At 48.1% G+C, this 60,948-nt stretch overlaps 1 protein-coding gene across 2 annotated transcripts; it reads right to left on the reverse strand.

The window, feature by feature from the left end:
- Window positions 1–40,364: 40,364 nt before the first annotated feature.
- On the reverse strand, window positions 40,365–59,923 carry TPRA1 (transmembrane protein adipocyte associated 1). Of its 2 annotated transcripts, XM_090285898.1 has the most exons (12): window positions 50,620–50,800; window positions 50,175–50,485; window positions 49,245–49,385; window positions 48,949–49,081; window positions 46,444–46,530; window positions 46,278–46,350; window positions 46,088–46,167; window positions 45,470–45,580; window positions 45,286–45,346; window positions 44,971–45,073; window positions 44,797–44,877; window positions 40,365–43,531 (listed from the first exon to the last, which is right to left on the reverse strand). In XM_090285898.1, exons 3-12 carry the CDS (start codon window positions 49,367–49,369, stop codon window positions 43,288–43,290), a joined length of 1,098 nt encoding a protein of 365 aa, XP_090142024.1. In that variant the 5' UTR covers window positions 49,370–49,385; window positions 50,175–50,485; window positions 50,620–50,800; the 3' UTR covers window positions 40,365–43,287. The 2 variants fall into 2 exon arrangements, with proteins under 2 accessions (XP_090142024.1, XP_090142025.1); XM_090285899.1 differs by lacking the exons at window positions 50,175–50,485; window positions 50,620–50,800 and adding an exon at window positions 59,613–59,923.
- Window positions 59,924–60,948: the final 1,025 nt, after the last annotated feature.

Below are 60,948 nucleotides of genomic sequence, written 5' to 3' on the forward strand. Positions count from 1 at the left end.
ATCAACAAATTGGAACATATGGAAGGAATAAACAGTCAAACAGTATAGAATGAGGAATCAAGAATTCAACAAAAACTAATAGAGAAAAAGGAGACTCTGGAACATCTCCAAAAGTGCCAATATCTGAGTCATAGGGATACCAGAAGAAGAGGAAGAGCAAAAAATTGAAAACTTATGTGAAAAAATAATGAAGGAAAACTTCCTTAATTTGGAGAAGGAAATAGACATACAAGTCCAGGAATCCCAGAGAGTTCCAAGCAAGCTAGACCCAAAGAGGACCACATCAAGACACATCATAATTAAAATGCTTAAGGTTAAAAAAAAGAGAGAATCTTAAAAGCAGCAAGAGAAGAAAGTTACCTACAAAGAAGTTCCCATAAGACTACCAGCTGTCTTCTCAAAAGAAACTTTGCAGACAAGAAGGGATTGGCAAGAAGTATTCAAAGTAATGAAAAACAAGGACCTACAAAATTATTCTATCCAACAAAGCTATCATTTAGAATGGAAGGGCAGATAAAGAGCTTCCCAGGAAAGGTAAAGCTAAAGGAGTTCATCATCACCAAGCCCTTATTATATGAAATGTTAAAAGGACTTATTTAAGAAGAAGAGGATCAAAACTATGAACACTAAAATGATAAACTCAAAACTATCAACAACAGAACCTTAAAAAAATAAAAACAGAAACAAACTAAGCAACCAGAATAGGAACAGAATCATAGATGTGGAGACCATTTGGAGAGTTATCAGTTGGTAGGGGGAAGGGCAAGAAATGGGGAAATGTGCAGAAATTAAGAAGCATAATCAGTAGGCTCAAAATTGACCATAAGAATAGTACAGGAAAGGGTGAAGCCAAAGAACCTGTATGCATGACACATGGACATGAACTACGTGAGCTGGGATTGCTGGAGGGAAGGGGGTTAAGTGGGCAGAGGGTAGCAAAGGTAAAAGAAATTGGGACAACTATAATAACATAATCAATAAAATATACCAAAAAAATCAGGAGAGCTCAAAAATTTACATTTAAGTTTTTTAAAAGTTAGCAGTGAAGATGATATTTTTGTGACTTATTTTGTCAATTTGTCTAATAAATCATTATTAAGTTGCAAAAAATTTGGTTCCATTTGATATAAATGCATATGAAAGCATTGTGTATTTGGCCATTTGTTGCATACATATTTAATTTTCAGCAGTTTTCCAGCCTGGGATGCAAGACTCAGAGGAGAAAGATAAGGATGTTTCTGTGTGCAGGTTCCCATCTCCAAAGCCAGAGGTTTTTCAGGATGTCTTCAAATCCAGAAACTCCTACCTGCTATCTTCCCCAAGCTGGGGACTCAGCTAGATTTGTGTCCCTTGCTACCAAGTTCTACAGCAATTTGTCTGTAGGGTGGGAGGCATCTGGGCTCTGTCCTTAAGGGCTGGGAGACTCTGCATTCTCCTGCCACAATCCTTTCTTCCTAAAATTGTCCCTGGGTCCCTTCCATGTGTTAAGTGACAAGGACACAGCAGCAAACAAGATAAGACAGTCTCTCTGGAGTGTTAGCCTAATGCTGAGCTGCTCTCTCTGACCCAGGATCCCCAAGTGTAAAGTGTAAAGTAGATACTACATCATATGATTGCTCTGAGGGTAACTGAGTTAAAAATGCATCAAGGGTTTAGAAGATAATAAGTGCTAAATAAAATTATTTATTAATAATTTATTGAATAAGATCATCTTAGAGAGGGAGAAGTGCTACAGATTAAAACAAAGTAAGAGCAGGATACATGGAGTTGCCTTAGGCGAGCTGGTACAGGTCTTCCCAAAGACGCAGCATCTGAGTGATGCGCTGATGGTGGAGCAATCTCCCTGGAGGCCTGGAGAAAACATTAGCCAGGCAAAGGGACAATCCTGAGGAAGAATTGGTCTGGCCTGTTGGTCAACATGGCTAGAGCATGGGACAGAGTGTGTAGGGGAGGAGGCTGGAATCCACAGAAGAGGCCAGGTCTTGCTGAACATTGAAGACCTCCAGGAAAGCACTGAGAGCTTGTTCCCTCTCCTGCCCCACAGGATAGCCAGTCCTTTTTCCTGAAGCTGCAAGCGAATGCCCTTGGGCTCTGGTTTTTAGGAAAGGAAGTCACATGCCTGGAGAAACAGATCTGGGTGCCCTTTTGCCAGCTCTGGGTGCTGCTCACCCTGCTCTGGTTGGCTTTGCCTTCACTTGAATGTGCTCAGGGTCAGGTCTCAATCTACAGATCCAACCCCACTAGATGATGCATTCAGTTTCACACCATCTTGCCCTCACACCCTACCAGCTGAGGCCCACAAGAGGCTCCCTGTTGGATGGGAGGCCTTGTGGGAGCAGCAAATGTGTCTGTGACCACCTGCCCTTGTCAGTCCCAGAAGGAAGGTGGGGGTAGGGGAATAGAGGGAGAGCTCTGTCTAGGGACAAGGATGAGCTGAGCTGGAAGAGGCAGTCCTACATTTGGCCTGAGGCCAGGAACAAGGCTCTGCTCTGAGCAGGTCTGGAGACCCTCCTGCCCCCAGCAAGTACAGTTCTTCCCTCAGAGAGACATTGGGCTAACTAGAGTTCCTCATTGATAGGTGATGGGAACTAGGTGGGGAGCAAGTAGGGAGTAGGGCAGGATCTGATGGGCCCCGAAGTTGAGTAGCCTGAATATTTGGACACTTGTGGAGCCCACAAACCACCTCCACACAGCCCTGCAGACACCTGGGGACACATTCACACACAAGGGCAGACACACTCAAATCATAACAGGCACACACCCCAGACTTATCCAGCAGAATCATATCTACAGCTATCAAACTTTCCCACAACAATCACATGCTTGTACACAGCTATACACATCCCTGCATGGATCCAGACATATACTAAGCTCACAAAATAGGCAGATCTGATTCACAGAAACACACACACAGGTGCACACCAGACAGCACCCACTCTTACTCATGTGTGAGCACTCCAGAGAGAGGAAAGGGGCCTGACCATGTAACCTTGGCCAGGGCCCTTGACACAAAAGAGATACCTCCAGGGGAGGGAAAACTGGGATACACGAGAAAAATTGCTTCCAGCCCTATCCACATCATACCCTCCCCTACACCTCCCACCCCACTACAACACGTCCCTGGATCTCAGAGGTTATCTCACACTGCAGGGTCCACTTTCATCTCAGATACTGGCCTTTCCCCACTGCTGTATCTCTCACAATGGGGAGACCCTGGCAGAGCCACCCTCTCACTATGCCCCATCCTTTTATTTACACATGCATTAAAGCAATATTCATTGGGCATTTGGGGATTCTACTGTGAGGAAAGCAGCTTTCCTGCCCTTAGGTCATTTGCAGTTTCATGAAAAAATAACATACCAAGCTTATAACAGGAGGCCTTGACCTAGTTTGAGGGTGCCCCGAGGAGGTGATATTTGAGGTTGGTGGGGGTGGCTTTGTCAAAAGTAGGAAGATTCCAAGCATGTACAAAGGTCCTGAGGACAAAGTGGATGTAGAAGTGCAAGGCACGGAACCAACACCAGAGTGCTGGTGTACAGTCAGTGCATGAGGGAAGAGGGTAAGGGCCAAGGCTGGGGTGGGTCCAGAGAACCCACTGGTGCCTGATGACATCACCTTTATCCTAAATGCAGAGGGAGCCCTGGAAGAATCTGGGCAGGCAACCACAGTGAGTTCTGGTTGAAGATGTAGAGGGGACACAGTAGAGTTGGAGAAAAGGAGCATATGTGAGCAGGTGGAGGTTCACATGTCTGGGAGTGAGTGGGTAGAAGAGGGAAGAGCAGGACTCCTGGGGTCTCAAGTTTCTAGCTCAGGCAACAGGGTAGATAGAGGGACCCTCTTGACATGGAAATACTGGAGAGGCATGGACCCAGGCCCACCCTGGACTCCTTCCTGCCCTCGTCCATGTTATGCCTCTCCCCACTAGGACCACCACCTCCTGTGTTCCTGGCAAATTCAAACTCTTCCTCCATTGCTCCAGTACAAGCCCGATGCTGGGCAGCATAAGCACAGAGAACAGAGGCTCACCCTCCCAGGCCTCCGGTAAATGACTTGCATGCACTGACCAGCACTCTGGTCAGCGCCATGTCTTAAGGGAAGTGGTGACTGTGAGACCAGAATTAGAAGGAGCATAATGCAACCCGGGGAGTCAGGTAAGACTTCCTGGGGAGCAGGAGATTACCTAGAAGTTGGAGAACACATTAGCCCAATAAAGGATGGAATGCTCCAGCCCAGGGATCTCCAGAATGGAGCACCAACCCACCATGCAGGCCAAGCCATGGTGAGTATGTTACAGGAATATGCTGGAACTTCTATGCACACCCACAGGGTATGAGAAGAAAATGCAGAACTTCTATTTTGTATGTATGTTTCTAAAAAAACGAAGAAAGAAATCAGGTTATTAGTACATCCTATAAAGGTGATATGCCACCCTCGCATGGCCCTGCAAGTCCTGGGTGTCAAGAACAGCCACGTGCCCTCAAAGTGGGGTGAGAGAAGGCCTAAAATGCAGAAGGCATGCTCACACAGGTTTATTCTCTTTCAGCACATTGGCAGGGTAACTGGATTTGTGGATTATAGTATCTGGACTTAATTGAACTAATCCTAACAAAATGACAAATGGCTTAAGAAGTTTCCTGCGAAAGAAACGTGGACTGAAGATAATGCAAGCATGAACTTAGAACAAAAAATGGTAGCACCAGCACTTACACCCCTAGAAGGACTTGCTCACTGAACATATTACTAGGTAAATATCGTGTTTATTTAATCAGCTCTGACAAGAAGGGAGACAAAAACTACAAACTCATGCAGAGGTCTGTTTGAAATGTAGGTTTACAGCTGTGACCATTAACACTGGCCTGACCTAGAAGATATCCTAGGGAAATAACAGGTGAAAAAGTAGATGGCGCCCTGGCTGGTGTGGCTCAGTGGATTGAGCACCAGCCTGCAAACTGAAAGGTCATCAGTTTGATTCCTGGTCAGGGCACATGCCTGGATGCGAGCCAGGGCCCAAGTTGGGGGTATGCAAGAGGCAACAGATTGATGTTTCTCTGCCTCTCTCTCTTCCTCTCTTCCCCTCTCTCTAAAAATAAATAAATAAACAAGCAGGTGGCAAGACAGAGTGTGCTTTATATCCCACTTGTGATATAAACAGAATAATTAAAATAATATGTGTTATATGCATAACACCTGGAGGGATGTACAAGAAATCAAGATTCTCTTTGCGGAGAAGGGCTGTTGCCACTGGCATCATGTATCTCTGTTGGTTTGAATTATTACAATGAGCATGTATGACAATTCTAATGAAAAACACAACAGAGAACTTTCAGCATCTGGAGTTTTTTAACATTTCATTTTGAAATAATTTTATACTTACTGAAGAGTCTCAGAGATAGTAGACTTCCCAAATACCCTACCCACAATGCCTCCTGTTAATGAATCATATAATCATGGTGCATTTATCAAGACTGAGAAATAGATGTTGGTTCCCACTAATAACTAAGATTTCGATTTCCCAGTTTACCCACTGAAGTCCATCCAGTCTAGGCTCCCACTCTGTGTTTAGTCATCATGTCCCCTTTAGTCCCCTCCAGTCTGGGACAGTTCTTCTGTCTTTCCTTGTCCCTCGCAGCTTTTGCCCTTTTGAAGATCCCTGCACAGTTATTTTATAGGATGTCCCTCTATTTGAATTTGCCTGTCACTTTCTCATCGTTACATTAGAGTTTTGGGTTTGGAGGGGAAGACACAGAGGTAGACCCCTTCTCGTCACATTGCAGCTGGAGTGCCTGTTTCCCATATGGTTTAGTTAGAGCTGAGGGAGCGCCTGCCAGGGTCTTTAACTGTCAAGTTCCAGCAGTTTTCCCAGCAGCACAGGGTTTCACAAGGGCAGGGGCATATGGAGAGAGAGCAGAGGTAAGGCAGGCCAGGTCACACATAACCCTAACTATGGGCTCAGATCTCCTCTCAGAGGCAAAGAGGACCTGAAGAGCACTAGGCAGAGATGCATCAGAGTTGGCTGTGAGACATTAAAGTCATGATGGTGCCTGTGTGCAGAAAAGGCCAGAGGCAAGGGAAGAACAGAGGGCAGCTTGTAGACTAGAGCAGTGATGTCCAGGTGATGGGAGAGGAGTAGGAGAAAAGAGGAGGTAAATTCAAAAGCAATGGTGGAGGTAAGATGGAGAGGACTCTGAGGGGTGCTTCTGTCACTGGAAGGAGCAGAAGTCATATAAGCTGATCTCCTGGAGGCACCACCTGTCCTCCCAACCAATCCCACCTCCTTGCAAAGGTGGAAGCACTTCATGAGGGCAGTGCATAACAGAGCACCTAATATCAGTGCCTACAGGCACATGGTGAGCTCCCAGAAGCAAAGAGCCTTCAGACACATGATGCAACATTGGTTCTTCCTGCAGTCTCCAGCCTGCGCATCTACCCTAAAGATTTCAGACTTGCCAGCTCCCACAATTTCTTAAAATAAACATATCTTTATCTCTCTCTATATATAACTCTCTCCCTCCACACACACATAAACATGCACACACACACAATGCACACACATGTATACATTGTACATGTGCACAAACATGCACACACATGCACACTGATGTGCACACACAGACACGATGCACAGGCATGTGCAAACACATACACAAACATGCACATATACATGTATGCACAGATACACACCTACATACTCACACACATCGTCGTCGTCGGCAGCCGTCCGTCTCGAGAGACGATGGTGTAGCTTCTTAAGAGTCTATCTGCACCGCCGAGAATGGCTGTGCAGTCCGACTCGGGAGTGACACGGTATCTGTCTCCTCCCGTGTTGAATCGACATCTTGCGATGACGCTGGAGTGTCCTCTCCAGTGAAGCTGAAGCTACAGAGCCTGGGCAGGGTGATATGGAGGGTCTGCTGTTGCCCATGCAGCAGACCCCCCCTCTCTTCGCAGCTGAAGGGTCCAAGGGAAAGACGGAGTCAATACAGCTTGGCTTCAGGTGCGCCGCAGGAGTTGCCGGTGTTGACTACAACGTCAAACCGCCTTAGGGACTCCGGCTCCGGATTTTCTGTCGGGGTTTACTCCCTTAGCCTTTCCCCTGAAGAGGTATGCTGCAAGGCAGCGGAGGTTTTTTGGAGTCAGAGTTTTCCTTCTCTGATGTGCCCTGACTGGAAGATCGAACCAGCGACACTTAGCTCGCAGGCCGACGCTCAATCCACTGAGCCAAACCAGCCAGGGCTAAACTCACACACATAAAGCAGAGATAATATACACATGTGCACCCACTCATACATGCATAAAGACATACATACAAACACATTTACACACATATCCTATTGGTTCTCTGTAGAATCCTGACTGATGCATCCTCTCTGGAAAGGTGTTCTTGGAGCAGAGACCTGAATGAAGGGATTGCGGGGAGCTATGCAGGTACCTGAGGACAAGGGTATCAAGCAAGGACAGTCAGGCAACTGGGAGCTTGTTGTGTTCCAAGGAAGCTGGAGTAATGGGGAAAATTTGACTGGTCATCAGGTTGTAGCGTTGTGTAGTCCAGCAGGGTGACACAGATTGGTACTTTGTTCTGCGTGGAGCAAGGTTTGGGAGGGAAATGATGCTTCCTCTGGCCACTAAGTGGAGGGTGAACTGCTGGAGGCCTGTCATCCATGTGAGAGGGACAGCTGCTTGGATGAAGGTAATGTTGACAGAGCTGGTGACATGACAACTCTGGATGCATTTGGAGGTAGAGTCAGTCAAAAAGCCCAATCGCCGGCTTGGCTGTGGCTGTGAGGTGATGACAGGACTCAGAGGGAATAAGGGTGTGGTTCATACCCCTGTTATAGCTCCAAATACTTCCAGAACTATTTAAGCTCATGTCCTGTGGTGGAATCCAAGAGGACAGAGGATGGGACATCTTCCTATCCAGTGTATCACTGTGCCCATAGGGCTGGATAAACATTGTAAAATTAATGGGTGGGCTGCCTCTGTCCCACGTCTGTGGCCACTAGTGTGACACCATGGGCTCCAGGCTAAGGTATGGCCGTGCCCACAGCCAAGGCGGCCCTGCCTTCAAGAATCACCACACTGGGCTGGAGAGCTCAGCTCTGCCTCAAGGAGCTCACAGACGTTGAAGAGGTAAGGCACGAAATAATTAGGGGCCACAGTGTATAATTAAGTGCTAAATTTTGTGTTTCAGATTCTCTGAGCTGAACATGTGCGAGGTGGGAGGTTATGCCAGGTTGGTGTGGCTAGGGGAGGCAGCATGTGCTGAAGGGGCAGCCATACAGGGGACAAGGTTCTGGGTGGGGACAAGGCATTATGGGGGGTGGGACAGGAGCAGAAGGAGGTATATGGGCAATGAGGAGAGCACCCTCAAACAACCTGCAGGAACAGTGGGGTGTAGGGGTGAGACAGGGCCACAGGATTATGCTGGGTGAGCACTGTGTGACCTTGGTGGGCCTCAGTGGCTTCATTTATGAAATGAGTTGCCAGGGGTACCCAACAGGACAGTCTATATACAGATTCTAGCACAGGGTCTGGCATACCAGGAATGCCCAGACAGAGAAAGAGTCAGGCAACAAAATGAACAGAGGAACATAGAGGCAGAGAGACAGGGGACCAGTGAGATGTGTACAGACAAGTAAGAAATATTCAAACAGACCAACAGCTAGAATTTTGTCTCCCAGATCCTGGACCTTCAGGAACCCTGTCCAGAGCTGGTCCTATATGTTGTGGACCTAGTGCGAGAACCAAACGGTCAGAGACAACCAAATTAGAATTTAAAGAGCCTTTATTAGCTGGCCAGCGACTGCCCACCCGTCCACAAGCCGGACTTAGGTGGACAGCCCCAACCTTAGGGATTGGGGGGTTTATAAAGCATTTCAGGTGCATTCTTGTTCCTGCAGGTGCAGGAACTTGGACAGAAATACAGCGTGTATAGACAAAAATTTTCCACTATTCCCCAGGACATTGCTCAAAGGAATAGGTCACTGCTCAAAGAAATAACAGTTAAGTCGAGTTCCTTGTTCTGCTTGATTGAAGCATGCAACCGCGGGAGTCCTGAGTCTGGGACCCAAGTTCAGCTGATTACCCTTCGGGCTGGACATCTAAGAAATACCCTTTAACACTACTATATACACTTGTCCTGCTCTGAGAAGCAGAAAATCTGGGCCTACCAGGTGGCCCAGGGCATTGCGGAGTCCCAAGGGTCCTCATGTGACAGGATATTCTCACTGAAACCTTCAGAATCTGGGATTCCTGGGAGAGCATACCAATGCTGGCAGCAGAGCCAGGGTTCAGGGGCTAAGCCTTTCAAAGGAACTCAAGCAAAAGGAAGTCAGAGGTAGAGCGGAGGTGGTCCTGGGCAGGGAGGGAGAAGAGGAGGCAAGGCAGTGAGAGTCACTTGCACCATGGCCAGGCGGTCAGGTCAGATGCTGGAGCAGGAGCAGCATGTCCCTGGCACCGTGAGGCAGCCCAGCAGCAGCAGGAGGCTCCCCCTTGGCAGCACTGTGTTTGCAGTCTGGCTTAGCCTCCACTGCCTGTTAAACAAACGTTGTGACAGGCCTGCTCTGTGCACCCAGGGACAGCAGTGGCACTCAGCTGCCACTAAGGGTAGCCCGTGATGGGGCACTGTGCGTCACAAGAGTCTCTCATTCCAACACAGAGGCAAGGCAAAGTGCTCTGCCTAAACAAACACGGGTCTTGGCCACAGTCAAATGAGACACACTGCACACCACTCCCCAGGGAGGAAGCACGGGCCTGGGCCAAGGCTGCTCTAAACTCGGGCTTCACACACACCGGCAGGAAGGAGGGAGCACCACAGTCCCTCCTGCCCCACCTGGCACCTATTTATACATCCATCTACTATCTACTAAGCACCTATTTCATATGGGCACTGTTCTGGGACCTGGGATACAACAGGAAACAAAGCCACCAAAAGTCTTCCTGAAACTTACATCCTAATGCGGGAGGCTAACGGTGGACAAAAATGTAATGTTTGGGGGCAATAAAGAGCTAAAAAGGAAAACTGCAATGTAAAGGGATGAGGTGTGACAGAGAGCAGTCAGGGGTGGCATCTTCAAGACTTTTGGGCAAAGACCCAGAGGAAGTGTAGGAGCTGAGTAGGGATCCAGAGGAACAGCATCCAAGCATCAGGAACAGCACAGGCAAAAGCCCTGAAACAAGGCCCTGCTTGCCATGTTCTGGGACTGGTAAGGAGATGGGTATGACTGGAGGAGAGTAAGGACTGAGGAGAGAAGCAGGCCAAGAGAACAAAGAGGTGCCTGGAGCAGATTGTGTGGGCATTTCCTCTAGAAGGTAGGGGCATGGAGGGACAGGATCTGACTTCAGTCTTGACAGGATCCCTCTGGCTGCTGCAGGGGGGCGGGGACTTTCAGGGTGTTGGGGGAAGCTGTTGCAACAATCCAGGAGAGGAGTGGGGCAGCTCAGACCAGGCTGGTAACAGTGGGAGTGGGGAGAGAGGTCAATTCTGAGTGTATTTTGGAGATAGAGATGGGTGGATTTCTTTAGAGACAAGATGTAAGGAGGGGTGTGGGAAGGAGAGAAGACAAAGAGGGCACTGGGGAAATCCCAATGAGTCATAGACTTCCCAAACAATGCTGAATTTTCTTATTCGTTCATTCATTCATACACTCATTTTTCTGTTTGGTGGACACAGAATGGGGGAAGAAATAAAAATGTTTATTGCAACATTGATTATAGGAGTAAAATTGGACATAAGCCGCAAGCCTTAGCAATGAGTTTATAAAAAATTGTGACTCAGCTCTAGCCAGTGTGGCTCGGTTGGAGCATCGTCAGGTAGCTGGAAAGGTCACAGGTTCAAGTCTCGGCCAGGGCACATACCCACATTTCAGGTTCAGTCCCAGGTTGTGGGTTTAGTCCCTGGTAGGAGACGTATGAGAAGACAACCAAGCAATGTTACTCTCTCATACATATATCTGTCTCTCCCTCTCTGCCCCCACCTTCCTGTCTCTCAGAAAGCAATGAACAAATGTCCTCAAATGAGGATAATAAATAAATAAAATCTCGGCCATACAATAAAAGAGTAAACGTCTCTGAAGTTCAGGTCTTTGGAGAGTTTTCCATCCATTGATCTCTCTTTCTCCAGACATGAGCAGGACCCTGGGAACCGTGAGACAAAACAGCCCTAGTCTGGCTCAGAGTGGCAGCTGGAGTGGCCCCAGACTGGCCAGGTAGTGACAGTGAACCCAGTCCTGAAGGACAAAAGGACTCGGCTGGGGCAGGGAGGTACCACCCAGTGAAGATCAGAAGGGGAGTGGGAACAGGGAGCCTTCTGGGAAGCAGGGTCTGGGCAAGAGGCTGCAGATCCTGAGAGAATTTGAGAGCTGACTGAGGGTGTGGACTTTGTCCTGAGGCCTCCTGGTAGGTATTGAAGGACTTAGACATTGCCCCTGGTGGACATGTGGAAGGAGATCGGTGGGACTGGTGCTGAGATTAGGAAGAGGGGCACTGGCCTGAGCTAGGGCAGAAAGAGATCTCAGTCTGTCACCTATCCCCTCAAAAGGGCAGAGGTTCCTGGGCCCTGCCACCAAGACCCCCACCAGATCCTCACCCTGCCCTTGCCTGCTGAGCCTGTCCCTGCCCCTCTGTTCGCTCAGCCCAGGTCCCAGCCTTTCTGTGTGATAACGGGGAAGTCCTCGTCCCTTTCTGAGCCTCCAGGGAAGGTCTGAATCTATGATCTTGGACCAACCAATCCTAAATTCATGCTTCTCCTAATAGAGCCCAGCACCACTGGGCCAAGAGGAACCTAAAGCTTTTGGGAGCGGAGATCCCTTTCCACCTTGGTGGTGCACCTGAGCACCCAATTTCAGCATTTTTAAACCAAGCCTCCAGATGGACCTTAGCTGCTGGGGAGGGCTTGACAGCTGCTGAATGAACCTGACCAGCTGCTGCTCTGGCACTCAGGGACTTCCTACTAATTGGGTCCTCAGGGAAGGAAAGCAGCTCTCTCCCCAGCCAGCCCATCGATACATTCATTCATTGAGAGCCTCCAATGTGGATGAGGGATCTGCACTCAGCTTTGGGGATGATGGGTGAACAAGGGAAACTACTCACAGAGGGAGCTCACACACTGCTGGGGAGGCCCACAGTAAGTGCCCAGGGAGAGATCAGATGCAGTATGCAGCAGGCAGAGTTCAAGAGAAAGGAGTTAGGGTGTTGATTTTGAGGGCTGCTTCTCTGATGAGGCAACATTTGAGCTGAGGCCTGGATGACCAGATGGAGTCAGTGTGGAGGTAGGAGGCAGAGGGAACAGCAGGTGCAAAGGCCAGGAGGCCAGCTCAAATATGGGGGCTTCATAAGAACCAGAAAGAAGGCCATGTGGCTGAGCCAAGTGGGCATGAGAGGGAACACAAGAGTGGAGTTCAAAGATGTCAGCAGGTGCCCACTCAGGCAGGACTTTGTTGCTACCTAGGAAGATGGGTTTTATGTGGAGTATACTGGGAACCCTGTGGAGTGAGAGAGGGCAGGGACAACCCTAGCTTACCGTGAACCACTCTCTCTGCATGGTTTGGACTGATGATGCCACTCACCCAGGCAAGGCAATCACTCCAGGCCTCTTCACACCCACTTGCCCTCCTTATCCCCCACTAAGAGGTAGTATGGTGTTTATTCTATAGATCAGAAAGTGAGGCTCAAAAGTTAGTTAATGAACCAAAGTGATAATGACCAGAATTTGATGTTAGCAGGAACTTAAGGGTCCAGTCATTCCAGCTGGATCCAGCCCACAGAGATATTTTGTTTTCCCTGCATAGTTTTTAAAATTTAAATCAGTTGCCAACATTTAAAAATTAGGAAGCATCACATAAAATATTTTTTGGCTTTCCAGCATCTTTTGAATAATCATTCTGTGGCAGCACTAACCCCTTATGTGGGATCAACTATGACTGCCCCTTCAGAGGAGATGCTTTGGTTTAGCTCAGCCCCCTACTCCCAACTGTGATACAATTGGCCTTTACCTGCTTTATGCCTCCCCTTACCCCACCCCCATGTACACAGCACAGTCTTGCGGCATCAGACACTGCTACCGTAAGCTGCCTCTGCTTGGGCCCACTGGCTGCTGAAGCCCCCTCCCTTATTCAGCTGAAGAGGAGCACATGTATGGGGGATTCTCTCAGGAAACTAACAACCCCCCATACTTCCCAATTCCAGAACTATCGCCCCACTTTCCTGCCCCAGGACCCAAGATCCCCAACGACAGCTTTCAAGATGTAGATTCAGGAGCCTTCCATCCAGAGACCATGAATAGAGACGTCCATGAAACTGAGGCCCATCAGGACCCAGGGCCACTCAGCCAGTCATTCCTATGACTGCTGGAGATACACTGTAAAGAAGTGCATTTCTCTTAAAACCGTGGGCTCAGAGCCCTTGCCCTGCCTCCACTGAACTAGGAGTCTTGAGCTACAGGCTTCAGTTGCCCCATCTGTTCACTGAGAGATTCATTGTGAGGTTCTCTGAGGTCTCTCTTATTTCATTATCTCAAGAGAGAAGCAGTGGTCACTGGATTCAAACTCAGCCCCTTCTGCTTCTAGCTGTGTTGTTTCAGAATGGGTCCCCCCAAATTCCCAGAGTCTGTGGTTGGTGGGTGGAGAAAGAGGGAAGAGGGAAAGCTTCCAAGGTGCCTTTGCATATGTTTGGTTGGTAGCTAGTGTCTTAGTTATGCAAATGGTTTTGTTCTTCCAAGGCCCCAAGGAGAAGGGAGGGGTTTTGACCATAGAATGGTGAGAAAAGAGCATATGGGGCCTACACAAGGTTCTGTGAATGGTCAAAACCGGTTACCCTGCCCAATGCATCACAGGCCATGACTAAGGATTTAAAAATAAGGTAGCAGTCTTTTTTTTTTTTTTTTTTTTTTTGGAGAGAGGGAAGAGAGAGTGATCCATGCAGTTTGCAAGGAGGTAGAGGAGATCCACGTAGTTTGCAGAAAGAGAGAACCATGCAGTTTGTAAGAAGGGAGGAGGGCACCATGACGTTTTAGAAGGAAAGCGATTCATGAAGCTTTTGAAGGGCAGAGAGAGAACCATATGTGATCCAGTGCAACATTGTTACAGAGTGGGGGTGTCCCAAAATCCCCAGAGCCTGCAGGTTGGGGGATGGGGAAAAGGGAAGGGCTCTTAAAACGCCTTTGCATGACTATGGCTAGAAGATTAGTGTCTGTTATGCAAATGTTTTGGTTCTTCCAAAGCACCAAGGAGATGGGAGGGGCTTTGGACCATGGAATGGTGTGGAAAGAGCACACAGGGCCTGCGTAAGGTTCTGTGAATGGTCAGAACTGGTTACGACACCCACTGTGTCAGGGATTTAAAAATAAGCAGCAGACATTTGAGAAGGAGTTTCTCCATGCGATTTTGAGGAGGTTTGTCATGCAGTTTTGAGAAGGGAGAATACTATGTGGCTTTGAAAAGGCAAAGGGAGAACCATGCATGATCCAGTGCAACATGGCACATGTTTTCCTGGACTGTTATACAGAGGCTGATGACATCGTACCCCAGATCCTGAAGGAGACAGCTGACAGATAAGGGATGGGGAATTTTCTGGGCATGTTTTTGGCTTCTAGACTTTTGGGGAGCAAAGGAAGTGCCGGGTCCCATGGGAGAACAGGGCTCTGAGCAGGAGGTGCTTGTAAGAAACAAGGAAATAGTGACTCCCAAACCAATAGAAAATCATTAGTAACAAAGGGCAAATGTAATTAGAGGATCTCTGAGAAGGAAGTTGACATCATTAGCATATTTACAAATCACAAAAGGGGCATTTAGATAATCGCATTAGATCGTAACTCCGGAGTAATCAGTAATGGAGAAACGGGGAAGGAGAGGTGAGGGGAAGCTAATCGCATTACTATAAAAACAGCTTTCTTTGTCTACTTTGCCTGCACATTCTCCTGGCTGAGGGTGCGCCCAACTCTGCAGATTCATGAATAAACGCTTCGCTTTGCTGTTCAAGTCCTGTGTCCCGGTTTTTATTGTGAGCATTTCTCACAATTTGGGGGCTCATCCAGGATCCTCCACCTGTGTGCGGGAAGGAGCTCTGAGCCGAGGCGGGGCAGAGAGACGTGTCTTACCCGCTTTTGGGTGGCTCGTTTGACCCAGGGCCCATCTGCCTCACAGTGTCAGGAAATGACCCAAGACTTCTTGTTGGGACAGTAGTAGATCGACGCAAGGGGGAAACAAGAGCAAACACCGTGGCAACTAGTCAACCTCGTGCATGGGCCAAGGTAAGAAAATTGGACTAAAGTAATGCCTTGGTGGTTGGGCATCCTCAGGAAGCTGATTGTGTGTGTGGCTGGGACGTGTCTCAAGATACAAAGCGAGTGCGGAGTCCCAATCCACGGTTCTGTTCTCCCATGAGGGAAACGGCCGGAGATGGACGAAGCATCTCGAGCTGTGTGCAAAGTCTCTGGTAAGGTGGTTGAGAACACAGGACTGTATGCAAGAAACTTCCAGTAAGGGAGGTTGAGTATACAGGGCATGGGTAGAAATTCTTCAGTGTAGGGGGATTGAGCTCACGGGGTCTGTGTTCAATAAATCTCTGGTAAAGAAGGTTGAGAACACAACTGAATTCAGCCACAGGAATCAGCTGAGGGTGGGAAATAGAAATTCTAGGCCTAGGGAAATTAAAAGGGGTGGGGCCAAGGAAGGCCCTATAGACATTCCACCCAACATCCATTACGGAGAATGTTAGAGCACTGGGGAGAGGATACACGGACCAAAAGTAAGGAAAAACAGACAATGGTAAAATATTGTTGTCTCCTATGGCCAAAGGAACCCATTAAGGGGAAATCTGTCTTCTGGCCCAAATTTGGGTCTGATGAATGTTGGGTTTGTCAAGCCCTGGTCTTATATGTGAGTGATCAGGCATCAGCTTCTACGGAAGAGAAGGAATATGCTCTCTACTGGTTGCAACCTCCCAGCAGGTCTACAGGTCTCTTCCCTGTAAACGAAAAAGAAAAAAAGGATAAAGTCTGGGACCCTCTGTACTGTCTCCTGCCACCTTATGGCCCTGGCCAGCCAGCGGTCAACTGGACAGAGGCACCGTGGATAGACAGTAGAGACAGAAGAGGCCAGGAACACCTAGCAGATACCCCACCAGTATCCGCCCCCATGACACCTGTGGCGCTGGTGGGAACTTATTCTAGATTAAGAAAGGAATTAGAACAATGGAAGGATGACCTAAAGAACTTCCCAATTCCCTCAGAGAAGCCGATGTTTCCCCTCAGGGATGTCACCATAGGTCCAGGACAAATTGGATAAGTCAATGCTCCTTTAACAAGCACCAAAGTCAGAAATTTCAAGCGTGAGATGAAGTGCTTGATAGAGGACCTCCTTGGACCCTGGCACATACATGTGGACAAAATTTATGTCTATTCTAGACATCCTTTTTAGTGGAGAAGAGAGGGGAATGATCAGATGGGCTGCTATGAAGATATGGGAAAGAGAACATCCTCCTGGTCCAGGAGTTGTCCCGGCTGAACAGAAGTTCCCCAGTGTAGATCCTGAGTGGAATCATAACAGGCCAGCAGATAGGACTCAGATGAGAGACCTTAGGAGTCTCATCATCAGGAGAATTAAAGAGTCCATCCCTAGAACACAGAATGTCTCAAAGGCATTTGAGATACAGCAAGAAAGAGATGAGGCTCCATCTCTGTTCCTATAGAGGCTCAGGGACCAGATGAGAAAGTATTCTGGTCTAGATCCAGAGGACACTGTAGGGCAGGGAGCCTTAAAGGTCACCTTTGTAACAAAAAAGATGGCCAAATATTAGTAAGAAATTACAGAAGGTAAATGGATGGAATGAAAGAACGATAGAGGAACTCCTCAGGGAATCTCAGAAAGTGTATGTTAGAAGAGAGGAGGAGAAGCAGAAGCATAAGGCCTGGATCATGGTCTCAACTGTTGAGAAAGTTATCCAGGGGAAGCAAGGACTAGAAACACTCAACAGAAGGGGTTGCCAAAGACTGCTACAGCTTTGTTAGTAGAAGAAAGCAGGAAATTAACCTTTGGGAGGCTTCTCACTGTAACCTCCCCTCATCAAGTCAGAACAATTCTAAACCAGAAGGCAGGGCAGTGGTTAACCAACTCTAGAATTCTTAAGTATGAGGCCATCTTCCTAGAAAAGGATGATTTTTCTCTCTCTCAAAGCCCAAATTTGAACCCTGCTAGCTTCCTTTGGACAGGAGAAGAGAGGACTCAGGAGGCTTTAGAGCATAACTGCCTTGATGTCATAAAATACCGGACTAAGGTCAGACCAGATTTGAGAGAAAAGCCCTTATAGGATGGACAGTCCCTTTTCATCGATGGCTGTTCCCGAGTAATCAATGGTAAAAGGCATAATGGATATGCCATTATTGATGGGGATTCTCAAGCGCTTTCTGAGGGAGGGAGGCTGCCTAATAATTGGTCTGCACAAACATGTGAACTCTATGCTTTAGGGCAGGCATTTAAATTAATTACTAAAGGACCAGGAAGGGACCATCTACATGGACTCTAAGTAGGCCTATGGGGTAGCCCATACCTTTGGAAAAATTTGGCTAGAACGAGGACTTATAAATAGCAGGAGGAAAGAACTAGTACATGAAAAACTAGTCAAGTCAGTCCTGGATGGGCTCCTACTCCCTGCAGAAGTTGCTATAATCCACATCAACGGACATCAGACTGGGGGATCATATGAAGCTAGAGGAAATAGGCTGGCTGATAATGCAGCAAAGAAGGCTGCATTAGATGGATAAAGTAAAGTCCTCTACCTGGTTCCGTGCCTCCCACTCATGTCAATAACTCCTACCTTTTCCTTGGAGAAAATAAGGAGATTAACTCAGATAGGAGCCTCAAAAAACACAACTGGGAAGTGGGAACTCCCAAATGGGTGGGAGATGCTGAATAAGCAGGTCCTCAGGGAAATTATGATAACACTGCATCAAGGCAGCCATTGGGGACCTCAGGCCCTCTGTGACACAGTCCTCAGACAATATTGGGGATTTGGAATTTACACTATAGCTAAGCAAATCTGCCATTGATGCCTCATATGCCAGAAGGTAAACAAACAGGCAGTACGAAAGGTGCAGGCTTGAGGAAGGCTACCAGGACTCAGGTCCTTCCAGAGCATTCAGGTTGATTTTACTGAAATGTCAAAGGTGGGTCATCAAAAATTTCTTTTAGTTATACTAGATCATTTCTCCTGGTGGGTAAAAGCCTTTCCACTCCCATCAGCCACAGCAAGCAAGGTGGTTAAAATAATCCTTGAACAAATTGTCCCCAGATTTGGCTTAGCTGAAAATATTGACTCAGATAATGGGAGTCGTTTTACCTCCCAAGTGTTAAAGAGTGTTATAAATTGTCTAGACATCAAATGGGAATATCATACCCCCTGGTACCTTCCTTCGTCAGGCCAAGTAGAATGCATGAACCAGACCCTAAAGAAACAACTAACTAAATTGATCTTGGAGACCAAGTTACCATGGACCAAGTGTCTTCCATTGGCTCTCCTCAGGATCAGGACAGCTCCTAGGAAGGATATTGGGATATTACCCTATGAGTTCCTATATGGACTCCCTTACCTAGGAAAGAGGACTGAGCTATCCACCCTGGAGACCAAGGATCAGTTCTTAAAGAAATATATATTGGTTATTTCATCTACCCTTGCCTCTCTTGTCCAGACTCCACCACACGAGTTCCCGGTTCACCGCTTCCAGCCTGGTGACGAGGTCCTGATCAAGTCCTGGAGAGAAGAGAAACTTCAGCCCACATGGGAAGGACCATTCCAGGTGCTCCTGACCACGGAGACTGCCATGAGAACTGCTGAAAAGGGGTGGACTCATTACACTAGAGTAAAGGGACCCCTAGAAGAAAAAGCAGAGTCTAAGTGGGAAGTAACCTTGGAGCAGGGGAGGGACCCTTTGAAGTTAACTCTCAGGAAAAAGTCATGTCCCCTAGGTGGGGGTGTGGGCCCTTTATAATGCTCTGCTGAATAAGTCTCCTTACAGAGCACTCTGGGCTGGGTCAGGCCAATAACCCTAATTATTAATGTAACTGGAAATAGAAATCCCCAAACTCTGAAGTTTGATGCATGCCAAATTTTGTCTTGTGGGGACCTTACTTATCAACACTGACTGTCATCTCAGGAAAAATATCTCTGTCCCTATCTAGAAAATAATGGAATTCTTACATATTTAGGGAACAGCCCTTGTCCTACCTGGGAAGATATCTGGTGGACAACAAAACCCAGTAGGCAAACAGCCACTTCTCCTGAGCAAGTAAAACTGCTCCTGCCTAAAATAACTTTAAGCAAAGGAGCTCCTCCCCCAAACTGCCAGCCTCTCCAGTGCAACCCTCTTCTTCTAACACTTAACCAGCCACAGGCCTTAAGTCAGGAACCCCATGTGGCTATCAGAGTTTATGGCCTAGAAGCTGATGTATCTGGCTTAAGTCCAGTAGGGTGGCTAGGTCTTCACTTAGTGACAACTCCTCCTTCCCTAGAAAATCTAACTTACCCCAGCCGGACCTCAGAAACACCTCAGAAAAGACCCCAGAATAATCCAGCCAAGGTAAAAGTTTTTGAGGTATTAAATCTCTGACAAACCTTAGAGATAGAGACTGGGTATGGGGACGCAAATGCTCGGGTAGAATGGGTCGAGTTTACCATTAAACCCCTGAATAAAAGCAACCGTTATGCTTGTGCCACAGGGAGACCCCAGGCACAGGTTGTACCATTTCCACTAGGCTGGGACTCTGACCCCCTCGGGAATGGCCTATATGCTCACTCTCTACCAGGATGAGAATGCATGGGGAAAATGAGACTTGCAGAAGTTTGTCTCCTCTTTCCCTCTATAAGGAGTAATGGGACTCAATCCCTCCCTTCATACTCAGTGGGGCCCATGAATTACTCTTCTTGCCTCTCTAGGTGGGAAGTGAATTCCAGTACTCTCTGTGGGAGAACTCCTAACATGCACTCATACCAGAAATGCGAGCCACCTTCACAGTGGGGGCAGGCAACCATATTCCCCTCTGAATCCCCAGAGCAAATGTCTGGTGGTATTGTGGGCAAAGAAGTCTCTGGAAAATCCTACCTGATAGGTGGAGTGGAACCTGTGCCCTGGTTCAAGTGGCTATCCCATTTACCCTAGCATTTCCAAAACCGGTCCAGACTGCCCCTGCTAGGAAAAAGAGGTAGATGGCGCCTGGTGGATCCTCCAATCCTCATATCTATATTGACACCACTGGGGTCCCTAGAGAAGTTCCAGATACGTTTAAAGCTAGAAATCAAATAGCAGCAGGATTTAAGTCAGTGCTCTTCTGGTGGTCGACCATTAATAAAAATGTTGATTGAGTAAATTATATTTATTATTACCAGCAAAGGTTTATCAATTATACTAGAAATACTATAGAAGAAATTGTTCAGCAATTAAATGTAACCAGTCAAGTGGCTTGGGAGAACAGGATGGCACTGAATATGATATTGGCAGAAAAGGGAGGTGTATGTGTAATCCTTGGGGGGCAGTGTTGCACCTTTATCCCTAATAATAAAGCCCCTGATGGATCTATCACTAAGGCTCTGTAGGGACTAACTACCTTAGCAAATGAACTAGTGGAAAACTCAGGTATTGACAATCCCATAACAGGATGGTTAGAAAATTGGTTTGGCAACTAGAAAGGAATGATCTCATCAGCTCTCGTATCCCTGGTAGTGGTAGCAGTCGTCCTCGCAGCTTTAGGTTGCTGTATTATTCTATGCATCAGAGGTTTAGTTCAAAGACTAATTAAAACTGCATTAACTAAACAAATGCCAGCAACTTTTCATAATCTCCTCCTCCTAGAGGCCAAAGGGAATCCTAACTATAAGGAAGAAAGTCAAGAAATCCTCCTTAGATTTGAAGGAATAAATAGAATGGTTTGAGGTAGTCAATTTCACAAGAGAAGACAGGGGAGAATTGTAAGAAACAAGAAAATAGTGACTCCCAAACCAGTAGAAAATCATTAGTAACAAGGGGCAAATGTAATTAGAGGATCTCTGAGAAGGAAGTTGACAGCATTAGCAAATTTACAAATCACAAAAGGGGCATTCAGATAATCGCATTAGATTGTAACTCCAGAGTAATCAGTAATGGAGAAACGGAAGAAGGGAGGGGAAGCTAATCGCATTACTATAAAAAAGTTTTCTTTGTCTACTTGGCGCGCACATTTTCCTGGCTGAGGATGTGCCGAACTCTGCAAACTCGTGAATAAATGCCTCGCTTTGCTGCTCAAGTCCTGTGTCCCAGTTTTTATTGTAAGCATTTCTCACATGCTCACAGCCCCCATCCCCCAGGTTGGAATATTGTAAATAAAGACCTGTTTTCAAGCCCTAGCTGCTGTGGCTCAGTGGATTGAGTGTTGGCTTGCAAGCCAAGTGTCGCTGGTTTGATCCCCAGTCAGGGCACATGACTAGGTTGCACGTCTGGTCCTCAGTCGTGGGTGTGAATGAGAGGCAACCACACAGTGATGTTTCTCTCCCTCTCTCCTTTCCCCTCTCTCTAAAAAATAAAATAAACAAACAAGTTATTTTTTTTAAAAAAGACCTGTTTTCCTCAACACTAGTTGTTGGGTTTTACACCAAGGCACCACGTGAAAGAACCCGCATTCACTCTGTAACAATGTCACTTCAGGTAGGTGGCTTAAATGCTCTGAGGTTTGGTGTCTTCATCCATAAAATGGAGATGTAATCCATGGGGTTATTAAAAGATCCCATTAGATTATTCCAGAAAAGTACCCAGTACACAGTAAATGCGAGCAAGTCTGGGACTTGTGAGCTGACTTCCACCCCTTTCCCTTAGGGCTTAGGCTAAGATCATGGCCAACAGACCAGTGTCCGAGGCAGGTATGAAGACCAGCTGCTAGAGAGGGCCAGGCTCCAGGCCAACTGATCAGGTGTTCACTTGCCTGAGTGACAGAGTCCCAAACTGAGGCCACCATTCACTCCTGTCACCAAGTCCCTGAGATGTATAGACACCCTTGTCAGTATTGGGGAGAGGTCTATTAGACTGCCAAGGCACTGCCCCTGATGTTGGGGTGGTGGTAGAGGTGGGGGTGGGGGGAGCACTAAAACACGAGCTGGGTTTGGTGGAGGTTGGAACAGAAATGTTACAGAACCCCTGGGCTGCTCCAGTTGAAAACAAACCCACGGGCTCTTTAGTTAGGGGCCCGATTGCCCGCCGCCAAAATTATAACTCTCAGTACCAGAGTTTAGTGAAAAGAAAAAGAATTGTTTATTTAACAGTTATATAGATTTAGTTATTTGCGGATTTCTGTTAAGTCTTATGCTCTTTAAAACACCCACAAACACATATCCTTGCCTCCCCCCCTTCCAAACCAGGCTAGTTTTAGGAAAGTCAGAGAAACCATTTCCCTACTTTCCAAACACAGTTCAGCTTTACCAGCAGCTGCCAATCATTCAATTCTGATTGGGGAGGTCCTTTCTGTGCTGTGGTGCCCTCCAGCTCTCAATGCAGAACCACCTGGATTCTCAGCCTCCTTGCAAACTGCCTTCTTCCTGCGAACCGCGCTTATCTCCTCTCCTCAAAACCGCATGGCGAGAGCCTCTTAAAGCAGCCTGGAGACCGCTTCTCCAAGCCACATGGAGAAGGCCCCTTCACCAAGCCACGTGGAGGGAGCACACGAGAGAGTGAGAGAGCGAGAGAGCGAGAGCCCGAACGCGAGCGCGCGAGTGAGAGAGAGAGCTAAAATGTCCGCAGCTGCTTACATATCCCTGACTGCGTCCTCTGACGCAGTGGGCGTTGCAAACAGTTCTGACCATTCACAGAACCCCACGTAGGCTCTGTGTCCTTTCCATACCATCCCCTGGTTCAAGACTCCTCCCATCTACCTGAGGCTTTGGATGCATTAAAGCCATTTTGCATAAGAAAGACATTGGCCACCAGCCTCAGGCATGTGGAGGCATTCTGAAAGCTGCTTCCTTCTCCCCATCCCCCAGCAGCAAACTCTGGGGATTTTTGGACTCCCCTGTTTCTGTAACAGAAACAGCCAGTTAAGACTTAGGACTGCTCCAGATCCAGTGGTCAAGAGCTCGAGCATTCTGGAACGGGGGAGGGGCTTACCAGGGACCTGCATTGCAGGGGAGGAAATCACAAATGCATGGCCTGGAGTCATCACAACCTTGAGGCTTTATTGGAACGGAAAGTAGGTCGATGTGTGCACTCTCAGAAGAGACAGTAGTAAAGGATGTCAGCCAGGCAGCAGGGCATTTATGCAAGCCTCGAAGCCAGGCGTTGGATTCTGTTTTAAGGTGACAGGAGCCCCTAGAGGGTTTGGAGTAAAGCTCAGTGGTGGGCTTTGCATTTTACAATGAGGCCAGAGCAGGCCGACTTCTACCCTGAGAATGTGACTCCAAGCACACGGCACCAGGCCAAAAAAAAAAAAAAAAAAAAAAAAAAAGAGCCAGAGAGAGCACCTAGGGATCAGGAGGAGGGGGAGCTGGCTGGGAGGAGCGAAGCACTACGAGATAGAGTCTGGGGGAGGGGCACTAGCAGGGTTGTGCTGCGGACCCTCAGCTGAGGTTGGGGAAGGGCTGGGTGCCTAACCTAGGTCGCGTTGGCCCAGCTCCCAGTGAGCGATCCGCCATATCCCGAGCCGGGACCAGAGCGCGCTTGCCAGGATCACAAAAGGCGCAACCGAGAGGAACCTCGGCAGTCCCGGCATCTCCAGCCCCTGAGGTTCCTCTCCGGTGCGGCACCGCCCTCTTCTGCCCGAGTACCGTATCGCGCCAAGAGTTGCACTGCGTCCGGACAGAAAACCCCGCAGCCTCCTGAGGCCTGATGAGGGGGAGCAGGACGTCAGGGTCTCGGGACTGCGAGGAGCCAGAGGAGCCGAGCGCCCAGGAGGGAGACCACACTTGGCCGGGATCCTGCAACCTTGGGCAGCCAGCCCCTCCCTTCTCTGGATTTTGCTTCATAGTTGGGACACCGCCAGGGTCACCCAGTGGGAGTGGCAGGCTTAGAGCCTGGGCAATATGGCAGCGCTGTTCAAATTTGCCTTTTTCGTTCATTTATTTTTAGCTATGGAATGAAACACAAGTAACATTGAACTACAGAGTCTGGAATATAAAGATGATGGTTTTTGGGAAGCAAGACCCAAAGCCAAGTGTTTAGTCCTATTAAATCATGTCCAAGGAACTATGTTAATATTTAAATGTACTTAAAGCAAAAGAAAAAAATGTCCAAAGATAAATGACAAACTGGGGAAAATATTTGCAACTCATATCACAAAAGTTTAATATGGAGTCAGCAAGCTTTTTTCTAAAAAGGGCTACAAGGTAAATATTTACAGCTTTCAGGCCATAAGTCTCTGTTGCAACTACTCAACTTTGCTGTGCAGTGTGCACGAAACCAAAGACAATGACCGTGCTTACCTGTCTTGGGTCAGATACAGATACAGAAAGGAGAGGGAAAACTCTCAATATAGATCCCTGTAGTTTTTAAACCCTATGAGAATATATTTTCTGTTCAGAAATTTTAAATTCTTAAATCGATGTATGTGGCTTTGATGAGGAGTGAGGGGAAGAAGCCAAATGCGGATGAGTATATAGTACACATAGACTTCTGCAGTTTGTGGGGGAAAAGGCATGTCTCCTTATGTGTGGAGTATCTCTGGAAGGACAAGCCCCCTGTACTCCCCTCAAAAAAAATGCTGGCAATGATGGCCTCTTGGAGCAACACAGAGCCAGGGGTTGGAGGGAGACTCTTCCTTGTTGAGCCTTTTGGATTGTGGGATTTTTTTTTTTACCATACATATTGTTTGAAGTTTTCAAATTTAAAAAAGATGAAAAAGAAAGTGGATAAGAGCCCACGGGCTGCTGAAAAAATACAACAGCCATCCCCCCATGCCACACGTACACACATACATGCAGTGTCTGCCATGAGCCAGGAAGGCTCTCTTTCACGTGTTTGACACGTTAGCTCCTTTAACACACCAGCAAGTACTACTCTTACCTCCATCTTCTAGCTGAGGAAATGGCCAAGAGAGCTGAGTGCCGTGCCCAGCCTCCCATACAGGTGGGCATGCTGCCCATCAAGTCCTTGAGATGGCCTGGGCCAGCAACTGAAAAACACTGATGTGGTCCCACAGTACTCAACGTTAGAGTTAACTCTATAACCTACTCTCAACTGGTCGTCCAGCCTCTGCTTGCATATCTTCCAGGACAGGAAGCTCACCACCTTACAGGCAGAGTGTTTCATAGCCAGATGGTTCAGTTGAAAAGCTCTTCCTCACTCAGCAGGTGTGTCTCTATGCCCCTGGCACCTGTCCTTGGGAGCACCTGCTCCCTCCACCAGGGAAAGTCACATGAGTGAACAAAGAAGGGGGCCTGGGCTGTTCTTTAGGCTGAGCAGTCCTGGCTCCTGTGGTAGCCCCTGCTGGGTAACTTAGGCAAGGCCCCTTCCCTCTCTGAGGCAATATGGATAACACATCCCTTTTCATAAGACTGCTGTGAGCATCAGAGAAGTAGTATCAGCATACTGGGAGGCCCCACCCATCTCTCCTGACTCTTCCCTTTACTTCATGCTTTGGTCATATTAACCTTCAGTGTTGCTCAAATTAGTCAAGTCTGGGAGTACCTCAGGGTCTTTGCACCTACTATTCACGCTACCTGGAAAGCTCTTATTATGTCTGCATCTTCCCAACCTGTTTCTTAGCAGAAATGTGACCACAGAGTTCACCATCCATTCTGTTTTCTATCTTCTCATTTTATTCTGAAGTCATTTTGTTTTCCTATTGCTTTGCTTACTATCTGCCTCCCCTAATATAATACGAGCTCGAGAAAACAAGGACCTTCTCTGCTCTATTTACTACTGGATACCAGTGCTTAAAACAGGGCCTGACACATAATAGGTGTTCAGTAAATACACAGCCAGATGAATGAATCCTGAGTCTGCACACTCTAGCCTGAAGGAATAAGCCAGAAGGAGCCACAGACCCACAGGGTTATGGGTGTAAGTACCCAGCCCTGGAGTCTGCTCTGAGCAGCCCCAACACCCAGGCACCATCACCAGCCCCTGCCCTTTAGCTCCCCTGCTCTCTCATTCACCGCATAGGGCAGAGGTGAGGCCAAGAGACCTCCCTCCCACAGAAACATCAAGGCTCTAAATTCAACTTAAAACAGTTTATTGCTTAATTGCTCTGCTCTTTAGTGCAGTTTGTCAACAGAACGGATTCTGCAGCAGCCAGGCCAGCCTAGCAGAAAATTGGCATTTCAGCCAGAAGGATTTAAAGAGGCAGAGCACTGAACTGCCACTGCTTCTGGCTGCCCAGAGGCCCCTGACGCCCCCTCCCCCAGCCTTCTGGGATGCCACAGCCACCTGCAGGATTAAGACAAGAGAAGTGAGCACCAGTACTGAGATCTTAAACACACAGACACACATGTGGGTCTGCTGGGAGGTGCTGGTATGTTGGGATAAGCAGATGTTTCTGCCGGCATGTTTGGACCTCTCTGTGGTGCGCTTTCCTAAGCATGGCTGTGCTTTCTTTTTCTTTATGTTTAAGTCGTGCTTTTGAATAGGGAACATATGTAAATGGTGTTTTAACTCAAGGTATAGATGGCTTTGCAGCTAACATGAGCCTCTCTTTCCCACATCTTAATCCCAGACCACCAGTTTCCTTCCCCAGGCATAGATTGTTGTTTTCTTTGGGTTCTTCTAGAAATATTTTATGTTTATATATGCAGAGAACTGTTTTTATATTGATGATCACACTATAAACACTATTCTGCTTTTTTCCCCACTTTATATACCTTGGAGACTCTTCCTCATCAGAGCTTATCTAGAATGTTCTTTGTTTCTTTGCAACAACTGTATCATCATACCACTGAATGACTGTCCTTTGATTTCTTTCATCAATCCCCTATTGCTAGACATTAAGGTTGCTCCTAACCTGATGTGTTATAAGCAATGTTTCTATCTCAACCTGCATACTTACCTCATTTTCCCACACAGGAGAGTATATGTGTGTAGAACTCATATTACTTTTCAAAATCAAGTGTGTTTGTTCCTACCTGCAAAGAAACACTCACATTCTACAAGAGTAGGAAGAGCACCACAATCATAAGATTTAGGAACAACCTTAGTTACACCTAGCCCCTATTCCATGCTAATTCTGACTTCTATTTTACCCAAATTGGTTTGTAGTATTTAGACTATTTTCAACCTGTTTTTTCTTTTCTCAACAATAAATGATGCTCATCCTCCACATAAGTAAACAGCTGTGCCTTTTGTTTTGAGGTCTGGCTATCGTGTTCTACTACAGCAACTCAACCACTCCCTTACTGGAATCCAGATTGTTGCCAACTTTGTTTTTTTATTAAAAGTTGCACTGCAGGGAAATTCCTTGAAGCCAAGTCTTGGGATACATCCTTTATTCTGTCCCTGGGGAAGCTCCTCAGAAATGGAACTTCTAGGTCAAAAGATGTGTACTTTTGTTTTGGCTGCACATTTTTAAACCATTTGCAATTTATTTGTGTATGTGTGGTTCTGTTGTGTGTCTGTAGGCCTGTACCTATAGATTTATGCCCGTACCCGAACGAACATGTGGCGTAGCTTTGCATAAATGGGCATGTGTGCTTTCTCTCACACACACCTGAATTAAGCCAACTTTCCTCTGTCTTGGATCCTCTCAGTAGCCAGCGTCAAAAATCCAACCTAGACTGGCTTTATAATATGGTGGAGGAGTCCAAGCCATTGGAAGTCCAGGACCTCAGGCCTACGTGGATGCAGGTGCTGAAAAACGTCCATCAGAAGCTTGTCTCCTGATTCTGGTTTCATGTGTGCCAGCTGCACTAGTGCACTGGCCCTCTCACATAGAGGAGAAGACTGCCTGCAATAAGCCCCTGGCATACAGCTTCTCACTTATGACCCCAGCACCTTCTCTTTTTCAGTGCTGGTGCAGACGAAAGCTTGGGATTTTCTCTCAGGTAAGATCAATGACTGCCTTGAACAATAACTATATCCAAAGGATCATCGTGCTCTTGTTGGCCAGGCTGGGCCACAGGCCACCTCTGCTTCCAGAGGTTGGAGACAGTCCTGCTCCACCCAGTGCAACTCTGAAAGCACTCCCCAGGGCCCAACCCTGCTCACTATGTCCCTGCCCATGTCTGCTCACCTGGAAGCCACTAATGAAGAGGTTAGTGGCCAACTATTCTCACTAGTAGTCTCACCCCTAGGATAGCTGCAGTCTCAAAAGAGACTTCCAGAAATCAAAAAGGCTTCCAGCCACACAGGAGAGGAGCTAGGGGGAAGAAGCATGGTTTCAAGTGAGAGAAATAGCAGAGAACAAAGCTTGACTTAGCTTTTCTTTTCTTTTTTTAAGAAGCCTCAATTATTTTTTTAATTTTCACTCAAGGATATGTTTATTGATTTTAGCAAGAGAGGAAGGGAGGGAGAGAGAGAGAGAAACATTGATGTGAGAGAGCAACATCAATCAGTTGCCTCCTGTCTGTGCCCCAATTGAGGATTGAACCCACAACCTAGTTCTGTGCCCTGACCGAGGACTGAACCTGCAACTTTTGGTGCACAGGGCAATACTCCAACCAACTGAGCCATCCAGCCAGGGCTTGACTTGCTTTTCTTTGCAAAGCAATAAATAATTTTGTAAAAAGGGTGACTGGAAAACATGTGACTATTTCACTGGTACACAGATGTCTGTAAATGTCCCACTACTGTTCCTATTTTCCTGCATGGTCCCTCTCACCTGAATGAAGGGAGGTCATTTGAGGCTGGGACAGGTGATGCTTCCAACCCCAGGTCCTATCAGGCTAGATCTCTGTGCTTCAGTGAACTTCTATTCATTCTGAAAACCCTAACCCAAAGTTGTTTCCTCAGGGAAGCCTTCCCTGGCTCCCTCTGGCAGAGTTAGTATCTCTGTCCACTGGCAGGCCTAGAGTGACCCATCTCTGCCCTCTGAGCATCCATCATCTATCAGTGCTCTGATCTGGGGGCCTGGTCTAGGGTTTCTGACTTCCCCAAGCCTCATATCCCTTCAGTCCATAAACGAAGAACTTAGGGGGAAGTGGGTATTTTGATCACCTAAAGGAACAAAAATGTTTACATTCATTCAATCAGCATATATTGAGCAACTACAAAGGAGCGGGCCTTGTGCTGGGTACCCTGAAAGAGAGTATAATAGTCAAGAATAACAAATAAATAGTCCATTACAAAGGGTGATGATGTATTGCAGAAGGACAACATAACACAGCAGCTAAGAGCATAGGTGTGGAGCCAGACTGCCTGGGTTTGAATCATAGCTCTACCAATTACCAGTGACGTGAGCGTGGCCAAGTCACTGAATCTCTCTGAAGTCAGTTTTATCATCTGTAAGGATAACAGCAGCCCCTTTCCTTTTCATCTGCTGAGAGGATTAAACAGGCCATTTGAGGTGAAGTACCTTTAGAGCAGTTCCTAGCCCATGGAGAAACTATACATGTGTCTGTTCAGCAAACACCTGAGTATAGCTAGAAGTCGCACCTATCTTCCTTGGTAGGTCAAGAAAGTCTAGTGTTTGAGCAGAGGCTGGAGGATAAATAGGAATTAACCATGAAGGGAGAGCAGAAGCATTCCAAGCAGAAGGAGCCTCATGTGCAAAGACCCTGACCAGCAGGCATTTCAAGGCTGGACATCCCACCTTTGCACATCACAGCTTACCTGGATGAGAAGAAATGGGAGGGTAGGGAGGGGCACCCTCCATAAAGCATGGTGAAAAAGATGTCATTTTATATATTACATAAAGCACGACAAGAACAGGACACAAAGTGAAAGATACTCAAAATTGGATGTCATGAAATTTTCAAATAAAACATTTTAAATATGTAAATGAATCTTGAGCTGGCTTCTACACAGTTTTTTTACACTAATATATCAGGTGTCATGCTTGAGCCGGCTAAATACAGTGCCTCATCAAGATTGGTTTTATGGAACCACTCTCTAGGCTTTTGATAGTCACTGTAAATGAGACACACAAGTATTCACAAGGGAGAGCACAGACTCCTCCTGTGTGGCCACTACAGAACGCCTTCTAGTGGCAGGTAGAAAGTTTACAGAGCCAAGTCCCAATCCCTGAATGAGTTCACAGAGCATGCCAAAATAATGTCCAAATATAATTCCAAATGAATTTAGTTGAATGGCTATAAAACAAGTAATTTTGTAGCTATAAAAATTCACAATCGCAAACATCTGTGGCCATCAGTGGCTGGGATATTAGTACTGGAAAGCTCAGAATTGGAGGGGCAGACAAACTTGGATGTTGGAGTGTGGACAGGGCAAAGAGGCCTTACTGAGGCCCTGGGCAGCCATGCTAGAAGGTAGCCATGGGAGGGTACAGTCTGAGCAACAGAAGCAGAGCTACATCTGGAACGATCTCTCTGGCTTCAGTCTGCAAAGGGGGTGCGGGCAGAATGAGAATGATAGAATTGGTCTAGAAAAAATGGGATGGCAGCAGGGACAAGGCTGCTGGCAGGGGAAAGAAACAAGTAGATTGGGGCTATATTTTGGAAATATAAAGTGTACAAGACTTGGTGACCTAATATGGGGATGAGGGAGTGGGAGGCATCAGGGGGTCCTTCAATGCCTGGCTTCCAGAACCAGGCAGGCCCCTTTAGGGTGCTAGCAGCTGGGTTTTACTTAGCTGGAAGCCAGCTAGAGTTGTGGAGGGGAAGTGTCATAGTTGAGCACACATCCTAGGTTTCTAGAAACAGTCCTGGTTTATTTTTATCATATCATTGTGACCCCTTTCACTCTTAAAAATGTCCCTGCTTTCCTCTGAATAATACATTTTAAGAAAGAAGAAAGAAAGAAAGAAAGAAAGAAAGAAAGAAAGAAAGAAAGAAAGAAAGAAAGAAAGAGGAAGAGGAAAAAGGGAAGGAGAGGACAGCAGTGGAGAAGAGAGGGAAGAATGCTCTTCTTACAGGAGAAGTCAGCCTGTAAGTTTGGAAGGGATGAAATTAAATACAACTGGAAAGTCGTCATTTGGCAACCAGCTCAACCATAACTGTTTCTGGCAAGACTCAAAAGAAATCAACACTAGCAGGTGAGAGGGTAGGTGAAGAACAGGGTGTACACTTTGGCACAAAGTACTCCCCACAAGGTGCATTGCTTACAGAGGGGGAAAAAGTGACTCTATAGTGAAGCTTGGTTGATGCCTCCTTTCATCTCAAGTGGTAAGAGTTAACGCCCACAGTGAAACAAGGTGACATCTTGGGTCCCGGTAGGGAGCAGTGAGGAGAATGCAGTATCACTTCTGTGATATCCCTTCAGAAAATACATCACCTGAATCTAATCACTGGAGGCAGGTTACTCTATAAACTAACTAGCATGTAATGTTCAAAGGCGTCCAAGTCATGAAAATCAAGGAAAGAGTGAAGAATATTTCAGATTCAAGGAGACTCAGGGACAGAAAAATTCAGGGCAGTGTGTGGTCCTGAACAGGATCCTTGTGCCATAAAGGACATTATTGGGACAACTAGCAAAATGTGAACAAAGTCCGAGGATCAGACTGCGGTGTCCTATCAGTGTGACTTTCCCGATTTGGGTGGTTTCACTTTGGTCATGCAGGAGAATGGTCTATCTGAAGAAAATAGATGAAATCTATACAATGATATGCATTACATTGGCCATTACTTTCAAATTGTCTATGGAATAAAATTCTTCATACTATTTTGTACCTTTTCTATATGTCTGAAACTGAGACTGGAGGGTAAGATGACTCACTCACCCAAGATCAGTGTTATAAGCAGTCTGAGGAGCACCAAGCTCTCCAACTTCTTGCTCCCCATGCACTCCACTGTCTTCCTCACCTGCAAAAGGATTCTCTGCTCACATGCTCACTTTCCCCACGCTGGGATGGAATAAGAGGTCAGATCTATGATACACCTTTAGCAACCCCCAAGGATTACACAGGGAAGATTGTAGTTGTTCTGAAATTACTAAACATTCAAGGAGTGTGTCCAAGCAAGATGGTTCCCAGAACACACGCTGTCCTCTAAGGGTCCACTGTGGCAGCAACAGTCAGCACAACCAGGGTTTGTTTCTACCTGTGATTTGAAATCAGTTTGTTATCAGCATCCCAAGAATTAGACAGAGAAAGGAGGGAAGAAAAGCAGAAAAGGGGAAAGGGGAGTGGAGAGGAGGGCAGAACACCGCAGCTCTCACAGCCGTAATGCATAGTCCCTCCTGTGCTCCAGCCGCTTGGGTCTCAACAATGGATCTGTCTGCCCTAAATCTTTTGGTCTCAGGACCCTCTCACACTCTTAAAGAGTATTTAGGGCCCCAAAGAGTTTTAGTTTTGTTAATCAGCACTTAGCATATTCTATATTAAATACTTAAAATGTAATTTTAATTAAAATAAAAGCACAGCCCTGGCCGGTGTGGGTCAGTTGGTTGGGGCATCATCCTGTAACTGAAAAGTTGAGGGTTTGATTCTTGATCAGGGCACATATCTGGGCTGCAGGTTTGGTCCCGGTCTGAGTGCATACAAGGAGCAACCAATTGATGCTTCTCTCTCTCATCGATGTTACTCTCTCTCTTCCTCTCTCTCTAAAAAGAAATGAAAAAAAGTAAAGCAAATATTTTGTTGGCTGTCAGAACTATGATGTCATCACATGCCAGGTTTGGAAAATTGTCCCGTGCACTCATGAGACAGTAAGAGTGAGTATGAAAATAGCTTTGAACTCACAACCCCATCAGAGGGTTTCAGAAGCCCCCACAGGGGATCCCAGTGTGAATGCCCTGATATATGCTACCTCCCTGACTCAGTGGTGTCTGCAAAACTTGGAAGGAAACTCTGGCAGCAGCGAGTAAAGTTGAAGATGCATAGCCCATGACCCCAGCTGTTCTGTTTTCCCAGATACAGCTGAAAGAGCTCTTCCCCACACATGAGCAAACTGGAAAGTCAGACACAAGGCTGTGCATCAGAATGTCATCTTCTTTCAGAGTTTAGAAACAACCTGTCTGACAGAAATGGCAAGTAAGTGATGCTCTTTATTTATATGTAGCTAGCAGTATCAACATAGATAAGTCCTTCCAACAAAATTGAATGAAAAAAAGCAAGTTGTGGAAGAAAACGATCAGCAGGCACCCACTTAATTAACTTAAAGCAAACAAGACAGAGTTACACATTGTTCACAGATACATGTCCATTTGCTGCATTGATATACACAAAATTCAAGATAGTAGGATAGTGGTTACCTGCTGTGGGAGTCAGGGGAGGGAATTAGGAAGGGAGGTCACGTGGAGGGTTTCATTGTATTGGTGATGTTAAATTCATAAAGTTGTTTTAAAAATACCTATTTAAGTGACTGTGGGAAAATGTAAAACTGTGACAAGCTGGTGGTATGTACCACCACCAATTAGTTACTGGTGTACTGGTATTCTTGAGTACATGTAGCGAAGACTGTCAGATGCCTCCCTAATATCCACTTTCTTTCTTACTGATTTATCAGGGGCAGTATGTGCCCAGCTCAAAAGAAAAAGAAAAAGAAAAAACCTGCATATTTCAGGATCCTTTATGGTGTGGTGGCCAAATCAGCAATTTTTAGCAAGCAAGAGTTATTAAAGGCAGCTTATGGGAAAACTCTTCAAACAGAGGAGGTGACAACTGACACCATGGTTTCTTTTCACTTAAAATAATAATAATAATTTATTTATTTGTTTGTTTATTTATTTATTTACTTATTTATTTTTAGAGAGGGGGAAAGGAGAAAGAGAGGGAGAGAAACATCACTGTGTGGTTGTCTCTCACTCACGCCCCCAACTGGAGACCTGACGTGCAACCTAGTCATGTGCCCTGACTGGGAATCGAACCAACGACACTTGGCTCGCAGGCCGATGCACAATCCACTGAGCCACAGCAGCCATGGCTTCTTTTCACTCTTGACCCCCAGCTCTTTCTTTTTCTTCCTACCTAATACTAGATAGGACAGGATCATTGGAGCTACAGCTGCCATTGTGTTAAGACAAGGCCACCTTGAGGACAGGAGCCAAGGCTAAGATGGGAGAACATAAATGTACAGGGAGCTGGGCACTGTTGAGATCATGAAAGCCAGCACCAGCCTTTTGACTACTGCCTCCTGACCTCACTTCATCAGGGAAAAATAATCTCTGTATTTAAGCACCTTGAATTGGGATGTATCCACACACAGCAACTGCTCCTCAAAGCACACTCGGAGCCTGCCATCTCTCACCATGGATGAAGGCAACAGATGCCCAAAAGTCCCTTACTTGCGAATCCTCTTCTGCTCTTTGCCTTTCCAGAGTCTATGGTTCAAACTTGTTGAGCCTGCCTTTTTCCCCCTCTTCCTCTTGAAAAATAATAAAATTTCAGCATTAAGCCTTGAAAACTTTAAGCCTTTCCCATGCTGGTAAAAGAAATCTCAGCAAGAAGAAAAATGTTCCCACTCCCCTAGAGCTGCAAGAACATAGACACTCTTCAGAATCACAAAGCTAGTTCCTATTAGTGGATAATTGAGAATGCTCACCAAAAATATATATATATGTTCTCCTCTTCAATGCGGAGACTGATGTGAAAGTGTAAACTCCTGTTCTACTTTCTGTCTATACAAAAAATGTCCTTAGAAGGGTTATTTGTACAAAGGAGCCTTTGGGTCTGGCTGCTGTGTCCTGTGAAATAGGACCTACATCCCCTTTAAGGTTGCAAAGCCCATGATGGAAGGTCATATGTGACCCCTTCTTATTCTGCAGATAATAATTAATATGACATGTTATTTTCTAGAATTTCTGAATCAAACCATAAGAAGTTTGTTGCCATTTTCAAGAAGGAAAAAAATTACAAATAAGATGTTGGATTTTCTATTTGAACCAAGATGCCAAGAGTCTTGTCTCATTAAAATCAACACTGATCTAGCAGTCTTTGCTCATGGGGTCCTCTTCCTAGAATGCCCTCCTACTCTGCACCCTTTCATTTCGCTAACACTGGCCCCCCCTTCAATCCCACGCACAATCTCCATCATGAAAGGATCTTGCCTGTGGCAGAGCTGGGTCTCTTTCTCCATGCGCTCACTGCTCCCCGCCCCCCCATCCCTTACTCCCAGCCCCAGCATCTCCCCAGTGTAACTCCCTCTTCATTCACATTCACCAGGGCTCCTCTAGTCACAAGGCACAGAAGCCTGATTTAAACTGGCTTAGGCAAAAAAGGAGCTGCATTGGCTCCTGTTCCTAGAAACCCAGTAGGATCACACTCAGGCACGGATGGATCCAGGTGCTAAGTATTCGTTTCTGAGCTTTGTACCATCTTGGTTCTGCTCTACTTTGGGTTGGCTTCATCCTCAGAGAGGCGCTAACAAAGGTGTAACAGCAGCTTCAACAATATTCCACCAGTCCAGCCAACCCTTCAGAAAGAGAAGGCTTGTCCTCAAGGTCCAGAAGCAGCTCGGGGATTCTGATTGGCTAAGCCCAAATCTCACTCGCATCCCTGAGCCAATTACTGAAACCTCTCCTGGGCTAGGCCTGGGCCCACTGGTGAGCAAGGGAAGGGTGGGGCCCTGAGAATGCAGGAGGGCCAGTCCATGAAAATGAGAATGGGGTTGTCAGTAGACTAAGTTGTCACAAAAGAGTACCATAATGTGAGGATGTAATTTGTTTTCTTTATTGCCATCTGTGCCTGGACCACCAAACAGTAGGTGCTCAGGAAATGTCTGTAGAATGACAAATGGGAAGTACAAGATGCAGCCTGGGAGATGTGACTTTGATGCTGTGCCATTAGAATTTCTCTGATATTTCAAATTCCCGTACTTACAGGGGCCAGGCAGAGGACATGATTGGTGCAGCCCAGGGGACCTGTCAGAGCTAAGGAGAAAAATGTCCCCATTTGGGATTATTGTATCTTGTGATTTTTTTTTTTTTTTTGAGAAACCAAATATTTGAAAGTATACGTGAAATCTAATATTTAAATTCTGATAACTAATTTTAAAAAATTTTTTAAGCAAGCCCATGGGCCACCTCTGTTTTTGAGGATGATAAGAGTCAATATTTGAAATTAGAATGTGAAGGAAAGAGTAGAAGCATCCAGAAGGCCATCTGTGGAGGGCTGCTTGAATGACTGCAAAAGACGGCAGTCACCCCACACAAACCCCAAGGGCAGGCCACAGTGTGAGGGCCCACCCCAAGGGGAAGGCTATCCACTCTGGTGGCTCTCACATTTTCCACCTGGAATCAGGCCTGTCTTCCCTGGAATGCACTTTAGCCCAGCAGAGCAAAACTGATTTTGCATTCGAGCACATCCCACGGCCCCTAAGGAGAGCCTGACTGAAGCAGCTTTAAACATTCTTCACAGTGGGTGACTGGGTCTTGACTTGCTGGATACATTCAGCTGAGTCACCAACTCCAAAGAGTATAAGAAATAAAACACTGGCCACACTTGGGGCCGGCAGTGCCTCCTTATATACAATGTCAATTACACAAGCGTTCCCACCAGCAGCCCCAGTGCTCCCCACCCAGACCTCTGCCAAGGTCCTGCTTAGAAACAGAGGGTAGACAGCCCCCTAGATGGGAAAGCTGCTCTGTGTCAGGCTGTGCACAGGACTGGGGTAAAAGGCTCCACAGAGGCCTAGAAGGCCTGATCAGTGCCACATTACAGGTGGGAAAACTGAGGCAGAGAGAGCAAGGGGCCCTGCCAAGGTTACACACGAGGGAAAGGCAGAGCTGGAACTGGGAACTGGGTTGCCTGCTCCATGTCCAAACAGTGTGCATTCTAGACCCTACTCTGCCAAAACTGCCAGGAAGCTCTCTGTCCCCTCCCTGGCAATCTGTGGGGGTTTTATCTGCACCCCCAGGCTGCTGTGGAGTGGCTCCAGTTTCCTTCACCTGCAGTGGCCGCAGAAGCAAGGCTTGGAAAACCTATGCAGGAAGTGTTTCTGTGGGTCTTGGCCATGGGGTACAGTGCTTAGAGGTCTAGGGTCAAATCTTGCCCTGCCCTGTGTTTAGCCACAGGACTTCTCTGTACCTCAGCTTCCCCATCTGTGAAGTGTGTGTGTCTTAATAGCATGGGACTGTGTAACCCACATGAAGCGTTTAGAACTACCATGACCACAGCCCTCTGGATGACAAACAACTGTTATTATCTCCCAGATAACTAACCAACAGCCTTCAATTCTGACAATGGCCCCTCCAGATGGCCCTGACTTCCTCTCCAATGTGACACCAGCTCTAGTTCACACCTTTCGCACTCGGTGCTGCTGGGGGTGCAGTGTGGAAACCTTCCCTCCCCTGGGCCCACCTCCCAGGTCCACTTCCCACAAGACAATAACTGGACCTCTCTGAGCCTTGGAGCCCTCATTTGTAAAATGTGGATCCGTGAAGAATACCTGGACTTACCAGGACTATAGCAGAATGACCTCTGTTGGATGGTCCATGGGTATGAATGAGGGTAACTGGTTCTAAGAGGTGACTGGCACTCTGAACCACAGCAGCTCCATGAAACCCAAAAGGGCTTGCCTTGCCCCTGCCCGGCTGGGGCTGGTGCTGGGAGCAGAACCCGTGTACACATCCCCAGGGGCACAGGGAACTCAGGACCTATGTCCCTTAGGTCTCACTCAGGTTCTGCAGTTCTGAGGCATGTGGGTCCGGTCTCCAGCTCAGTCAGACCGTCGCTCTGCTCCAGCCCACTCACACCACTCTGTTCACTGGGGTTTAGGACCACATGGGCATCTCTGACCCCTCGCTCCTTCACAGACCTACTTCCTAGGCTGAGGACACACATTGCTGGAGACTGTAGCTGCTTCACCTGGCTTGCTGCGCCTCCTGTGGCAGCCTGCCCTGGGGAGGCAGAAAGGCAGATTCGGTCTTCAGGGAGAAGTGGGAGCAGTTCTCTCAAGCAGCCCCTCTGCCACAGGTTCGGGGACATGGTGCTGAACAGCCCACGTGGCAGATGCAGGCAACCTGAGTGGTGGAGACCAGCCCAGGAAGCTAGCTGCTCTGAGAGGGGTGATTTCCCTCATCCCTAGGAGAAAGCATGCTTGCCTCTCTGGGCTCAGGGCCTGGGACTGCAAAGTACAGGCAGCTTGTCAGTGACACCTTGTCAAAAAAGGGGCAATGCTTCCTAGATCAGCATTTCAGGAGGTAGCTCAGCACAGGGTACCAGAGATACTCTAATAAATGCTAGCCATTGATGTCACGGTTTCCTCAACTTCACAGTCCCCATCTCCAAAAACAAGCCTGCACCACAATGCGTTAACTCCTCCCCAAGGTCATATAGGCAACGTCCCCAAAGAGGAGGTGAGGCTGCTAAAACCTGAAGGAAGGGGGAGGGCTAGGGTGGTTGGGTTATAAGCCTGGCCCAGGTGTCTCTGAGGAAGGGAAGTCACAGATGGGAGGAACAACTTCTGTGTGAAGTTGACAGAATGATCTGGAAATGAGGCCCATAAGGCAGATGAGGGGATGACTCTGGAATCCCAGAGATGTTCCTTGTTCCCAAATGAGATCTTGCTCTCCCTATTTGTTAGAAACCAAATTAACTGAGCACCTACTGTGTACCAAGTGGCCTATCTCAGTTAACCCCTGCATCAGGCAGGATATGCTGCAGCAACAAACCCTAAACATTAGAGCTTAAAGAACAAGGTTTAGTTCTCATTCTGGCTATGTGTTCTGATCAGCTTAGCAGAAGCATTCTTCTCATCGAGGTCCCTCAAGGATAGAGGTTTTGTTTTAACATGGCTCTATCATTACCACGGCAGGACAGAATAATGCTCAGGGCCACACAGACCTCACTCCCAAGGAAATTCCTGTGTTTCTTTCCATAAGTCTCTGCTGCCCTCTGCAACCCTAGGCATTTGAAAAGAGTCAGGTCATCCACCAGCTTCAAGATTCCTTGGGCAAGAAAGCCCTGAAGCAAACTCCTGCTGACATGGGAGGAGGGGTGAAGTTCAGAAAGAAAAAGACAATTAGTTTTCTTGAAAAATTAACCTGCGTCCCTTAAACAGCCATGGTTGTGGGAGGGGCATACCATCATCCTCCCGTGTTTGTTATGATTGGGCTTGCCATAAACGAGAGTTTCTTTGTCTCATGTAAAAGAAGTCTGTTGGTAGCAGTCTAATGCTGGTATGGCATCACCATCATTACTAGGGACAGATATTGTTTCATCTATTTGGTCAGTGGTCACAACCTTTCTGGCACCAGGGATCGGTTTCATGGAAGACAATTTTCCCATGGACCATGGCAGGGGGGATGGCTTTATAGTCTGCCACCAGATGCAGCTTACATGTCACTTGCCACTGATAGGCTTTTGATATGAGTCTATAAGCAATTGATTTATTATGGTCTCTGTACAGTCAAACCTCTCTGCTAATGATAATCTGTGTTTGCAGCTGCTCCCCAGTGCCAGCATCACTCAGCTCCACCTCAGGTCATCAGGCATCAGATTCTCGTAAGGAGCACACAACATAGACCCTTGTGTGCACAGTTCACAGTAGGGTCCGTGCTCCTATGAGAATCTAATGCCACTGCTGATCTGACAGGAGGCAGAGCTCAGGTGGTAATGCAAGCAATGGGGAGCAGCTGTAAATACAGACTAAACTTCATTCACTGGCCCGCCACGTATCTCCTACTGTGCGGCCTGGTAGCAGTCTGTTGCTCAGGGGTTGAGGACCCATGTATTTGATCATTCTTGGTGAATAGCTTCCCCAGGTTGACTCATTATCCAATACAGCTGCTGGAGAATCAGTTATCGTATCTGCATCCCAGGAAGCAGGAAGGAGAGAGGCAGAAGGACAAAAGAGTACATCTAGCTCAGTCAGCCCCTCGAATCAGCCTCTGCTAAAGCCTCTCCTACTTCTGCTAACATCCTATTGGCCAGAACTTATTTACATGGGTGACTGCAATGGAGGCACCTTTCACCTGGGTGCTTCACTGACACACAAAACAACAGGGTGTGGTTACTAAAGGAGGAAAAATGAACACCAGGTCGCAACCAGTCATCCACTACCTCATGTCACTGATGAAGACACTGAGAGTCAAGAAAGGATTTGACTTGCCCAAGATGCACAGCCCATGAGCAGCAGCTTTGGGGAAGACTGGAACTTGAGCCACATTTGGTGAACTCCGTCATCATACTGAGGCTGCGAGAACCCCCACATCCTGGTTATTCTTCTACATGATGTCTGCTTCCACCCAGGCACAGCAAACAAGACGTGATCTAAGTGGAACAAATGTTAACAGGGCTCTTCAGGAGGAGTGGAAAATTTGAACAGCACAGAGTGTTGGTGACGCTGTTCTGGTAGGAGTTAAAACTAGTCCAGCCTTTATGAAAAATGTGTTGGTTCAGATTAGGTTCAGCTATGAGTAAAAAAAAAATCCAAAGTGGTTTAAACAAGATAGATGTTTATTTCTCTCTCACATTCAGAAAATCATCTGAAGGCAGGAAACCCAGGGCTGTAATGGATTCCCCACATGTCAGGGACACGAGCTCCTTTTCTCTTGTTGCACTGCCATAAGAGGCTTATATTCCCAAGATAACCCCATGATTCAAACGACCACTACACTCAAGCCATTGCAACTACAGCCCAGTTAACAGGAAAAAACAGAGCTTACCCTCTTTCTGAGGGAGGTGCATGCACACTTACATCCCATTGGCCAGAACTTAGTCACAAGGCCACATCTACCTGCAAGGAAGGTTGGAATATATAGTCTTTATTCCAGGCAGCTGTGTATCCAGCTAAAAATCAGGGATTCTATTACAGTGGAGGAAAAGGAGAGTATATATTGGAAGACAGCTATTAGTCTCTGCCAGAAGACTATAAGACTAATTAAAACAATTTAATTAAGATTGTGTGTTCTAGCAATTCCACTTACATGAGTTACCAGCATATTTATAAGAATTTTTGTTGCTGCATTGTTTGTTGTTGCCAAATATATTATAAACAGAAGTCCATCCTGAGGGGACTGGTTAAATAAATGGCCATGATACATGCAGCTGCCAAATTGAATGATCACCACCAGATCAATTATCAAGTGGAGAAAACAAGCTACAGAGCAGTTACATTCCCAAACCAGGGGTAATACACACACATGTACTTCCACAAGGCCATGGAGACATGCGCTGGTCTCACAGTGCTGGGAGGCAGGGTGGAAACTAAATGCCAAAGTCAGAGATTCACCTCCTACTGTAAAACACTATAAAGCATAAACTTTTTTTTGCCACCTACATGTATTACTTATTTAAAGAAACAAACTTTAAAATCAGAAAAAGCAGCAGGCTTCTAGCCTCTTTTCTTCTGTTGACACCTCCATGAGGACTTACTCAATAATCTGAGTAAACTAGGCTGTCACTATGATGTCTTAGATAGTATATACAGTATTCTTTCACTTATCGTGGGTATTACGTTCTAGACCCCCCACGATAGGTGAAAATCAGCAAAGTAGGAACCTTACATTTATTTTAGTATTTATATGTATCTTAAGGCTTTATAAACCCTTCCCACACACTTATAAACCTTTCCCACTCCCTTATTAACCTTTTCCACACTTTTATAAACACTAGTTATGTTCTTAAACGTATTCTACACTCTTAAACCTACATAACTTTAACATACATATACAGTACCTCAAAATTCTGCGATACAGCAAAAAATCTGCGATAATTAAATATAATATTTTTTAAAATCCCGCGATCCAGTGAGGCTGTGGTAAGTGAACCGCGATATAGAGGGGGACTACTGTACATCAAAGGCTCCCAATATTGGACCCAGCTCTGGATTTGACTGTTAATCTCCCCAACTCCCCATGGCCTCCAACACTTGCAGGCTTCCCTTTCTCACCTAACAGGATTCTTCAAATCCTAAGGTCGCAGCAAAGTGTGCCACGTGGAGAATCCTGCCAGGACCCTCAGGCAGCCCTGGGGTCCCCTCAGCCAGGAGCCCAGCTCACTGGCTGTGCCTTTGCCTTTGCCTATGCCATGCCCATACCACTGTCAGCCCTCTAGGCCCTGGAGCCTGGGGAGCCCGGCACATCGGCCCCACTGTCACAAGCTGTGCTGGTGCTCTCGTGCCCTCCTGAGCAAAGGGGCAGCAGCAGAGCTGGGTGCCAGGCCTGATCCTCAACACCTTTGGCCTCAGCTAAGACCTCCTCCCTTTTGATAGTGGGAATTGCATAACTGTAACTCCCTTTTTCCTATGGCTGCCACATGACTCAAAGCCAAAGTTAGCTATACTAGCAGCAATATGGACACGTGGAACCTTTCTCTTATTTCCATGTTCCCAACCCAGTGTTTTACTCTGACTTTCCCCATTTTCACCTCATTGCATCCATTCTTCTTATGAATGTCATTCCCCAGTATCCTGTCTTGAGTGCCTACTGTGTGCCAAGCTCTATTCTAGAGGCTAAAAATAATACGCTATCATAATTGTTCCATTCCCAAATGCCAGTCATTCACACTATTTCCTAGTCCATACAAAACTCCCGCAGGACAGGGCTTATTATCCCCTTTTATAGAGGGTACAGCTGGAGCTACAGGAGGAGGTAGCTGGCTCAAGCTGCTGGAGCAGAAGGAGCAAAGACAGGACAGAACCCGAAGGGTTTATTCCAACCACTATACTCTTCAACAGGGCAGGAAAACAGCCCACAAAACACACAAATATTTTTCCACATTTGTCTCCTCCACTCAAGCAGCAATGGCTAGGGTCATATCTCTCTCCATCTCCTAGCAGCCAGCAGGGCCTGCACACTGGCCAGTGTTCCTTGGTTGGACCTCCCTGGGCTCAGGATGCAGAGGGATCTGCCAGGATGTCTGAACACCCTGGCCCTTAAGCTTCTGAAAGGAATCACCCCTGTATTCCTGCAGAATCTCAACAGCAACACCTTCTACTTCTTTTCCTTTTTATTAAAAAATACATCAAGAAAATATACACACTTCAGCCCACTTGCCAGAGTGGGCTTTGAGAAGGCCAAAGTGCTGTAGGGAGGGAGCCAGACCAGTGCTGGGTACCCAGGCTTTCTCCTTTGGAGAAAAGAAATGCCCTCAGCCAGCCTAGCCAGGCCTGGCCTAGGAGAGCAAAGTCTAGGCCATGTTGCAGAGCAGGGCAAGGGCAGATGGAAGGGAAAGGGGCAGCTAGAGCACAGGTGGCTGAGGGCAACTGGGGGCCCAGAGGGAAGGAGAGCATGCACAGCACTGCACCCACACAAGGTCTCATGACCTTGTCCTTCTCCTCCAGGGACTCTGTGCTACCTGGCCTCCTCCCCCATCTGCCCTCCATGGGCCCCAGCACTCTTTCCAGCCAGGACAGCCGCATTCAATCATTGAGAGTCTTCCAGTGCTCACTGTCCGTGCTGTTGGTACTGCTCGTGTGGCAGGGCATGGAAGCGATGTCATCCAAGTAGGACACCCCACCAGCTGAGTCGAAATGTGTGCTGGCAGCACCTGCTGCTTCTGGACCCTCCCGCCGTGTCACAGCATAGGGCTGGGGCAAGTGCATGTCTGGTTCCTCAGTTTCATCCACTTGACATTTGTAGGAGAAGAGGATCTTGGGCTCCGAGCTGGTAAGAAGGACAGAGGGGAAAGGGAACCCCACTGTTTGAGTCCAGAAAGCCCTCTCTCGTTGGGCAATGAGGCCATCAGACCAGGAAGAAACACACTAACGGCTGCCTAATGCCCAGCCTAAGGTCCCTATTGCCTGAACTATGGAGTCCAACATGACTAAAACCCAGCTTCCTCCTCCTGGCTGTGTGCACTTGTGCAAAAGGTTCTGCACCTGCTTTCTCACCAAAAATGGGTGCAACAACCCCAACCTCAAAGGGTTTTGGGGAAGGTGAACAGTCTGAAATAGTACTTGGTTCAATGTGCTCAGCAAGCATTGGCCATGACCTTCACCCCAGCAGCTCCTATACTACCCACTCTAAACTCACCCAACCCCTTAATCCTCGGAATCACTTTCTGAGGGAGAAAGCACTGCATCTAATTTACAAACAGGAGCTCGAGGCCAGATCAGGGCTAGCCTGGGATCAATCTAGTAGTCCTTGCTCTATTTCTAAAGCCCTCGCCCAGCTTTCCCACTCAGGAGGAAGATTCCCCCGCCCCACCCTCAGACCTGGTAGGTGGGAAAGGGTAGGGCTGAGGGGAAATGTTTGAGCTTCAACCACCTCAGAGGCCTGGGGTACAACCCTTAATTCTGCACATCATTAGCATCCCGTCTCCCTAACACACCTCCAGACACACATTTGCACAAAAGTGCATCCCATCCCATGCTCAAATACACACTGGATTCCCCTTAACTCTGTTCCTCTGCCCAGTTACCCCTAGCTAGAATACAAGCTCCGTGAGCATGAGAATATGTGTATACTTTGTTCCCAATTGTACCTGTGGCTACAGCAGTGCCTGGCACAATGAATGTGTGCTAAAGGGATGAAAAAGCTAATCTATTCTTAAGTGAAAAGCAGCAAGTGCAAAATAATATACATAGCCAGACCCTCTTGTAGGGAAAGTGTATATGTATATATACGTGTATACATGTACATATGTATATGTGTGGTGTGCTTGTGTATGTGTATATGTCTATATATATACATTCATACACATACACTCCGTCTGCCTTGTCTGTCCTGTCCCAGTCTGCATCCGGAGCAGGAAAACTCTAGCAGTACCATGCAGGTGCACAAGCACAGGAAGCAGAAGACACGATTCCACCTGCAGCCACGCGGTGGCGCCCAGGGCCCTCCAACCCCTGGCGGTGAGCGGGAAAAGCCCAGAGCTCTGCCAAGACCTCCCGCCCAACAGCCTCATGGGCGCCTGTGGGAGGACTCACCCGAAAAAGCCTCGGAGAAAGGCCACGTAGATGAGGGGCGCGAAGAAGCTGAAGTAGAGGAACGTAGTGGCGTCCACACAGCTGGGGGTGGGGGCAGGTCAGAGCAGGCCTTATTGGGCTGGACCTCCCCAGGCGGGTGGGGCCTCCCCGTCCCAGTTCCCCCAGCCTCCATACCAGAGCCCCTCGATGATGTCAGCGCAGAGCAGCGCGCTCCCCAGCCCCTGCAGCAGGTTGAGCAGTGCCAGGATGCCTGCGTACACATAGAAGCTCCTCCTCGCTGGGAGGTGGGGGGGCATGAGGTCCTGCCCTCTCCTCCACACTTCATCCCCACTTCATTCCCAGTGTGTTACTGGGACCCATCGGTCCCCCAGGCAGCCCTTCTTCCCTCCCTCCCACTCAGGGCTCTCCAGCTCCAGGCCACAGTGATCCAAACAGAACCTTCCCTCCACCCCTGCTCCCAGCACCCAGCAGTGTCCCAGAGCAGCTCACAAGGGAGGGATATACGCTCCTTCAGAGGGGTCTTGGGAAGCACCACCACCAGGGAGTACACCTGCAGAAACAGAGAGGGGCTAAAAAGGGTGCTGAAGAGCACCAGGACAAGAGATAGGCCAGGCCCCAGCCCACCCAGCCACTCCCAGGGCACCCAGGCCCTGGGCCCACCCTCCCACCTCACCAGGAAGAAGAAGCAGGAGCTGACCAGCCAGAACTGGCGGCCTCCATGCCCATAGATGTTGAAGTCCTCAGCTGAGAGATGGGAATCAGGGTACAGGATCTCCAGCGTCCCCTGCAGGGGCAGGCAGGGGAGGGTCTCACAGGCTTTGCCACTTAGCAAGTCCCCTCCCTAGAGTCTTCCCCAATACAGAGCCCCAGAAGCTCTCCACCACACCAAGCCCGGCCCCAGCCTGGCCCCCAGAGGTTTCTGTTCCAGCAGAGCTGGGCAAGGGGCAATTCCAGCCCCAATCTAAGAGGCCTCTGGATACAGGGCTCAGTGTGGTCTGCAGACCTACATTCTTCTACCTGGCCTGCTTGTTAAAACCACAGGTGATAGGCATCCTCCTCTCCCCTACTCCACCCCATCAGATGGCAATGTAGGAAGGGCCCCCAGAACCTGCCTTGTTAATAAGCACACCAGGTGATTCCTTAGGTGCATTTAAGGTTTGAGGACACTGCACCTGATAAACATTCAAACCTTTATCCAAGACCAGGAGGCAGTGGATACCTGGCCCTTGCTGACTGCAGGCCTCCTCCAGGGAGTGCACAAAGCTGCCCTGCCCCACCCAACCCCTCTTACCTGAGTGACAGAGTAGGCCAGGGATAGCACAGTAGTGATGGCCAGCACACGCTTGATACTTGACTTGCTCTCCAAGTGACCTAGAAAAAACATGCTGGTCAGTTAGCAGGGGCCAGCCCAGGCGACTGGGGTAGGGTCAACCCCAGCCAGGGAGAGGAAGGAAGAATATTGGTCCCATCAGCAGACGCACCAAAGGCAAGGCCCAGGATGACCACACTCAGCTCGATGGCCAACAGGAAGAAGCGGGTAATCTCCCACAGGATCTGGACACAGAGTGGGTAGAGTGTCAGCCTAGGGGCCCAGTCACCCATTTCCCCAGTGCCCAGCACCCTCCTTATCAGCAGACCCAGCCACACCTTATCAGCAACAGTTGCAGCATCGGAGGTGCTGACCGTCATGCTGACCACAGCCCGGGCAATGCCCACCAGCGCCACCACAAACACCTGGTGGGTGAGAGAGGGATGTGGTGGAGTTGGGGAACGAGATGGGAATCAGAGGGACAGCAAACCACACCTCACATCTGCAATAGTTGATTCTTTAAGAATGGAAAGATTCTAAACTAAACAAGGCAGGAGATGGGGAGACCACCATCCGCTGGCCTGATCCTCCCCTCTTTGGCATGAGTTTCCCAGCAATGGGACGGTTAGTTTAGTGACATGGTAGAGCCAGACTACCTGGGTTCAAATCCCAGCTCTGCTGCTTCCTGCCTGTGACCTCAGGCAAGTAACTGCACCTCCATGCCTTAAGTTTTCTCATCTATAAAATAAGAGGTAATAATAGCACCTACTGTATCTGATCACTAAGGGGATCAAATGGATAAATCAATGTAAAAGGATGCCTGGCACTCAGTAAGGTCAAGGTCCACACCTGCTATTAGTCTTGTCATATTAATGGTTCTAATTCTGAGACATGCGGGCTGGAGGAAAGGAGGCCACAGAGAAGAAGCTTCACTGACCCTAGGGAAGGTGCCACAGGAGTAGGCTTTTCAGAATTGCGTGTGCATCTGTGGCTTTTGTCAGTATCTACCCTCTTCCTCTGGCAACAGCCTCATTTCTTTCCCACCTTCCTCCTTCACATGGTTTGGGGGGAGGGGCTAACCCCACAACTCCTGGCTCTAGGGACTGGCCTGTGACCTTTGGCTGGTTATTTTTGTATGTTATTCTACTGGTTTGGAGATGGAGGTGGAACCCAAGGGAGTTGAGTAAAAGTCACAGCCAGGACATCAGGTGCAATCACTGGGAAAGGAATCTGAGGGGATGCAAGCCCAGAGCTGCTGGGACTGCCTGGCTGCCATGAGGAAGGAGACTGCTAGAGACAGAGTAATCAGAAAGACACCAAACTGAGAAGGAGATAGATAGTGCTGGATAGCATCGCTGAACCTCTGAATCTAGCTATGCCCCAAACCCTGGGCCTTGTCAGTTTCTCTGTCAATACATTTCTTTTGGCTTCTGCGGGTTTAAGTTTGATTTTCTGACAGACACAAACAAAAGAGCCCATACTCATACATACATACTGTCCTTTGTACCATGAAAACCATGTCCGAGCCTTGGGGAGGCCTACACTACTCAGCAGAGCAGGCTGCAGAAGCATCAAACTGCCAAGTACCTACTATATGCCAAGCTCCAACTGGGTAGGAGCTATTCATGCTGCCATTTGGAAGTCACAGGAGTGCCACAAGCAAAATCAAATCCAACACATATCACGCAGGATGGCACTGAGGCATGGAAAAGTCAAGCCACTGGCCCAAGGTCTCATTCTGCACAGCTGGACTTTGTATGTGGTTTGCCTTAGTGCACATTTACTGCTGCCTCCTCTCCAGGACAAGTCCCCAAGAGGAAGAGGGCAGGGCCAGTGCTGACTCCCCTGGCCTTGTCTCATATTACTGGACATTGAACCTGGGTCTCTTTTCCCTGCCTGGTCTCCCAGAAAGAACATCTGCCTGACATACAGTAGGTGCTTCATAAGTAAATGATCAGAGGCTGCAGGGGAGGGCAGAGAAGAAAGCAGGCCCTGATCTCCATCGTACAGGGGTGGGGATCTAGTCAGCGGGCCCACCAAGAGTCTCCCCGGCCTCTCTGCCTGCCCACTACCCACACCTCTGACTGGGAAGTTCTGACCCAGACCACAAAGGGGAGACCAGAGAGCCACTCAGCTCTCACGTAGTGACAGCTAAGAGGCACAGAGAGGGCAGGACTGCAGTCAGGCAGGCCTGAGCCCTGAAGAAAGGGAGCTGGACAACTGACATTTTGGGCTTGCACCTGGAGCTGCTCTCCCTAGGCAATACCCACCAAGACCACTGAGTAAGGAGAATAGAGGCCCTCTCAAGGGCAGGAAGTCTGCTCCAAAGAGTCTCACAGAATGTGTGGACGGATGAATGGATAGACAGATGGATTGAGGCTCAGTGGGTATTTTTTCCCTACCCAGACTCCATTCGTCTTCCCTCTAGTAGGGACTACCATCCTCTGCTGGTCTGGCTGAGCTGACCCCACCCTTCCAACTCCAAAATACCTCTTTCCCCACTAATCACAGTAATGGGCTCAGGGCTGAACACAGAATCCAAGGTGGGCCAATCAGAGGGAAGTTCAGGTCTACACTGGAGGTACTTTGCTAGAGTTGGCAGGGGGGCAAGATAGTTCAGAGCTGCTCTTGGCTATCTTTGACACCATATGAGGAGAACTCATCTGAGATAAGGCCAGAGGAGAGCAGAGATGCAGAGAGAGACAGAGTCCTGATGACATCGTCTAATCCCCTGGATCCAACCATGACTGAAGCTCCTTTTTCATTACAGGGGCAATTAGTAATTCCTTTTTGCTAAAGCCAGTTGGAGTTACATTTTCTGTCACCAATTAGAATAAACTCACCAGGATATAGAAGGTGATAAAAATGGGGCTGGAGGTGATGCAGATCTTGGCCCGAGCAAACGGAAGCTTCCAGAGCAGGAAAATGAAGAAGAGCACATTGGGGATGAGCAGCAAGAGGTCCCAATACCGGACCCTAGCAGACAGGTATAGAAACTGGCTCACTGGTGAGGTCATCTCTGCATCCTACCCCCACCCGTCTGTTTGTCTGTCTGTCTCTCTCTCTCACACACACACACACACGTGGAAAACCCACTCATGCGTAGTCAGCCAGCCCAACAAGGCTGTGACTGCCTTACCTAGAGGTGCCAATGTCCTCGTAGAGCAGCAGCAGACAGCGATGTGGCACACTGATGTTGGGAGCCAGGGACGGGGGCAGCACTGTGCTGCCATTGGCCCAGATCACCTCCTGCAGGGTTTCCATCCCACCAGCAGCGGGCCTTGGGGAGTGAGAGCCGCCACGTTAGCAGTGCAGAAGCTGTTGAGCCCTGGGCCTCTGGGTCGCAGGCTCCCAGTGGAATACAAGAGGGGCTGCCCACTCCCCATCACACCAGGCAGGAGGTAAGGTATGGCACTCCTGCACATGCCCCAACCCAACCAAACTCCTACACAGGGACCCAGTCCCTTGTCTCGGGCTCTGTCTTGTGACCTCCTAACAATAAAAGCACCCCCTCTCCAGTGATTGAGCCTGCCTCAGCAATGCAAGCTACTTGGCATCACCCCAGTTAGTCTCTCCAATCATGGGGGGCTGGGGAGAGACAGAGTTCATGTCCCAGCTTGCCCTTTACTTCCTTGTTTCCCCTGTCCCTGGAATGGGCATTAACTCTAATGTCTACCATGTGAGGTTGTAGTGAGCACTAGTTAAGTCATATCAGGTGCCTCCAACAGCCTACACACATGAAGTTCTCAGTAGCTGAGTTTCAGCTCCAACCCACCAAAACCAGGCAGAACCCACTTGGAGGCTGAGTGATGTCACAGCTGCCAGGTGCCAGAGCAGGGTATCAGCGCACCTTAAGCCCTTGTCTCCCTCTGCTGCCTACCCTGGAAAGGCAGATACTAATAGAGGGGACACTGCACTGTCCCTAGAAGATGCATGGAGGATGAGAGAAGAGGAAGTGCTGTGGAGGTAGAGAGCTGCTAAAGCTGTGTAAGTGGCAGGGGTGTGGAGCAAATGCCCATGTGATGATCTGAGAATGAGAGTTCAAAGTCCAGCCCGGAAGATAGCAGACCTGATGGTTTAGTCCTGGAGCCACCCTGTACAATTGAGGCAGGCTTGCAGGTCACAAGACTCAGGGACAGTAGCAGTACAGCTGGTCCTGAGTTGACAGCAGCAGAGACTTCCACAGGGAGCTTGGGGGACTCAGGGCAGGTAAGCCAGGTGTAGCCTGGTCACCAGGATGTGATATATGCCAGTGTTTAAAATGATGACTTGAACAGACTGGGCCCTATGACCCACATCTCCACTTCTGGGTATGTTCATAATGGTCCCAGGCTGGGGGCTGCCCACATGAGAATGGCAGTTCACATGAATGGTAGAACACTGCACAGAAATAAAAAGAATGAATTACTGCTACAGGCAGCAACATGAAAGGGCCTCACAGATACAAATGCTGAGGGAGCCATGCACAGGGCAGACATGCAGTCTAACCTCAGGCAGAGAGCTAGGTGAGTCACCTTTGTGGAGGATGGAGGCATACCAGCTTCCAGTTACTTGATCTGGGTGGTGGGTACACAGGTGTGCCTCAATTCATTGACTCATGAACGTATGATTCATGCACTTGTCTATATCGGTTACACCTCAGTAAATTTTTAAAAATTGAGATGTTCTTTTACACACCAAGAACACGGGTCTCCTACTCAGTAAGAAGCAGCCCAGGACACTTAGCACCTGTTGGAAAGAAGGATTTGCAGCATTGCAACGGGAACCAGTGCTTATCTGTCACTAACACTATCCCTGAACAACAGCAGGCCCAAGGCAGAGCTGGAGGGGATGCAGGGAAGTCCTCACTATTTCTCACAGCTAGGAAATGAACATGCTACCCCTGGCTTAAAGGGAGAAAAGACTCCGAAGGGCCATTCCATCCCTCTCTCCCACAGGCCACTGATTGGCTCTGTGATCACATGCCCACCTACAACTTGAGGACATACCAACAGCAAGGAACGTTAAAAAGAACATATGTCTGGAGAAACAAGATGGCGGAGGAGTAAGTGGAAGCTACACTAACTTCCTCCTAGAACTAGTCTGGATTTACAATGTAATTTTGGAGAAATCATCTGGAATAACGAACCGAACACCAGCTGGAGAGAAGTCTTATAACCACGGAGAGACAGAAAAGGCCGCTACATCACAACGTGACCGGTAGGGAGTGCGGAGACGTGGAAGGGCTGGCTGGGCTCCCACGGGTGGCAGCTGAAGGGGCTGAGAAACAGCTCAGCAGCTGGGGATTCCCCCTGAGAAGGGCAGGGTCTAAACCCCCAGCTGGGCTTCCCAGCCTACAGCGACAGAGTGGAAAGTAAAATAGTATCAGCTGTGAAAAGCGAAAAGCCACAGGCTTTCTTGCTAGCCGGAGAGAAACAGCAGGAGAAAAAGAGCTCTTAAGTGGATCACATACGAAAATATTTTGGCCACCACTTACCCTGGGCTCAAGCAGAGGGAAGGCAGAGAGGACTGGAGACACTTGGGGAGAATTTGGCACGGTGGCGTTGAGGGGAGAACTGGAGGAGCAGCTGACTGGGTCCCAGTGCTGACTCATCCCCAGTACTGCGGGTAGACCATTCCCCTCCAAGTGGCGTCAGCCTGAGGGGAAGCAAAAGCCCTGCCTACAGGAATTAAGCTGCCACACCCACAGTCCTTAAGCCTGACAGCTAATCACAGATTGAATAGATTAACAATCAAAGAAGACAGACAATAGCAGTAGATCCCTGGAAGTCTCCAACAGGCTGCCTAGGGCCAGACTGGTACATGATCTGACGCCACCAGAGGCAGATCCAGGAAGTGCAGATCATTCCAAGAAGCACCAACAAACAATAGGAGTCAAAAAAATGGGGAGACAGAGAAACAACCTCCCATCAAAAGGAAAGGTAGAATCCCCAGAAAGAGTGCTAAATGAAATAGAGGGGAGCGAACTATCAGATATGGAATTCAAAACATGGATTATGGAGAAGCTGAATGAGCTCAGCAGAAACTTCAAAGAACTCCAGAAAAACTACAAGGAACTCACAGAAAATTACGTGAGCATGAAAAAGGACATAGAAGCTATCAATAAGAGCCAGGAGGAAATGAAAAATACGATCTCTGAATTGAAGAACACAGTAGAAGGAATTAAAAGCAGGCTAGAGGAAGCAGAAGATCGGATCAGCGAGCTGGAGGACAACCTACACAAAAACTCCCAGACAATGCAACAAAATGAAAAAAGACTGAACAAGACTGAAGAGGTTCTAAGACAGCTGCAGGACAACATGAAACGTAATAATATCCGTATCATAGGAATTCCAGAAGGAGAAGAAGAAGAGCAAGGGATAGAAAACCTCTTTGAAAAACTAATGACAGAAAACTTTCCTAACATGACGAGAGAAAGAGTCACGCAAGTCCAGGAAGCACAGAGGGTCCCAATGAAGATGAACCCCAACAGGCCCACCTCAAGACACATCATAATTAAAATGGCAACATTCAAAGACAAAGAGAGAATCCTAAAAGCAGCAAGAGAGAAACAACTAATAACATACAAGGGAGCTCCAATAAGGCTATCATCAGATTTCTCAGCAGAAACACTACAAGCCAGAAGGGAATGGCAAAAAATATTCCAAGCAATGAAAAACAAAGGCCTACAACCAAGAATACTCTACCCAGCAAGGCTTTCATTCAAAATGGAAGGTGAAATAAGGAGTTTCCAAGACAAAAGAAGGCTAAAAGAATACATCTCCACCAAACCAGCATTGCAAGAGATGCTAAAGGGTCTGCTTTAAGAAGATGAAGAAACAGAGAGACAGAGAGGAACACGAGTACAAAGGGGGAAAATGACAATGAATAAGTACTGAAAGAAAGAAGGAACTTCTACCATTTGCAACAACATGATTGGAACTAGAGAGAATTATGCTTAGCGAAATAAGCCAGGCAACAAAAGAAAATTACCTTATGCTGTCACCTGCTACAGGAAACTAATGAACAACACAAACAAATGAGCAAAATTGAACCAGAGGTATGTAAACAAGGAATAAACTAACAGTAACAAAGGGGGAGATGGGAGGGAGAGAAGGGGTAAGAAGGGGAAGGGTCTAGTCAAAGAACATGTATGAATGACCCATGGACATGGACAACTGGGTGGGGACTGACTGTGGGGGCGGGGCAGAGTGCAGGGAAGCAAGAGGGGGAAAAAAAGTGAGACAACTGTAGTGGAAAAACAAACAAACAGAAAATTTTTTAGTGGGGGGGGAATAAAAATATAAAGAATAGAAATGCAAGTTCAGTGAATATTAGAAGGACAAGGATTTTCCTTCCGATAAGACAGTCCTACAGATTTAGAGACTTGTATGTGGGTTATGTTACATAAATTAACATGTGTTTTCTGTTTTCAAAGGGCATAAGCCTACAATCTCATTACCTGAGTGATTATCTGTATGCATAGGCCTCACTTAATCCTGTCTGCATTGCTGCCTCCTGAGACTCAATGGTTTGGCTGAACTAAGTGGCTGGGTTGGTGAAGAACGGGGTGGTCTGTGGGCTTCACTTTAAAACTGGTTTCTCTTTTCTATCCTAATGGCTTGGACAGAAAAAGCCCAGAGGCCTGAGATGGGGGAAACCTAAAATATTTCCCTCAGTCCAAAATAAGTATAATGGGCAAAAGGGTTTTGGACAGGTGAGATGTACCTGGCACACCTTCCTCCAAAGAAGCCCTTCTTTTCCCTAATGTGGGACATTGAAAAATTAATACCTGTCTTTTGTCATCTAGTGGTTACGGATTAAATGATGTCCTTTAACCCTGTTGCCCCCAGAATACAACAAGGATGCCAGCCTGTCAAACCAAGCATGCCGTTGTCCAGAGACAGCCAACCAACCTGGAGTCTGCACGATCCTTCCCCTTGTGGGAAGGCCACCCTCCCCTCCACATCCCCACTCTTATTAGGGATTTCTTGACCCACGGGTAGGTAGGACGACGACCATGTCCAGCTTGAAGCAGCTAGAGGAGCTCGAGACCTTCATCCATTGTCCTTTATAAGATTGTAAAGGGTCTTAAGTCTGAGAGGGAGGAATTGTTATTTTTTATTGTTAAAATATTTAACTAATTAATTAATTAATTTTAAAAAAAGAAGAAGAAGAATATATGAAAGGGTGAGGCGGGAGAGCTTGTATGTACGACCCATGGGCATGGACTTGGAGAGGGGATTGTTGGGGAAGGGGGGTGCTGGGCGGAGGGGAGCAAAGGGGAAAAAAAAAAATTGGAACTATTGTAACAATATAATCAATAAAATATACTTAAAAAAAAAAAAAAAAAAAAAAAAAAAAAAAGAACATATGTCTGACACATAATAGGTCCAACGAAAGAAGTTGGCTCCTTCCTTGGTCTCTACTAATGAGAGAGGCAGCCAAAGAAGTCCACCCCTTCCTTCATTCATGTGTTTTTTACCACCTGTAGGCAGTGCAGAGCACCTACTTTGAGCCAGGCAGGAGTCTGAATGCTAGTACACACCTGCCCCCACAGGACGTTCCTTCTCAGAAGGAAGGCCTACAGCCAGTACAAAAGACCATATTTTAAAAGCAAACTTCTCCTAGAGATGAGTGCCGAGACAAGAAGAGCACAGAAGTGTGGGACAGGACAGGAAACAGTAGACTGCTGCAGTCCTCGACATGCATCCTTTCCTGGAGTACTGAAGCCCCTGGTTTCAACTTGCACATGCCTTCCCAGAATAACAGCCACTCTTCCAGATCCCCTACCCCCAGCTGTGGCCACATGAACATGTTTTATCCAACTGGACATGAACAGTGAGGTTTGCCAACTTCAGGTTGTGCCCTTCTTGCTTCCCATTGGCTGGAATGTGGATGTGGTAGTAGGAACAAGAGCAACCATTTTAGATCACAAGACAGAGCCATGTATTGATGATGACAGAGCAATAAGGTGTCTGGGTCCCAGACATGATGGGGCTCCATTCATGTCCTGAACAGCTTGTATGCAGACTATCATGCAACAGACAGGAATAATCTACCATGTTATCTCAGCCTTTGTTTCAACAGCTAAGCCTGAATCCCAAGGAACATAAAGGGGTGTTACCTCAGATTGGGATGTCAAACAAGGTGACATTTGAGCTGAAATCCAAATAACCGAGAAGGAGTCAGCCTTGGAACAATCTGGACAAACAGCATACCAGGAAGGGGACAGTGACACAAAGGCCCTGAGATAGAAACAGGCTTGGCCTATTCAAAGAGCAAAAAACAGGCCAGTGTTGACTGGACATGAGATCAGAAAGGTTGGTGGAGCCAAGTCAGACAGGGCCACGTGACCACATGCAATGTGATTTTCTTAAGAAGGGGGTTCCAAAGGCAGGTGACAGCATCCCATTTCCCTGTGGAAAGGATCACCAGCTGCTGTGGACAATGGAATAAAGCAGGGAGAGTAGAGGTAGGGAGACCCAGATGCCACTGCAGCAGTCCGGGAGCAAGAGGACAGTGGCTTAACTAGTGGTAGCAGTGGGGCAGGGTGGAGAGATGGAGGATACCTTAGGAAAGTTAGGCCACAAGACCTGCTGGCAGACACATGGAGGGAGAAAGAGAGCAAAGGCGGCAGATGTGGTGTCTGGCCTGAGCTGCTGGTTATTTCGCAGCTGAGAAGCCGAGATTGCCCATGTCCTCTCTATTAGACACTGCCCCATTCTTCTTTGCTAAGATGCTATTTTGTTCCAGGAACCCCCTCCATGATGCCCTGTGTCCTAGGCAGGGCCCTTCTCAACATCAGAAGCTGAATCTCAGTGAGTGTAAGCCAGTGGTTGTATAGAGCAATACTGGATGCCTCAGCAGGGTGCACGTGTGCTCTAGTTGGACACAGGGTCCTCAGGAGCAGGGTGCTATGGATTTTTCATGGACATAGTCCAGGACTGCCACATGTAGTGTAGTACATGAGATGGCCCACCAAATAAATGATTATCCTCTCTTTGGCTGACAGTGCACTGCAGAGAAGCTATGGTCAGTCAAGGATGAGCCCTCTCTGTCAGCGCTGTTATGCAGGACATGTGATGTCACATGGGCAGTTTCCTCAGAAAAGTGTTCCTCCCTGACCAGCAGACATCCCCAAGGAAAAAAGCCCCCTTCTCTGCACCTGTATATGGCTGTTGAGGTATGCTGCACCCATGTGAGGACCAGGCCACGATACTAAGCACAGGGAACTTGCAGCTGGCAGGGGATATGCCACCTCCCTCAAGATTTCTGGTGACCTGAGATAACTTGGAAGTGACTGTGAGATGAGGTAAGAGATTCCACAGCCCCTCCTGTCCCACTCCCCACTCCTTATGGAACAAACCACTGAGACTAGCCCACCAGCTCTGACACAGGGAATGTCAAACAGCTCTAGTAGGGGCAGGTCTGGGGTACAGCCCAAGCACCCAGCAGTTACAAGAAAGCTGAGAGGCCCCTATAGCAAAGAGAAACCAGCGAGAATGAAAATGGGCCAGGAGCAGGTAGAGCTGGATAAAAGAGTCCAGAGTGTGAAGGGTCAGAGGGACTTCTCTTGGCTTTGCCTGCCCAACATTCCATCTTCCTGAGGGGGAACCTCAGCTTCCCCAGTGTCTATCCATGCAGTTTAGGTACAGCTGACTCTACTCCTCCACAACTTCAAGGAGTGTGCATGTGATCTAAGCCTGGACCATAAGGACGCTCCATTGTCCTGGCCAATGAGAATCAGTCCTGAGTCTTTTCCTATATTAGAAAAGATAGACATTTTCTGCTGAGAGCAGTAAGCCAGATCTGTATCACTCTTATCCTATATTTGTAGACCCACATGAGAATAAAGTCAACATAGAGACACCTATAGCTGAGACAGATGGAAATAAATCCTGGAGGTGGATTCTCATGGATTGTCATGGATCCAGCTACATCTGAAGCTAGTTATCACCCTGGACTTTTCAGTTACAAAATCGAAAACTTCCCTTTTCTGCTTAGGCCAGTTTGAATCTGATTTATCTAAATGACCACTAAATAATGTCAAGCTACGCAAGTTAGAGCTGGGCAAACTTGGTTGCACTACTGGTTCTGCCATGTACTCGCTGTATGACCTTGCTTGAGTCACTTCCCCTCTCTGAGTGTCACAGGGACAAAAACACTTACTTTACGATGTTGCTGCAAGGACCAGAGAAGTAAATGTCTACAAAAGATCACAAAGCTAACTGCTGCTCCTCTTCCCAGGAGAGGCTGGGGTAGGGGTGGGAGGGTGGAGAAGGATTTCAGTCATGGGTCCCAGGGCCCCTTGCAAAGCCACATGTGCTACAGGGTCTGAGGTGAGGAATCAAAGTGTCAGCTGCTTCCTTCCAATTCCCCTGCAAATTCTTCAATAATAGCAGAAAACACTCCCTTAGCCCTTGGACTCTCCTAGGGAAGTACTTATATTATCCTCACTGTACAGAGCTCAGAGACAGGCAATCACCTACAGGGCCCACAACCCAGGCTATCTGTCTCCAGATCCCAGGGCCCCAAACAGCAACTTGCCAGGTGACCCTCTCCAGACCTCGGTTTCTCTACCTGCAGATGAGAAATTGTGCTTCTCAGACTTGAGTGCTTTTGAGATTCAACAGGCCTGGGGCGGGGCTGACAGTCCACATTTCTAACACATTACCAGGTGGTGCCACTGCTTTGAGTTAAAAGACTGTTGGCCACACCAGAACTGCTACTCTGTGTAAAAGCTTATAAAATAACTGAAGCAGTGATTTAAAAAGAAATAAAACGTGCCCTGACCAGTGTGGCTCAGTTGGTTGGGTGTCATCCCACAAAAGGTCGCCGGTTCCATTCCTGGTCAGGGCACCTGCCTGGGTTTTGGGCCTGGTCCCCAGATGGGGTGCATGCAAGAGGCAACAGATTGATGTTTCTCTCCCTCTTTCTCCCTTCCTTCCCCTCTAAGAATAAATAAATAAAATCTTTTTTAAAAAATGAAAGAAAACAACTATGAACACGATATACAGACATAGGGCCAATGCTTTACATTTGGTAACACACTTAACAATCACACCGGCCTCTAAACTCCTATTGTCCCTGCTGTGCAGGGGAGGAAATAAAGAGGCACAGAGGAGTTAACTTACTGCCCCAGGCCCTGGCCAGGTAGCTCAGTTGGTTAGTGTGTCATCCCAATATGCCAAGGTTTCAAGTTCAATCTCCAGTTAGGGCACATACAAGAATCAACCAATGAATGCATAAATAACAAATTGATTTCTCTCTCTCTCCTTCCTTCCCTTCCTCTCTCTCTCTGAAATCAATTTTTAAAAAAAGTTACTGCTCCGTATTCTCTGCTCCAGGCTCCTGGCCTTGGGGGCAGAAGGCCTGAAGAGACAGAGAAGTAAGGAGTCTACAGGCTCAGGAAACAGGAGTGGTGGGAAGACTAGCAAAGACAGAGAAGGAAGGAGTGGAGCCACAACCAGAAGAATGGGGAAGGAGATTCTCACAGGAAGTAGTCCCGAGATGCTGTGTGCTCTAGGGCAACCCCTGCGAGATGGGCAGATCAGAAAGTTCTGAGAAGAGAGAGGCTATCTTCATAGTTGCAGTACACCTATCAGTGTTTCCAAACCCTTAGCCCTCGTGGACACAATCCTAGAGAAGCCACTCCTAGTAAACTGCCGGCCGCCTAGCCCAGAGCCCCCATAAAGAAGAGGAGCCAGAGCCCCTTCCCTGGCCTTCAAGGCCCAACCTGATGTGACCCCTGCTTACTGCTCTGCCTTATTCCCTTCCACTCTCCAGCCCCTAGCTTTCATCTTGTTCTCCAAGCTTATCCTTCCAGCATTGTCTCACCATTCTGGCCACCTCTGCAGAGCAGCCCTCATTAACCATCTCTCACAGTGAGCTCACCCTGTGTTTTCTTTACAGCACTTGGCCTCTGTCTGAAGTGGCCCTAGCTGTGTGTTTACTTGTTCACTGCCTGTCCACCCCAAGTGTGCTCATGACCCTATCACCTAGAACAGGGCTCCACACAAAATTAGTTTCCAACAAATGTCATGATTTAGACAAATAAATCCCCAGCACAGTGCAGCTAAGCCCTTCTGGGAGTGAGAGAAGGATCCATCTGAAAGGACCCCAGAGCCCCAGCACCACTGCAGAACTGGAAGGCAGTTACTCCCCACCCCTCCCCCTAGTCCCGCAGAATCTGAGCTCTCCAGCCTTGCAGATAGCCCCTTATGCAACAGCAAAACCTAGAGGAGACGGCAGCCTCAGCACATAAATGGCATCCCACTGCCCCTCCCAGGCTGCTGACAGCCACAGCACAGCTGGAGGCAAGGCCTGTCCCCCTGTTTGTAGATAAGGGCACAGGCCCAAATGTGGGGGTGTCCTGGCCGAGGTGTCTTCCATCACAGCCTCAAGCCGCAGGGTGGGTAAGCCCTGCTCACTGGCCACTGCCCTGGGCCTGTGCTGCTGTGTGTGTGCTCGCTGCCCAATCCCAGCGGCTTCACCTCTCCGCAATACCCATGGGATTCCCGGTTACCTCGTCCCCTCTTCTTTCGAGTCCTCACACCCAGGGCCCCCCTTGGCCTTCTGAAACTTCCCCAAGTTCCGGTGCTATGCCATGAGCGGGAAGTGGTCACAGCCCGGAAGGAGGAGCGGAGACAGATGGGCCTTGGTCCAGCTGTGGTGACGGGGACGAGGTTATCAACCAGCGGCTCCAGACTCCCTCCCAACTGCCGCGAGGAGATCCTAGATGCACCCAGGCTCCGGGGCCTTCCCGCCGGGGAGGGATCGGGTAAGGGCTGGAGGTGCGGCGGAGGCCGGGGACCTCTCTGGAGTAGAGGTGCCAGCCAACGGGAGGGTTTCGTGCCGTGGCAAGAAAGAGCAGAGGGTCCCCCAATACCTGAGGCCCCGGACCGCGCTCAGGCCCCGCCGCACCGGTCGCCCATCCGCAGCCGCTGGTGCGCGGACCGAGCACAGGCCGTGGGACTCCGGCTTCCAGCGCTCCGGGCAGGCGGCCGGTGTCCGGGAGGGTCGCCCAAGAGCCAAGGGCGGCCGGCGCCGCGCAGTGACGCGTAGGAGAGGGATGCGAGGCGCGGTCAGCGAGCAGGGCCTACGAGCTCCCAGAACCCCGTGCGGCCCTTGTCCGCAGCGACAACCCGGATGGAAGGGCGTTCCTTCTGCTCAGCCAAAACTGCAGAAAGAGCCAAGGTTCCTACTTCGAGCACTCGGGCCAGCCCCGGGCCGCAAAAGCCTATAGGAACGGTGTTTCACCGAAAAGAAGACGGAAGGAGCCAATCAGATGCCGTAGGCGGGGCCCTCTTAAAGAGACAGCACGCAAGGGGGGACTGGAAGCTGCTGCGGACAAGATTGTGGACGTTGCCACTTCTCCGCCCCCGCGCTTGCCAACTGTCGCAGCTGTCAACAGACCAGGTCACTCCAGCCAGCGATTGAGCTCTTCCCTGCTCGACTGGGACCTTATGGTCCGCGGAGGAGCATACGCGGACAGCCCCCTAGCTTGCCGCCGCCGCCGCTGCGCCGCGCGCTCATCAGTGGCAGACCCGCCAGGGGACCTGTGGTCATGTGGGCGAAAAAGGAAGAGTAGGGACAACCTCGGCCCTAAACGACGCGTTTCCACTAGGGTGCCACGGTACCTGGACGGCCTCCATCAAATCGCGCTGGCAGTATCTAGTACCGTCCAGGTTCCAGGCACTAATTTTCACAACGACCCAGCAGGGCGGTTATTACTAGTCGCATTTTACGAAGGAGGAACAGGAGGTTTAGAGACGTTAAATAACTTGCCCAAAGCCACACAACTAGGAAATGACAAAGCCTGGACGCTGGGACTTGAACTGCCCTACTCGCATTTATAACGT

This window comes from Furipterus horrens, unplaced genomic scaffold (genome assembly GCF_987537825.1).
Source record: "Furipterus horrens unplaced genomic scaffold, mFurHor1.1.pri manual_scaffold_8, whole genome shotgun sequence".
In the NCBI taxonomy this organism is placed as follows: domain Eukaryota; kingdom Metazoa; phylum Chordata; class Mammalia; order Chiroptera; family Furipteridae; genus Furipterus; species Furipterus horrens.

What these genes read in the sequence shown, in the direction of transcription:
- TPRA1 (XM_090285899.1), bottom strand. Translation starts at nt 49,369, where the DNA reads ATGGAAACCCTGCAGGAGGTGATCTGGGCCAATGGCAGCACAGTGCTG. An exon ending in GCTCCTGCTTCTTCTTCCTG is followed by an intron (nt 45,347 to 45,469) that starts GTGAGGTGGGAG and finishes CTGTTTCTGCAG; the next exon opens with GTGTACTCCCTGGTGGTGGT. An exon ending in GACATCATCGAGGGGCTCTG is followed by an intron (nt 44,878 to 44,970) that starts GTATGGAGGCTG and finishes CCCCACCCCCAG; the next exon opens with CTGTGTGGACGCCACTACGT.